Raw genomic sequence first — 72,089 nt, forward strand, 5'->3', positions numbered from 1 at the left:
TTTTTTTTTTCCCAAAGTGAATTTAGCCCTTTAGTCTCTAGTGAAAGTATCAAAGAACACAGAAAATCTAATCAAAAAGAAGCGGAAGCGGAATGTTTCTTGCCGCTAGAAACACTCATCTGAAGTTGGAGATATAACTGCTAATTTACGTCCTCCTGACAGGAAAAAGTAAGCGCTCTTCAAAGCCAGCCTGGAAGTCTTTGTCTGCTTTAGCATCAACATTCCAGCATGTTTTTTTCTCCAAGGGATAAGAAATAATTGGCTGCATTGTGCAAGGTATCAGTGTCAGGTCTGATAAGTGATACAGCGACGATGTGTACATGAGGACATGAAGGAGACATGGAAGAAGACTCTCTTTTGAACCTTCAATGTGTTTATAAAGTATGCATCCATATTTAATGTCTTGATATGACATATTGCAATAATGTGAGTGAGGAATCTTGTTTTTCAGATGCCTGCACCTGCAACTTTTTCCCCTGGTGGCTGTCCCTGTTTGCAAGATGTGATTTGTGTGTTTTCCTCTGTTAATGTTTCTATTATGCTAATTAACTGTGGTTTAACACTTTTAGGAAGACTTCAAAGCTCAAGGTACAGAAAGTTCGGTCAAATGAAAGTGGCCGGTTGCAGTATTCCAAACCCTGGCCACATTTTATTTTATTTTATTTTTCTGACAAACTCTTCATTTTTCAATTTAACAGGAGGGATCTCAGTCTGAGAACAAGGTAGAGACACGGAGAAAACAACATGCAACGTGGAGAAAAATAAATAAACAGATGAACAAATAAAAAAGAAAGAATTATTTTGAATTGTAAATCTACTTGTAAATGTCTGTTATTTCAAATGAACACAGAATTGTTACAGTGATGGCAGATTTGACTTAGTTTTTTAGTCAAAATCGGATGATTAGTAAAAAAAAACTGTAGACATAGCTAAAACTAAATTTGGTGTAGAAACAAATTGCAGTTAAAACTGTTACAAAGAAACATCAAGTAACATTGATTTAAACATGATATTTTAATATAGAAATACTGAAATAGTAAAACGTTCTTGTAAAATGACCAATGATCATTAATCCAACAACATACATGTTCCAGAGTAGTAACTTAAAAACCCTATAATTACAACAACAAAAAAAAAAAGAAAAGAAAAGAAAAATCTTTTTTTTTTATGCCAAAAATAGATTGATTTGTCAAAATGTTATGACCCATACATCACTTGGATTTTATTATACATATAGTATACTGTGTATATATATATATATATATATATATATATATATATATATATATATATATATATATATATATATATATATATATATATATATAGGGGTGTAACGGTTCACAAAATTCACGGTTCGGTTCGATACGATACACTGATGTCACGGTTCGGTTCGGTTCGGTTCGATACGTTTTAGATACAGCAAAATGTAAAAACATCTCAACTTTTCAGAATGCCGCAAGCGCACCGCGGGTCATGTGACAAGAACCAACCAATCAGCTTCATCCTTTCCCGTAACAACGTTGAGAGCTCAGCCAAGATGAAGGAACAGCTGATCATAGTTGTATATGGATTGCAATTTTGAAATAAATTCAGTAGCAGAGCTACTGCAAGCGATTTTTAGAGCTGCAAATCCATTTATCCTTCGCTGAAATTTCCGCGTCTCATGGAGAGAGCACGTCATTGTTGCTTAGCAAAGACAGACGCCTCATGAGCGCTTCTGCCCGAGCGCTTTGGAAAGGAGGAGAAAGACGCGCTTAGCGTTTTCCATGCGTTTTTAGGCACGATATGTGAACGGCCCCTAAGGCGCTCGCTCACTCAGCACGCGCTGAAGGCTCGTTGCAAAATGTCTAATGCATTTAACAGACCAGAAATATAAGATCCTAAAATAACCAACAGGTCTGGTGTTTGGGTTGGATTCCCTGTAAGCTATAGTGTCTAAATGCTGCAGGGATAGTTTGCTGCGTGCATGTTTCTCCTTTTTTTCGTCTTTTCCCAGATAGTACTGACGCATATATCCCAGATATTCCCGCTGGTTTTTTTTTTTTTTTTTTTGTAATCCCGCTGGTGTACCCTGTCATGTTGCAGATGCGACATACCGTTGTTTATTTATCCACCACTCTCTTGCCATCACCATTATAGCTTAAAGGGAATCCAAAGTGCACCCAAACACCAGACCTGTTGGTTATTGGAGGATCTTCTCATTTCTAGTCTGTTAAACGCATTGGCTATTTTGCAACGAGCCTTCAGCACGTGCTGAGTGAGCGAGCGCCTGCTGAGTAGCCTAACATAAACATATAAGATGGTGTTTTTTTCTTCTTCGGGAGTGTCAGGGGCGTTGCCTGTTACGTTGTTTGGGTTATTGGGCTACCTTGTTGAACGCAAATCATTATATTTCTTTCTCTCTCTTTTTTTTTTTTTTCAAATATAATTAATTACTCCAACGAACCGTTCGGTATACATAATGCGTACCGCGTACCGAACCGAAAGCGTCGTACCGAACGGTTCAATACGAATACGCGTATCGTTACACCCCTAATATATATATATATATATATATATATAATAACTGAAGTCACAAAAGTCTTGGGGAAAGGATATAATATGACCAACTCATCTTGAACTAATTTGTTAGAAACAGAAAGTGTAGCCCTGAAACTGAATTCAGACAGAGTAAAAAAAAAAAATAATAATAATAATCTCCCTTTCACAGTACAGTGTCAGAGAAGGTATTCAGCATAGATTGTTCATTCAGAATTTCGCAATATATAATGAGGATTTTGGGCATGTTTAAGAGCACAGAGCTCTGTTATTATTATTTTTTTTTACAGCATCCTGAAATAGCCTCATACTTACAAACAATATACCCAGCAAGCTCTTGAGCATTTCACAAAAAAAAAAAAAGGAGGAATGGGCACTCGGTGTTTTCTGCAGTGACAGCTCAGAGTAGTTTTAATAGGCTGATAAAATGCTGACTTGAGCACACAAAGAAACTGCGATGGTTTTGCAGTGTTAGGCTCTGACTGATGGAAACTGGTCTCTGCCACAGGTTTTATCATCTGATGTGTTTCTCTGCCATTTTTTATTTATTTACGTTTCTGAGAGATAATGAGGAACAGGCTGAACCTACCTTAGCATTACTCCCGCACTGAAACAGATACAAGGTTTTGTACAGGTTTTGTCATTGAAAGCTGGAGTAAACACTGGTGACATTTACACTTGCAGGTTGTAATTGTGTTTATTAAGATGCTATGTTTAGACTGCTAATTGAAAAATGATTTAAAGTGTCACTCTTTTTCTCTCTTGACCATTATGCTTTGAAACCTGTGACGAATTGAACACCAGAGAGCTTTCGTCTGTAACGATAACTGGATCTAGCTGTTAATTTAGCTGTTTTTCAAACAATTTGATATCCTCAGGAGAGACTGTCAGCAATGCATATCACATTCAGCCATTTGCAGTACCTCCAGGACACCAGCATAGCTGTCAATTTACTTCCACCATGATAACTATAATCACGCCATGTGTAGCTATTGTTGAGAACCAATCTTTCTTTCTGTCTCCTTCCACCATCTTCAAAAAGAAATATGATAATCAACCCTTCTACTAGAACGTAGAAACATTCCTTTATTTACCCGCCTGAAATCCCTTTTCCAGCAAAACTTGACTTTTTACATAACATCACTTTATAATCACGTTTGCTTGTTTAAATTCCGAAACTCAAATGATGCAAACCTGGTTTTGGTCGAGGTCCTTTGAATCCCTGTCTCCCCCCAATAGATTTGTATTAGTATCAACTCATTATATTAAATATATTTTAAAAGAGCATGAAAAATAATTTAAAAAGTCGATTTAAAATATTATATTTCATTAAAGTGTGCTTCAAACGTTTACAAATGCAAATTGATTTTAATTTCTTCTAATAAAATGTATGTAAGCATGCAAATGATTATAGTAGCCTACTAATAAATGGTGTTACTGTGTACAAGTGTGTAAACCGTGGGTAAAGTCCGACTCCTCTGTTATCCGTTCAGAAACAGTAATTGATTATGACAGAAGGCAGTGCTGTCTTAGCAGTGTGATTGTGAAGAGTGCTGACATGTTCTGCCATTTGCTTTCAGAGCCAGTTACAGAAACATTCAAACCTTTAGTGCGTTACTGCATTCCTTCAGCTTTCAGGCATCCATCAGGAGCCACTCATTAGGGGGCTTGCCTGACTACTGTCAGCCCAGGAGTCTTTCTCGTGTAGTTGAGCAGCCATCACACCATCACCCTCCTCCCACCTCCATCCTTCATTCCTATCTTTCCTATCTGCACCAGGCTTGTTAAACAGAGCCCCACATTAGTCCGGCTTCTCCCTCCATAGCGGCTCACAGGCCTGTCAGCCCCAAGGTTTAGTTAATCACTCAGTGAGATCAGCCCTGCGCTCGGGCCCCGGACGCTAATAGAGCGACGAGTGAGACTCAAACACAACATGAAGGCCTCGTTAGCACAGCAGGTATTTAAGGAAACACTCCGTTTCAAATGAAAGTATAATTTGTCTTCGCGCGGAACCATGGGGCCCTTTTTGAGGGATGGCTATTCGTCGTCAGCACCAGTGGCATTGGGAGGCTCTAGGCTGGCACCATTGACACCATGAATTTGACGTTTAATACATACTTCAGAGGAATAGCTGTATATTTGATCCCCAAATATACAAGTAATTTTGTAGCATTAAGGGATATTTTCTGACAGCCCTTTTTTCTCTTTTATTTCTTCTTTTTTTTTTTTTTTTTAAAGAGACAGAATGATAAAATATAACTTCTCCTTGCAGTCCAATGTTAGTCCAAATTATAGTGCTGGCCAATGATGATCAATGCGATTCAAACAGGTCTTCATTAACCCACATGTTTGTATTGCAAAATCAATACACCTAAATTGGAAATCTACCTTAAGCTGAAAGTTACGAATAACGTTCCATATAAAGCATTTTCGGCTCAAGAGCGCCAAATCTATTATTCTCCACTAGAAGAAGCCACAAACACACTACTTTATCTATTAATAAAGAGCCAGAGGCAGAACACTTTTAAATGCACATTGTTCAAAAAAAAAAAAAAAAAAAAAGACAATGTGGTCCCCACAGGCAGAACAGTCCCTCAGATGGGGTCTCAATGGTCTCGGGTGTTTGTTATTATGCCATATTATTAGAAAGAGCATCACAGTGTTAAAATGTTGTATATGTGACATAATTAACTGTTCCCCGACTTCCCTTGTTGCTTCTCGTGCATTAATCCACCCGCTCTGTCACGGCAGCACCGGTCCCTTCTCTCATTAGTGCTGGCAGGTATCAGAATGCAAATAATGAGGAACTGCCCGCCAGTCAAACTACATACTGTATATATATATATATATATATATATATATATATATATATATATATATATATATATATGAGAGCGAAAGAAGGGGATTGGGAGTCCAGGAAGTGCCAAGAGTGAAAAGCAATCATAAATGAGAAAATGCCCAGGAGAGCACTCCAACATGCACTAACTGCAGAGGAACACAGTGACAAGCCACACGCCTTCATTTTCAGTGAAACGGGGCCGACTTTCAGCGCAATGTGCCAATCAGTGTATAATGTCACTTTCGTCGATGATCAGAATTAGATGGGGACAAAAGACTGCTGGAGAATGGTTTGTGTCAATAACGTTCGCCACTCATCCTTAGAATTCCCTTTCATTTTGTTTACTGTATGGAGAAACAATGGCATGCAATACAAACAATTATTTTCCCACCCTGTTGATTTCATCTGACACATTCTCTAGGGAGGGAAAAGAGGCAATTTTCTGTATTTCAAGGATGTCTCTGCATGGCATTGGGGCGTCTCTTTTGGATGATTGTGCGTAAAATCACTGCAATTATGGCAGGTGGTATGTACAGCAACTATACTGTATATGCATTATGAATTTGAGGATTTGACTAACTAGGTGCAATGAAGCTTTAAAGCAAATTACAAAGTACATAACACTCCTTGTTTTCCTCTCAAAGTAAATGCTCATTAGCTCTGGATGGCATCCATAAAACTGACGTTTAAAAAAGACTTCAAAGTGCAGACTGCTGCCCTGAAATGAATTACATACTAGGACTTTTTCAAATTATTATTACCTTCAGATGGTGATACACAATATATAAGCTTTATTATTGCAGTATACATAAACCTTAAAGCCGCAAAGTTAAAAATGTCTCAGGGAAGCGACTGGATAAAAAAATGAGGTATGTGCATAATTCCTTGCGCCCCTAAAAAGTTGGGTATTGTCCTGTTTATTTGCCTTTTGTGGACATTAGTGGACATCAGACTTTGTCTGTCTGTCTGTCTGTCTGTCTATATCTATCTATCTATCTATCTATCTATCTATCTATCTATCTATCTATCTATCTATCTATCTATCTATCTATCTATCTATCTATCTGGCTGCAGAACAATGTCAAAACTCTTATTTTAGTACATGCCTAAGTGATTTTTCTCCAGAGCATATATCACCACCATTAGCCATATATGAATGCCCTGCTTCCAGTTCATTAAATATGCTGAAACGGTTTCACCACTGGGCCAAATCCATGTCTTTCTTGATCAAAACGGAGATGATAATCTTTAATTGAAACTTGGATAATTCCAGCGAGACACATTTATTTTTGGCATGTAAAATCATTACTTTTTATGAGCCCCTTCCACAATTACATACTCTCCATGTTAATATAACTTTCAAACAGAATCACTTCTTTATGTGCTCAAATGCGTGTAGTCCATTAATTTCGTTTTATTGCCACTAAATTAGTTTCACTTACCCCCTCAGGCAGCAAAATGTAATGTGCATAAATATAATTTATGCCCCTAAACATTTGCACTACAAATATGCAGCTCACACAAATGTCAATTACCTGCCATGTGCACTCTCATATAAAACAGATGCACTTCAGACCATTTCCAGATAAGTGGGAGTTATTCTTGTTAGAAATGACCTCAGACTGCTAGGGCGCCTTGTGCTAGATAAGATGAAGTTACACCATAAACGATTTTCCTGGAGATTTGATTTTTTTGTGTCATAGTGTCACCTTCACCTAAAAAAAAAAAAAAAGAGAAAATAATTCCTACACCATTGCACTTTCATATTATCTTTTAGTGAAACCATTACATTTCTTTGGGAGAACATATTCCTTTTGGACGGCTGGTGTTCAGTAAGGAGATGGTGTCACTTTGGGAGTTTTTCTTGATTGTGCTTGTGTGATGAACTATGAAGAACACCGAATGAGGTTTCAATGATTGCTCTTCTGGGGAACATTGAGTTTTTAATAGGAGGAGTAAAAACAAACAGTATAGACAGTTCACGGTTCGTACATGTTTGTAGCATGTGATAGGAATGATATGTAATGTGAGGTACAGCAGTTTGGGGTTTCTTTTAAAAACGTGTATGCAGTTTGGGTATGTAGTATCAGAAAATCAATGTTACAATCTAACATGATGAGACCATGCAATGTATACAATATAAATGTTAGATCTGAGGTGACCATATATATTACAGTATATTACATATTTCAAGAAAACCTACAAAATCTTTCAAAAGTTTTTTTTTTTTTTTTTGAATAGCAGCTTTTGAATTTAACATTAATTTGCCTTAGAAGTAATGTAGCAAGACCAACCATTTGTTCTGACCCCTTTATAAATGTGCTCATGTGAACAGCTTTAATGAAAGTTGGAAATAATAATAGTTGCAAATAACAATTACAATTTGTTGTATAAAGTGCACATAAGGGAGAAGAAATTAAAGGGAAATCACACTTCAAAATAACATTTCGGTTATTATTTATTTACCCTCATGTCACTCCAAACCAGTATTTCCTTTGTGGAACACAAAAGGTGAATTAAAAAATGTTCTGGCTGGGTCTTGTAATTCAATGAAAGTGAATGAAAACTGGAGTTGTCAAATCACCATAAAAGTGGTCCATGACTCATGCACTTTATTTCAAGTCTTTCAACTATAACTTTGTATGAGGAAGAGACTGAAATATGAATCGTTAGTCACGGATAATCTTACACCCTGGTGGGCTGTTAACCATTGTGATTGGATCATTGAGCTTTAGTTCCCATTGACTGTAATTGCACAAGAACATTATTCAAACTTTTTCGTTTTGTGCAACATGAACGAAAGACAGTAAAGTTATAAATGTTTTTACTGACACAAAGGTGATTAAATAGTGGCAGAATTGTCATCTGTGGGTGAACTAATCCTTTAAGAACTAATTAAATTACAGAATTGGGAGTCATTGCTTTTTATGAACGTCATACTAAGTAATCAAGAATGCCATTAATTGGATTCCCATTGAAATTAATTTAAGAAAGCCACAGAGAGCTGGTAATGGCAGCCTTAGTTAGTAAAACTCACAAACCACACCTCTTTTTAATAAGAGACTCAGTCCTTGTGGTACACTTGAGTATGGATGGTGGAAGTAGCATTTATGAAGCCTGAAAAAGCGAAATCCATCAATTTCCAGGGAAGTCAGAAGATAAACTATCTAAGAAAATGATCTCTGTTTGTTATATCACAGCTAAAATGCATTTGTTTACCCCAAATGTAAGACAATTTCAGTGTTTGTCTAGGCAGAAATCTTTCTCCTGTCACTTTAGAACTGGATATGTAGAAAACAAGTCCCTCCAGATGTGTCTGCTGTGCAGTATGCCCCAGTTGTTCATCACAAAGATCCAATCATATTTGTGAACTGTCCCTGATAACTGCTTCCTTAAATTCTCATTAGCTTGGCCCCTTCTGTTGCCAAAATGGATGATTATTCTGTACCCTTTCTTGAGACATATCACAGCTGACTAATCAATAACTAATTTAGCTTTTGGTTATCTCGGAGTTTAAAAAAAGTTGCCTTACTTTTGTTCTTTTGAGGCAGTTTCACTACTTCTTCCTTAATGATTTTACCTATTTCATCTCAAGGTGATCTTATAAAAAAAAAGTTGAGGAACTAGTCATCAGGTGTTTATGTCAAAGTGTAAGTTGACACTGCTCCTAAGTGGGTGTTGCTTTTAATGTGTTTTTGTTTTTGTTTTTTGAATATTTTGGAAAATGAATTGGCTATATCAAGGAATCATTAAAAAATAATAATAAAATAAAATAAAAAATAATAATAATGTGCAATTCAAGCAATTGGATATTTACAGATGCCACATAAAAATGACTTTTATTTAGAGTATTCACAAATTCATGTTCTATACAATTTATGGACATTACCTTTGTAACTTGTCACAAATAATAGATTTTATAAAAATAAATGTACATGAAACAGCATATATAATAAGTACCTTGCTTATGGCATTGTGATTTTTAAACAGCTTTCCTCCTACATTCATATTTCAACAAACACCGTAAAAAAAATGTTTTAAGCATCAATAAAACCATCTATTGTTGATTAGGATACTGACATTTTTGAGAGTTACAGTGTTGACAGACAGCATAGAAAAGGCAAAATGTTTATTTTTTAAAGTCAGAATTCTGCCCAGACACCGCAGGAACCCCTGATTACACTAACAAGGTTTGGCTCACCATGTGTTTGCTGCCTCTGTTATACTTAAAGAGAATAAAGAGGTGAAAATAAAAGTCACTTTAAAAATCAAGAGTCTGTTCCTGGACAAGTCCTACCGCACACATCGTTTATCAGCACTGAGGCTGATGCTAAATTCTACAGTGTGCCATGAAACTGAAATGAGGCCATCAGACTATTGGTGCTTTTCCACTGCGTGGTATGGCTCGGCTCGCTACGGCTCAGTGCAGTACCACACGACTTGTTTTGCATTTCCACTGCAGTTTAGTACTGATTTAGAGTGGGCGGGATTATCCACATGTCCATTGTTGCGACTCCTCTACTGCCGCAACTCGCGACAAACATTTTCATTCTGCGTCGTTCCATCAAGCTCTCACTGTCAGGAACACAACTGGACACAGATGCAGGTATGGTGTGAGAATTTATTCAAAAAAAAAATCCAAAAGAAAAACTCCCTCCAACTAACAAAAACAGGCCGGGAAATAATAGAAAAATGTCCAGCAGGAAAATAAGAGGCTTGAATGTCCTTTCGTAAACACCCGGCAGGGGGCGCCCGATGGCGCGGCCGCGTAGGAAGTGGAGGAGGGAGGAGAACACGAGAGAGCCCGTCACGGAGCAAACCAAAACACTTCTGAGGAGTATAGGGGTCCGGTCTAGTAAATGAGGGAGGGGAAAAAATAGAAAAAGCAAAACAAAACCAGTAGCAGCAGACAATGGCACGACAGAGCAGGACTAGACAGAATGACTACACATGGGCTGTAGTCGAACGACGATCTGGCACCGATTGGCGCGACAGACGGGAATAAATAGAGGAAGAGATGGACAAACATTGAATGCAGGTGAGTGGAGTCAAACAATTAGAAGCGGAAACTGTAGTAATGAGGGGGAGGGAGGAACGCCACAGATAGTTGCAAGACGAACGATCAAAACCAAAACAAAACACCATGTGCGCATGAAATGACGACATAAACAAAACCACACACCGAAAAACAGGGTGATCAGACAGCTGACATGACACTCACTGGATCCGCTCCTTTGAAATCAACGAGAGGAAGATTGAACGTATCAGGTACTGTACTCAGTGGAAAATCCCCCAAAAGGGAACCATACCGTGCCATATCATGCAGTGGAAAAGCATGAGTTATCGTAAGTCATCATTGCAGTTAAGAAACAAAAAGGCAATAGATTTGGCCATCCTTCTGAAGTGGCCCATTACATCAGTGGCTCAAACAAACCAACTGTTGCATCACCATCAACACTGTATCCCAGCAGTTTTTCAATATATATAATTATATATATATATATATATTCTTTTCTAAAAGTATATCAGGCCATTTAACTATAGTTACTGAAATAGCTACAAACAAACTGCTACCTAGCAGTGCCTTATTAGCTACATAGTTTGGTAGTTTCATACTCCATTGAGTTGGGCTGCTTGGAGCTGAAGGCCTGAAGAGCAGTCTGAATTCGGACAACATCAGCGGTAGAGAGTTTGAGACGGTGGCGTAATAAGCAAGCAAACAGGTCCAGAGGTTGTTGGCCTGGTGGAGAGAGACGGTTGACCCGGTCTCGGATCTCCAGCAGCTGGAGCAAGGCCGAGTCCTGCGAGCCCTGCGTGTACGGATAGTCCAGCTGCAGGATCAAGTCCTGAATTGCATCTGGATCAAAGTGCATACTATATCCGAACACCTGCATACTGTTAATTTTCATGTAGCCCAGGTTACGAGAAGAGTCCATGTATTCCAATGGCTCGAAATGGATGCTGCCGTTCCCCTGAACTGATGCCGTTTTGACACGGCTCCTCAGGTAAATGTGTACCGTCTCAAAAAAGGTCTTCCACTTGTTACCCAGAGACAGGGTCCAGTTATAACAGTCAAGCGGGATGTCTAACTTGGTCCTTTCCCAGTCAGGGTAACTGTTCTGGTCAATTGGCATGATCCAGCTCTCAGAATGACTACCTCCAAATGGATTGATGTAGACGGACAGCACGGGTTCCAGGGTGCTGTTTTTAGTAAGGCATATCTGCAGGGAGATCCCTAGGAGCATGTGGACATGGTTCGATTTGAACTTGTTGCTCTTCAGTGTCAACAGCATCCTCTTCCTCCAGCTGGGATCGAACCAGTTGTTGAGTCTGACATCATTGCTTATGAACATGGCATGAATACTGATCCGCCCGTCCTTCTTTTGAAGCAGGTAGCGCAGCTCCATGTCCTGAAGGTCCGTCTCGAACCCGATGTAGTTGTCAGTAGAATCCGGTATGGTATTCCTACAGGACCCTTGGCTCAGCATGTAGCCGGGATTGCAGCTGGCACAGCGAGAGCGGTTCTCGTAGGAGCAGGAGGCGCAGTGAGGACCATCGCCTACGTAGCACGGGATAATGCCCTGGCAGGATGGGTGCTCGTAATGACAGGAGCAGGTCCGCGTTTCCTCCATGTAGGAGCCTATCTGTTTGTTCTCACTGCAGTACATGATGGAGAGGATATACCTAAGCCAGTAGTTGTGAGGCCTATGGTGAAGGAATTAAAGTGATTAGTCAGATTGTCTTGAAAGTCATAAATTATATTAAATTTCATCCAAGATAAAGTCTAAAGATAAAGTACTGCAAGTAGTAGTATTAAAGATGTCACAATAATTAATCAGGGTACTTATGGGAACATGTTTTATTTTGTTCATTCTCCAATAGCTTAGAGCCTAAAACCTTTTTACATTGTGTACACACACACAGTCTCACACAATATATATATATATATATATAGCAGCCTCTAAACACAAAAAGTAAAGTATGTGCTGTTTAAAATGACATGAAAGAATACTTTATTCTTAGAAAAATACAGCTTGTTTTTCTTCATAATAGATGATTTGGAAACACAATTTGGAAGAATCAATACTAAAAAAATAAAATAAAAAAATAACACCAGACACCAAATTATTTCCAAATAATTTCATCCATTTTATAAGCATGAAAAAAATGCCATCCTGCAAAAAATTAACATAACATGCATATTCAGTCACTGTAATGATTCTCTCTGCAGCCACTGGTAAATGAACTCAGTGGAGTGGATCAGCACGATCTGTCACATGGAGTCAAATTGTAAACATCAGCTAAATTGTACTTGTTTCCCATTTTCCATTTCACTTTGTTTTTTCCAAGCACAATAACAGAGTAAAAATTCAACTCATATGGCATTTATAAAGCCTAAGCTAAAATAGCAAATGACATGTCTGTTACTGCACCAAGTCTGTGAAATTAAGCTATACTGGATGTAATTTTTGACATATTAATGTCATTGGTTAAAAATCAGTGAAAGACAAATTATAAGCTGAAAAGGATGCTATTTTGTGTATATTTAAGATTAAATAAGACCCGAAACATTCTTAATTCTCCTCTGAACTGGCTTATAGATAAACAACTCATTATTTTCAAAGCTTGACGTATGTGGCAAATCTTCTTTTCACAGTTCAAAAATCTATTTCAGCAATTGCACAGTTCCTTTTGTTATGCTATCCTGCGAGATAGCTAAAGACTTTCATAGCCATAGAATTACCACTTGGGCAGAGAAAAACAATTTACTCTGGATTAAAACGTAAGTGATGGCAACAGAATGAATAAATATTCATGGCACCAGGCTGCCTGAGAGACAGTCAGTATGCAGGTGGTTGGCGATCGAGGAAACCTCAGCAACCTGTCAGCATATTTCACTGACAGCGAAACGGAAATTCACACCAGAGACAAAACATGCATGTACATTTATTCTATGAGAAAACAATTTCTTGAAAATTTCCATATTTTCATACCATAAAAAATTTTTTTTAAAAAAATCTGATGGAAGATATACAATAGCAATAAGCATTTTTGCTCTTCTTACGGAAATTACACCAATGAAGGAATAAGCATTTGTCAGGCAGTGTCCAGCTATCATATTCATAAAGTTAAAGTATTTGATTAATATTTTAAGGCCCCAGTGTATTAAGCTATAGTGAAAGACAAAGTAATATGCAATCATAAAGCAAAAGAAACCTTCAGATATATGGGAATGCAGTTTAAGAACACATTTATTGAGCTGTGGATAAATTCAGTTTCACAAAAGGAATTAAAAAAATATATATAAATAATTTAAAGGAAGTTTGAAAATCAAATAAATCGAGTGTGAATGATGAAATGACAGAGATAAAAAAAACAATAAACCTCAAAAGCATCTGCTTTATTTTAATTTTATTTTATTATTATTATTATTATTATTATTATTATTATTATTATTATTATTATTATTGTTATTAGTATTCTTATTATTATTATTATTATTATTATTATTATTATTATTATTATTATTATTTTTGCTACAACTTGAATCATGTTATCAAAGAAGAAGGATGCTCTTGAAGAAAGATCAAGGCAAATTGCAGAAACATTTCAAACACATGCTCATGATTGGAATCTTTGGAACATACTGCGCTTGGACTTAAGAGCTGATGTTATTCTCATATATGGAAATGTTTGTTTTCACCAGTGCTGCAAGATAAAGTCAAGTAAAGCAATTTTCCTTTGTTTACTTCACATTTTTAACTAACAGGTTTATAAGATAGAATAATATTAAAATAATCATTAATTATGCATGCTTAATACACTAATTAATCATGTAATTATTTCCTTTAGCATCCCGCAAATTGTTGTTAGTGCAATGCATGTTAGTTCACTAAAATGAAGTCTAATATCTTGTATACTTGTCAAATATTCACTCTAAATTGGTGTAATAATAATAAAAAAAACATTATTACATTATTATAAACATTATTATTAAAAACTTTATTTATTTATTTTCACTGCAAAAATCTGCAATTATTATTATTTTTCATAACATTAATAGTCAATTTTTGTTTGTAAGTAAATACTGTGTAATTTTTATTTAGAGATTGTACAGCAGACTGGCCAACTTTACATTATTAAGTTTACATTATTTTATGCTGATCAAAAATTTGACCAGTTAATAAATTCTATAAATTGTATAACTGTTAACATGCATCAAGAAAATATAACACATATTTCCCTTATACTAAATGTTTCTAGTGAAAAGTTGAAAGCTGAAAATCTCACTGTCCCTTAAGGAATAAAATATACAGTATATCAGAGGATATCCATTGGCATTAATATGACTCTGCATCTGCAGCATCTGTATTGCATGTCATCCCAGAGCACCCAGCCAGCGTGATAATATGGGGGTATCTGAATAGTATGTCTTTGAGAAGTCAATATGAATATTAATGAACCAAAAACTTTCAACTATAAAGCTGATCATCGCTTTACACTTGGCTTTCACCTCATCTGACTCAAGTAGTTTCCACTTGACTTGGCTGCCTGCGTGGTCTGCATAATCATTTTACCACAGCCCTGACCCTCTACCATCTTTGAACACTAGTTTTAGACCTCAGTCGTGAACTTTCTCCTTCCACAGCCCTTACCAAAGGCACTGCATTATCATGCCAGTGCAGAGCCCATAAATTACCTGTTTCTTGTGTCTTCCATTAAAACACAACCTGCACTTTAGCCTAAAGATGGGAAGATAAAACCAATTCATCCACTAACTCCTGAAATGATTAGATGGGACAGTCTCTATCATTTCAGAGAGGCTGGGACTTCAGCCAGGATACTAGACTTAACGCAATTACGCTTGCCACAATTGCCCTCAGATATGGACGGAGTAGTGTGTTAAAGGCATTTCTTAATTAATTAGCTCGGAGGACATGCATTTTAAATCTCCTATTAGTTCATCCATTTGGAAGCGGAACAAAAATGAAGGTCCAAATGCAACAGCACAATATATGTATGTGACATCATCACAATTAAAGATGTTATAGGAGAATTAAAGGTTTGGACTTTATATGAACATGGGTTTTTCAACATTTTGCAATCTGTGAAAGAAAAAAAAATATATCAGTAATATTTTACAGTAAGGTCTGCTAACATCAGTTAATACATCAGGTATCATGAACTAATTATAAAAAGTACTTTAACTGAATTTTAATAATAACAAGTACTCTTGGTTAATGTTATTTTCTACAAGTATGTATAAATTGATGTCTTGTAAGCATCCATTGGTTATATTGATACTATTATTAATATTCTGAATTAATGATAATAATAATAAATTACTTTAATGTTAGATTTTTTAATGCCACAGTAGCTACTTTGACTGTTTTCATGGTAAAAAAAAAAAAAAAAAAAGAAAACTAAGTACAGTAGTTAACATTTTAATTAACTAATTTTAATTAATTGGATTAACTTAATTAAAACTTAAAACAAAAACAAAACTAAATCTAAACTAGAACTGTAGCTTATTAAATGCTACATTTAGCAATTTGTAATTGTTTCTTAATGATACCTAATTAATTAGTGTTATCAAATTGAACCTTATAGTAAAATGTTACCAAAAAGGCCCTTAATCTTTTTGGAAGAAATGAGAATCTAATGTTAATAAATGGAATCTTATAAAATGTTACCAAAAAAGCCTGTTCAAACCTGAATCCTTCAGGAAGCAATGTCAAACTATTGTTTACCTCTCATCACTTTACAATCAATTGTAAACATGGACATTTCCAGTTATAACCCTTTAGGAACATGGCTAATCTCTTACCTCTCCCTGGGCACAGATATTTTGGGCTGAGTCCGACACCTTTTGCTGAGTTTGAAGAGTTTGCCGACAATCCGCTGCGCTTTGCTGAGCAGCTGCTGAGTGCTAGTCTCCAGCAGCTGAAAGCGCTGCTGAACGCCAGGGTCCATCTTCCAAAAGTACTGCACAGCAGATGTGTTCAGAGCATAGAATGTTGGTAATCTCCTCACAAAATTTTGGAAGTCCTCTAGAAAGGCAGACAAGTGTTGAGAATAAATTACTGGAATGACTTTGCATCATGTCGGGGAAAAAGAAATCAGTCATGTTTGACGAAATGTGTCAACAGTGAAACTGGGTGTGGAAGGGGAGCAGGTGGAACGTTATTTTCATTCCTTTGATGAAAATTGAAAATTGTCCTGTGTGATTGAACACTGATAGGCGAGAACAGCAGGGTATTTTCAATGAGTTGCTAAGAAGCACAAAGCCTTTTCTAAGAAGGACAAAATGATTTTGAAGGAGCACATGTGGTTCAACTTCATCAAAAAAAACAAAAAACAACACATTAAGTTCTGACAGTATAGCAAGTAGTTAAAGCATAGCAGAATCATCTCAGCCACACCAATGTCTTCCAGCAAAGGGAAGTTCATTCTCATTCATGGCGAGAAAAATCAATAATCGTGTTATGGTGCTCAACGCCCCAATCAATCCTACCTAACATCTAACAAGAAATGATCTCAGTGGCTATAATTAACAACACATATCCTCATCATAGCCTGACAATTCCAGTCTGTGCAGAATTGGATTTTTTTATGCAATCGAACATTAGGTAACTGAAAATATTACAAGTTCAATTTTTAGATATCCGCCAAGTTTTGTTTTGATTAGGAATTTCATTACAAAACAAAAACTGTGTGATGCCCCAGACAAATAGAGAAGCGGACTGGTAGATGATCTTGCTCCAGCAGATGATTGTTGTTTATTTATTTGGTTTACAGTCATTAAGCAGTGGTTTTTCACTCCCCGCTGGTGCTGCAGGAGGAGGTAGAGCTCCAACATGGCTGCGATGCACACAAAACCCTTCTCTGTGCTGGCTCAGTGCCTAGCTTAGGGACAAGTAAGCCTGCCAAGTCCAAAACGCTGCTTTACCACAATGACAATGACACTAGATCCCAGGAAGCACTTCCTACTATTTCCTTGTCAGCCATCAAATCTAACAAGGTGACAACAATCACTGTGTAATGTCACCCCACTATGTGTCAGGGATATACACAGATCTATGCGGCATGATGGAATTAACTTGGTGCTGGCATACCATGGGCCTCTCTGAATTAAGAGTAATTTACAATAAAAATAAAATAAATTATATCCATAAAACCTCATGCAAAACCATTTAATGCTATGTTTTTCACCCCAAAATAATTCTCATTTGCCTATCCCCATATGATTGTATGCATAAAAGGAGAATTATAAAAGAATTGTGCTAGTCGCTCTTTTCCATGCAATTATTCCGCATTGGGACTAAGAGTTTTAACTAAAAAAGGAATAAAACAATCATAAAAGTGGTCCATATGACTCTGTGTTATTAAGTTATACAAAAACGTACAAAAGACTGAAAATTAAGTCATTATTCACAGATAAAAGCGAGTGAGAACTGGCAAGAACCACACCAGTCATGAATCACAAAATCATTCTGACTGTTTTTTTTTTTTTTTAACCAATTCATTTTAAGTTCTGATTCAAATAAATTTTGTTCACAAACTGCTACTTCTCCCATGAACATGACAGAACAATTTTATAAAACATATATGGTTTGCTTGAGTCCTTTTAGAAAATTGGAAGATTTAGTCTCCCTATTATTTCCAATTACATGGAAAATAGAAAACTATTATATAAACTATTATTAAAACAGAAATTAAGTACAGTAAATGAAGAAAATAACTTAACACAATTGTTTTCCATTTATTTTAATTATTCAACATGTTCCTTGAAAAGTTACTGGTAAATTAAAATAAATAAAAAAATAATTAAAATTGCATAATCTTACCAGACTCTTCAAACTCTTGGTTGGCTTGCATCCATGACTCTCTGATGAGTTTCAGACTGTCCTGCATTGCCTTCAGGTCTTCACTGGGACAGTTGCACTGGGGATAATCACCACTGCATTTGCACCAGCAGTCATTATCCCGGCACACAAACTCGCCCTCAGAGTGGCAGCCAATATAACTGAGAGCTGCCTCCACAAATCTGCTCCTTAGGTATTCTGGCAGAATGGCCTGAAGCCCTAGGAGAAAACAAAATTAATTATATGAAAATGCATCATATGCATTACAAAAATGAAACCAGTATACACTACCATGTAAAAGTTTGGGATCAGGCATTTTTTGTTAGTTAGTTAGTTTGTTTTGAACATTAAATTAATCAAAAGTATATATATATATATATATATATATATATATATATATTTTTTTTTTTTTTTTTTTTTTTTTTTTTTTTGAGCACTAAATCAGCATATTAAATGATTTCTGAAGGATCATTTGACACTGAAGACTGGAGTAATGGCTGCTGAAAATTCAGCTTTGCCATCACAGGAATCAATTACAATACAATAAAATACTAAACAGTTCATTTTAATTGTAATTATATTTTATAATATTGCTGTTTAACCATATTTGTGACCAAATAATTCAGGCTTGGAGAGCATAAGAGACTTATTTCAACCTTAAAACTATTAAATTGTATAATAAAATACTAGTTTAACTTTAACTTTAATCTATAAGCATCTTTCAAAATATATTTTCATACTTTTCATAAGCCAAATTTCCTTGAAACCTTTAAAGACTAAGTGTGCTTTAACAACAAAAGACGGTTGTCGAATATCTCTGTGAACACGCTGCTGCCTCTTTCAAAATCAACATAAAAGAATGAAATGAAAGGAGTGATGATATCACTGGAAAGTCTGGGATATAGTTAAATAATAAATGTGCTACCTTGTAGATGAATCTTGTTTTCAGGACTCTGGACCAAAACGGAACTGACAGAATCGAGGTTGTCATAGTTACTGCATCCAAGAGGGCCTGTCCTTGTTTCGGTCACCTTAAGGGAAGACAAGAGAAAGCACATGACAATACTCTGTGCAAAACAGAGACAGAAATGACACTGAGGCTATTAAATATGCAGAGCAGGCAGATGACTGGCCTGTGAAATCTAAGTTACATCCAGCTTCTACAAGCTCAAAAAAGGTTTTAAACACCCCATAGAAAAAAAAGTCATATATTTAAAACACATTTATTTCATATTACAGTAAGTATAGTTAAAATCTATTAACATATTTACCAACACTCGATACTTACTGATATAAAAATATCGGTAGCACTTTATTTTACAGTCCTGTTCCCCATGTACATACTAAGTACTTATTATAGTAATTACAATAACTATGTAAAACTAGGTACTAACCCTGAACCTACCCCTAAACCTAACCCTATCCCATGTACTTACCTTGTATTACCAGAACTTTCTTAGATAAATACACTGTAAGTGCACTATAAGTACATGTAAGTACATGTACTGTAAAATAAAGTGCAACCAAAATTATAATGCACAATTCTTAATATTAAGCCTTAAATGTGTTTAATGACAATATTGATGAGGATTGCCTGATCTTTGAATAATATCGGTCATCAAATGCAAAATGTTTAAATTAAACTATTAAAAGTATACTTTTAATAGTTCCACTTTAGCACAATCAAATATAGTTATTTATATCTTTAGTTGGACTGGTAGAACTCCTGGTAGAATATAATAACTATATAATGAAAATGTCCCATAAATATGTTGTAAAGGAGCTCCAACGTCTGTCTAGAATACTATAACAATTGGTCTGTTACACCAAGGACCTGACTGTTATTGAGAAAGCTAGGGTATTATTTAGGCCAAATTCACTAATGTACTGAAGGGCAATATTTCACAGTGAACGTAATGCACTTTCAGTATACATAAATAGTGAAGGTTAATGGACCTGTGGCTGAACGCGACTTGAATTTGACAATACATTTTGTACATATCAACATAGATATTTCAGATCTATTTATTATATTGGAAGGAACAGCATATACTGAAAGAAATGCAACGGTTAGAAGAAACGGATGTAAGTCAAATGAATCAATGCTCCAGAGCAAACAAACAGGTATGCATAAAAGTACAGCATCTATATCACTGACACCTCACTGACAGAACTATCAACACAGTATCTTTGTTCCCATCCAAGATTTGTGTTAAAATGTGCACAATCCCAGCTCAATCATTCCTGACAAAACCTTCAGTTTTTCCCTGACAAAAGTCACTATATCAAGGCTCGGCTGACACATGAGAAGAAAACTTACCGCCTGTGGGCAAATATATCTCCCTACCTGTCACTTACAAATTGTTCTCTGCTCTACATTGTCTTCTTTAATATATCCCCCAGTGAGTGAATAAAAGTCTTCATGTCATGTTTGTAGATTAATGGTGACCCAAAATTTCTGTCAGGCGAAACTAACTCTTCTTCTTCTGTGTTGGAAGAAAAGTTGCCTTTGTTCGACATCTACTCAAGGGTCAGTGGATAAACGGTGAAGCGGATCAAATGAGACTAAGTAAACACTATAGTGAACCCTCCAAGCAGAACGCAGTTGTTGTCATGCAAGTGAACCACTGAAAATGACTGAGGACCTGGAAAAGCCAAGGAAGCATTTCTAATGTCTTACACAAGCAGCAAATCCCCATTATCGAGAGCTGCTTTATTTAATTTCTATTCAGCGTGTTGAAATAACTTTCAAGCCAGTGAGAGAAAGTGAAAGCCGAATCAGGAGAAAAAGCACAAGTTCAGCAAGCCTACAGCTAGCATTTTCATTCCTCTTATTGACGCGTCCACGCAATTAATTAAAATCCAAGGAACCTCTACAGGGATCAGCAGATTAATTTCTAACAAAGACAGATGTCCGATTTAGGAGGGAAATTGACCAATTGCAAGCTTAAAGATGGGTTTTTCTATGCATAGCAATGAGCCGGTACACAACAAGGGCCCAATGAAGCGGAGCATGTGCAGAACTTTCTATAATGAAACAGAGAAAAACTGAGAACTGTTGCTGCAGCTAGTGCATCTGAATTGGAAATTCTGAATCTACCTGAGTATGCACTATGTGCCATCCATTATAGATGCTGAGTACAAACCATATGGACTGAAAACTGTTTTTTTTTTTTTTTTTAACAATCTTCAGTGTTTTATTTGTGCTGACCACATCAGAACTTCCAGCAGCAGGCTTTAATGAAATCAGTAACTGGTACAAGGGCTGCATTCAGTGTGGCTGAGACTGAAGGGATGTATTCAAGGAAAGGGGTCAGTTGTGACTTGTAACATTCACTCTAGATCACTCTGAGCTTCATAAGACTGTTCCCTCTGTCTTTATTAAAGAAGACCCGGTGCCCTCGATCCTAGACGTGTCATTCTATACATAGACATTCTTTTATCTCTAACTGCCATGCTTAGAGACTAAAACACTGCACTGAAAATAGAAAGCATAATAATCACAGCCCCTATGCCTCACTTTTAATGCTCAGATAGATAGATAGAAAGTACAGAACAACATGACAGTAATCCTTCAAAAGTAGCTAAAATGATTTGCTAAACATTAGCCATCCATTGCATTTCTCAAACAGTAAATGAGGAAAAACAGACAGTTCTGTAATTCCCACCTGTGATTAATTCAACAAAGACTGTGGAAAATATCATTGAGTGGGCCTGCGTAGCTACATATTTGAATAATAATGGATTTTAAGATGCGGATCCCAGCTTTTTTGATACGCTAGAAATGTCATTAATGTTTCATAAGCAATGGCACTTATTATACAGTTGCTTTAAACAAAGTTCCAGCTAGAATGGGGTCTGTGTTTAATCAGAGAGAATTAGTCAATAGGCGTTTTCCTATTTGCATCAGGCATGTTTTTACACTGCATTGAAACAATCTTTGAGATATTTTTGCAGCTGTTTTCATAAAAAGTCCCTTTCTGGTGGGTTAGCATACCCTTCGTTTCAGTGGGCGCTATGGGGGAAGATTATCATTGGTGGAAAGTGTGCATTAGAATGGAATTATACCCTTCTCTACAGAAAATATGACTTTATTGAAAGCAGCAGGGAATCATCGGCGAGGCTAGTAGTGGTTAATGCTCTCAGCTCCAGCTTGTGAAATCTTAGAATGGAACACAAAGGCATGCTCTCTACAAGAGAGCTTCATCTGCACGCATTAGCTTGAAATTCTTTTTGATTTTTCAAGCGTTCTTTCCTCGCAGCTGGATTCGGAAGTTCTCGCTCTGGTTTATGGCAGTTAAAAGGGAGAGACTGGGGGAGTTGTCGAGGTGCTTGGCAGAGTTTTCATGCCTCCCAGCTTGTGCTCGGGATGCTTGACTGATGACCCAGACAAACGTCAAAGCACTACCAGTGGCAAAATGCCCAACTCTTTCTCTGAATTATAATCTTCCATAAAGTTTTCTACAGTTCATATACTCTACCACAGATTTTGTGAGAGAATTCATAGCATGCAAAATTATTATATGATTGCTTAACAGAGAAGAATATGAGTATTACAGTACATATGCAAATAGGGAATACAAATAAAAAAGGCCATATATTTTATATATAAAAATTATGTGTATGCTTAATTTTAAGGGACAGTCCACATAAAAATCAAAATCGTCACCATATACTTAAGTCATTCCAAGCCAAAAAAAAAAAATATATATAAATATATATATATATATATATTGTTGAAAAATGTTGGTAAACCAAACTGTTTAGATTGCCATAGAACCAGTCTAGCTTTCACTGTCAAAAAAAGAAAGAAAGTTGTAATTGTTTTGTTACCAACATTTCAAAATAACTTCCAAAAACACCTTTTGGTTGAATGAAGAGGAGTCAATGATAACAACATTTTCATGTCTGGATCGTCTATATTTTTAAAGGGGACATCAGATGCAAAATGCACCTTTACATACGAGAGTGTGGACAAAACCACCCTAATTAAATACCATTCACAATTATTATTATTTTTTTTAATCCCAAGAAATCCTAAGTCTCAATAGGCTTTATGCTCAATAACTTCTGCATTTTGCCTCAGCCAGCTCATTTACATCAGGTGCAGTGCCTGAAGCTGGCATTAACTGTGGAGACATTACAGGAGAAGTTGATATTTTACACTCACTTTTTAAAAGAGCTTCCACCGATTACTGTGAACAGTGCTAACTGCATTGTGAGGCAGTCAGATTTCACTAACAATAAGAAGATGTTTCAAGTAACATCAACACTTTGAGGCTGAGTATTTTCATGCTATATTCAACTAGCTAAGTCTCAGTTTCTTATAGCTTACATTACATTATTCATTTAGCTGATGCTTTTATCCAAAGTAACTTACAATTGCTGTATATGTCAGAGGTCACACACACCTCTGGAGCAACTAGGGGTTAACTGCCTTGCTCAGGGACACACTGGTGTCTCACAGTGGATTCAAACCCGGGTCTCTCACACCAAAGGCATGTGTCTTATCCACTGCACCATCAACACCTCTTAGAGAAATTATACGTGTCTTTTCATTATTAGTTTTAACCTATCCAGATAACGTGTTTACTTATATTGTATTCATTTTGACTGATGTGTGTTTATGCAACATATACAGTACGATTTTTGTATGAATATTAACAAAATAATTTCTTAATTTCAAACAAGAATTAGGTGACAATGAGAGACAGGCATGAGGGTGTTTCAGGTCAGTGAATAAGGCAAGATATTTTCAGCTTAAGTCTGAAATAAATTCTCATAATTCTAAATACATTTCTACTTAAATATTTAACAAATATTTAAATAGATTATTAATACATGACTTTTATAGTTTATAACAAAATATTTAGTTTAATTATTTTCACAGGATGGTAAATTATTAACCTGTATTACTGTCCCACAGCAGTTGGTCCTGTGATAGCATTGTGTGACTGCAATGATGTTGCACTATACTGTATCAGACAGCACAACACTCGCAGCTTGGCATCAGTGAAGTTCCTCCTGTTCGTAGCTGTCAATTTATCTAATATAATCAGCAAATTTGTCAAAATGGTATTTTACATGAACTCCACATTTATTTTTATAAAACTCATAATTTATATATATAAAAAAAAACCTACTGTATGAGACCAGACCTATATATAACAAATGGACTGTCCCACTAGCAGTGTCAGAAATTAACTTTTTTTTTTTTTTTCAAGAAAAGTATTTGCTTGAAATAGATTTTAAGGGGCATTTGAAAGCATTATGAACTTTCGTTTTTTCTAACCATGCAAAAGTACATATACAGAAGTGAAATCATTGGCTAAAATTCTACTAGAAATACGTGACCAGCGTTCTTGCATAAAGTCAAATTTGCATAAACTGTTTCAGTTTTCTAATATGATGTCATATTGCACAAGTCTCGCCCATGGCGGATGACGGACTGTCCCGTATTAGCATATTTTTGCCCTCAGCCAGTTGTACGCTGTCCACCATTTTCTCCACGTTCGAGCAGCTGTAGTGACAACAATATCTTGTAAGCAATGCAGGTGTTTTGTAGTTGGATGTAAAAGTGAACATAAGACTCTTCATTTTCTCCTGACATTAGAGCCACTGAGGACGCAGTGGATTTGTTTTTGATTGTAATACTCCACCGAATACACCTAAATTGCTTTATGTCTGCGCAAATCTTATAACTCCAGGCTGCTTTCCGAAAGTGGGACAATTTGCTGCTTATCAATAGGTGGCAAGGTAGTTGTTAAGTTTAGGTATTGAGTAGAATTAAGGGATCTAAAATATGGACATGCAGAATAAGACATTTGTACTGACACATACCATTCAGTGGGTTGTTACATGTTTTCCTGTCCACCGTCATCTCTGACTGTGGAGGTTAAAGATTCATTTAGTATTTGCGATGCAGAAAATCCTCCTCATAAGTCTATTATTTATTAGAGCCTGACACCTCACTTATATTCAAAATGGCTGAGGAATGGACTGGGCTCTCAAAGAGATTATTGAAATGGAACGGTTCATTTGTCACACTGATGCATAATTCCACCTGCACCTTTATATTTATTAATTTATTTGCTATATTCCCTCTATACCCTCCCCCAAGAAAATAGCTCTTCCATTTGAGCAGACCACTCTCTCTAAAACGTTGTAAGTTTGCAACAGAAAGAATCGCCAGTTTGGTGTATTCACATCCACATTACATTGTCTTCATCCACGTGAGGTAAAAATCCATGGGCTGAATTAAAGACAGCTGATCCTGAGAATATTTCACATCAATCACCTGAAATGTCAAGCAAAATAAAGGCATCTGAAAGGACCCCCATCTACTAATTTCAATCATGATAACTTAAAAGCTCTTAAGCTAAGACACTTGCTGTCAGGAGACAAGGTAAACACAAATAAACTAGAGTGAAATAGGGAATAAATTTATGCGTTTAGCAGACGCTTTTATCCAAATTTTTATTACATTCTTTTTTACCAATATGTGTGTTCCGGAATCGAATCCACAACCTTTTGTGCTGCTAATGCAATACTCTATCACTGAGCCACAGGAACATGGAACATAGTTCAATTCTTTAAATTCCGGAACCAACAGCTGTGCGTTCTTCCAGCGATGCTGATTGAATACCATCAATCAGCAGTATGACAGATATCATTACAGAATCATCCTTTGTTTTTCAAACCATTCTAACTCTAACTTTCCAATAAGTATTTAGGAGAGTGTATGATGCATGCTGCAGAAGTATGCACATAGCGCAGAGTATGTGGGCTACTGTTTCAAGCACAATCCCTAACCTGACACATATTACTTGCTACCGGTAACTTGTTTTGGATTAGCTGATGTATGATGTGTCACAGTGTTAATTTCGTTGACTAAATATTTTCGTCATTATTTTCGTCACAAATATATTTTTGCGGACGAAAACGAAACGAAAACTAAAATAGAAGGCACTGATGGAGACTAAAACTATGACTAAATTGACTGACATTATCGTCAACGAATAAAGGACGAGACGAAAATAGACTGTGACGAAAATCAAATCAGCAGACGGGAGAGATGCGAGGAATGAGCAAAAGAACCGGCAAAATGGAACAGGCCAGACTGCATGAGAGAAGAGAACCAGTCCGAGCCTGACTTATTGAGACGTGAAGCGAAGGTTTTCAGTTTTTAAATGAGCTCCCGGGAAGTTGGCATTCGAAGAGGTGATGTCTAAAAAAGCGACAAAATGTCCACAGCTCACTTCACGTTTGACGACGAACAAAACAAAACAAAGCGTAAAGCACGCGGAGCGCTCATTCGTGGCAAGAACACAACCAATTTGAAAAGACATTTACAGACGAGCCACCCGGACATTTTCTCAAATGTAATTTCACAACGATGTTCTTTTGTTTATTGAGCTAAGCAAAATTGGAATAGTGCAGTGCGTAGATGTTGTAGCATTAAATATTACGAACTGAAAAGTAATGTAAAATAGCGCCTTCTTCAAGTTAGATGAGAGCACAATACTAATACGTAATATTATGATACATACATTTGATTAATACTAATGTTTAGTATATTTTATAATGTTCTATTTGTTGACAATATCACAAATATTTCTATATTAGTCATGTGAAACGTGAATGTTCAAATCCTATCATTATACATACTAATCTAGCTATATTGTAGTATTTAAAACATACAATATAGCTAGACAAATGAATACCTTATAAAATCTTGTTACTTTTTTTATCCACCCAATTTACTTTAAATGTATGCACTTATTGTTCAGCTCAGCTGTAAGCTTTAAGGTCCTGGACCTAACTTTATTTTTCTTTTATTGATGTTCAATTGGCAGCTAGTTATTGTTTACATTATCATGACAGTGTTTGTTGCTGCATAAAAGCTTTTGAATCGAAATAAAGACACAGTTGTGTTGAAATAAAGTTGAATTTGTGTTTTATATATTTTGGTTAAGTTTATTTCCTATACCAGCTGTAAAAAAATTGTCTAGTAAATCTGTTATTGATTTTAGTCTTATTTTAGTCGACTAAAATACCAAGCAATTTTAGTCGACTAAAATAAGACTAAAATTAAAACAAATCAGATGACTAAAACTTGACTAAAACTAAAAAGAATTATAGTCAAAAGACTAAGACTAAAACTAAATTAAAATTTCGTGTCAAAATTAACACTGATGTGTCAAAGAGCTTGAAGCTGAATATGTGTGTAAAAACAGTGCCTATTAAACACAATTGAACTTTATCAGATGCTCCTCTGTGTGTACACACATCATTTTGTTCAAACCTGTGATTCATTAATACCTCATATTTCCACAACCGAAAACACAGGAACAAAAATGAAGGGAAAACTGCTTTGCTTCTCTAACATTTAACCCACTTCTTTTGATCTCCAAATGATGCAGCTGCAAAACAACAGAAACAGCCGAGCTCAAATCAAACCCCTTTCCAAAAATAAGCACTCAAACGTGGGGTCAGGTCCCCAGGTCTGAGTGCATCTAGGCCACAGGGTTACCTTGATAGCAGTGGAAGCAATCTGGAGGTGGTGTAGTCTGCGCAGAGTGCTCTCTCTGTCTATGAAGTAGGAGGCAGCCAGCTGGTGCAGGGCCTCCAGAGTCACAGCCGTGCCGTTTGAGTCAGTAAGGTCTGCCGTCCGGCTTAGCCTCCGCTTGTCCACAAATATAGTCAACGCCTCCTCACCTGCAACAGGGCACAGCAACATAAAAGAGTGAGGAACGCTGGGGAAAATGGCTTCTTGAAGAATGTTCTTTGTGTTTATGTTAGGAAGAGTGAAGCAAGGGAATTGTCTATACAGTAAATGTCTTGAAGGGAATAGAACATGGATCATTTATCAAATAAAATATGTTTTTTTTCTATAAATGTATTATGCTAACACTTATAAATAATGAGAACGTAAGCTGTCATTAAAAGACTTTAACACTTTACATAATGCTGAACAGATGCATAGTTATGACATGAGTATATCTGAACATTTTATGAAATCTTATTAATACGATTATGATCCTAAATATAGATACATCTAACAAGTTACAATATATATATATATATATATATATATATATATATATATATATATATATATATATATATATATATATATTTTCTTTTTTTTTCTATGGAAATTATGATAATCAGTAGAATACAATTTAAGAAAAAAGAAAAAAAAATGGCATATAAAAGCGTCTGCCAAAGTGCATAAATTTACATGAACAGTCAGCTTTGTTCAAGTACCTCCGAGTGTAGCTGAGAGCAGAAAGTGTGTGCCATATTTCCTGATGATGTTCTCGGTAATGGCACTGAGAGTGGGTCTGCGGCCCAACTGTCTGATGGTCTGCATGAACTCTGGATCGAGGGGTAGAGCCACGCCATTGTCCTCTCTCTCCAGAGCCAGGCTGTTCACCTTCCAGCGCCCAAACTCTCTGCAAGGTCACGCAAAAACACACACACATACACCCTATTTGGAAATGTCCTTCATTTGAGCCACAACGGACACAGGAGGATAAAACCCTGAACATCATTTCTTCAACAGCTGGGAGAGTTTGTTTTAGTATCTGGTTCAGTGGAAGCCACAGTACAGTTTAAGCTTTTTTGAAATTGCCATCCTGTACATTCTCCAAGCTAAAAAAAAAGTAATGTTTAAAGAGAGGTCTGAGAAACCTTCACACAGCTTAAGTACAACGCATATTCGGTTAAGACCTGCTGAGGAGAAAATGCGATGACTGCATGACCCCTGTGCCAGCAATTCAATCATATTATGCATTCCCTTTATTTTTTCCAGCTTCAGCTTTAGGAATAGCTCTGGCATGCTTTAAAAGCTGTTAGCCTCTACATAATGGTGCAGTTTGTTTTTGTTTATTTTATTTGTGCCTGTGACTTTTACACCTAAGAAGGGCTGACTGGGACTATCTGTAACAATGGTAAGTTTCTTTCTTTCATGGATAAAAGTTAAGAAGAGTCTGTTAGATGAGAACAGTTGGAATTTTGTTTGAGAAAATCAGCTGAAACTATCCTTTTCTGCCTTTCAATTACAGCAAATGCTGCTCACCACAATACACAGTGAAATGTTCCTTACATAACTTTTAGAACTGCAACTGAAAAAGATGTGCCTCAAGGCTATGTGGCTGTACTAAGTTATATATTACATCAGAATGTAAGCTATACTTTAAAAGAATGACCATCACGGTGTTGAGTTAACAGTAAGATGCTTTAATTAATTAATGCATTAATTTGGTATGGTAAAAGAAAATGGTTAAGAAATGCAGAATGCAAAACACAAAGTGCCAGTGCTGGCCTTGATATATAAGTATAAAGCGGATAGTGAAAAATGAAATTTATTTTACAATACGTGCAATCATGTGTACTTACAGTGAACTTACCAAAGAAAGTACTGTGCAATATAAGGTAGCTACATGGGTTAGATTTAGGTGTAAGTTCAGGGTTAGTTCCTAGTTATTGTAATTATTATAATAAGTATATAGTTTGTACATGTCGAACAGGACTGTAATGTAAAGTGCTATCCAACCAAAATGACAGAAGCTAGGGAAAGACATTTGAGAACAATGTGCATTTAATGATCATTTTAATTTTTAATTGTAATGTGTAATATTTATACAGTGTGATGATTTATCATTCAGTATATTATTAAAGGAAATATTTTGGGACATTTCCTAGTAAAGGAACCTTATCTTTGCAACCAACTATTGGGTAATCTGGTTTCAGTTGTCAGCTGATTTTTATTATTATTATTATTATTATTATTTACATAATCCTTTTTTACATGTTGTTAACTTGAAAGTTTCAGTAAAAAAGATTTCATTTAAAATTAGATGCATCTTATTAATTTCACAGACTAAAAATAGATCTGTCGAATTAATATCATAATGTTGTCAGAAATGTCAAAATTCAGCAGAGCATACCCTAGAGGTAATCTTGCCTCATTATACCTTGTATATTATATTGCAGAATATAGCTTGCTAAAGGTGTATGTATCTAAATAATAGCAGATGACACTTATTGACACTGGAAAAGAAGAGCAGCAAAGACAATGAGACAGAGTAAGACAAATGGATGGGGAAGAGGGACAGAAAGAGATGAAATGGAGAGAGGAAGTATGATCGACACTGTGCCAGAACAAAAGTTCTTGATGGACAGTTATGGATGGAGCTGGAGGCTAATCCACCACTGAGCCCACGCTGCAGCCTCACAGCAGGAAAAGGCATATTGAAGAACTACCTGCCAGCCTTCCCCACAGAGACACAGAGTCAACGGTGAGAACCTGCTCCAGAGGAAGCAGTCTGAAGCCAAAGGGCTGTCACAGTACAAGCAAATGAGACCAGCTTGTTATAATGTCAGAGGCAGCGCTATGTTTGAAACATCCGGATGACTCTTACATCCAGTCTTCATTAAGAGGAATGAGTCAGATTTATGCAACATTTTTGCAATATTATGCAACACATTCTAAATGAGATTTGTGGATAGACAAAAAAAGGTTTGGTGTTAAGTTAGATTACATTCAGTTATTAAACTAGTTTCATGGCTGAACATTTATTGTGATTAAAAGTGATAAAAAAAAAAAAAAAAAAAAAAAAAAAAAAACTAAATTAACACATAAAAATGAATTAGAACAATCAATCATGATTGGATTTTCCATCCATTAGATCTATTCTGGTTTGAACAGCACAGCCCAGCTGCTATACAGCCAACACACCTCACCAAACCACATTTACAGAAAGCAGTTAGTACAGAATGACTAAAAAGCTGTTCACACAGAAAAAAACACTGTTCAAAAACAGTTATATGTGCATTGCAGTGAAACGGGAATCAAGAGGATGTAAGACGTTTTTAAAAGTTGGATTATTTTTGACATGGAAGAGGTCACTTCTCACCTCAGTTTGGACATTTTTATATAAGTGGAAGAAAGGGGGAAGAGGGAAACCACAGTGTCTGATCCAGTGAGTATTATGTATTTCACTTTAATGGTGTTAACCGTATCAAAGTTTCCCACAAATGTCCACTCATATTCAAAACTACATGCAACAAAATGCAGATGAAAGCAAATAAATGCTGCTTAAATACTTGGTGTCAGTGATACTTTTATTCTTCAAGGACAATAATAATGTTACAAAATATTTCTTTTTAAAATAAAGAACATTCTTTTGAACTTTCTATTTATCAAAAAGAATCCTAAAAAAAAAAAAAAAAAATGTAACACATTTTCCACAAAGGCTGTTTCCACTGTTTGCAACTTTTTAAATAATAATAAAATATTTCTTGAGCACCAAATCAGCATATTAGAATGATTTCTGAAGGATCATCTGACACTCAAGGCTGGAATAATGTCTGCTGAAAATTCAGCTTTACCACAGGAATATATTACTTTTAAATATTATTTCACAATATTACTGTTTTATTCCATTTTTAATCAAATAAGTGAAGCCTTGATGAGAATAAGAGACGTTTAAGATAATCGTTTGTATCTGTAAAGCCAATCCATCTTAATTTGTGCTCTGCATTGAATATATATATGTTCTTTTGCATTTTTTATAACTTTTGAGGCTGTTATTTCGCTATGTTGACCCACAAATCGGTTAACACACTCAAAGCAAGGATGGATGGCATTTGTATCCAAGACTATCTGTGTCAGGCTGCAACTCGACCAGTCCATAAATCTAGAAACTCTCACATAATAAATGCTTGCTGCACAGAAACATGTCAAAGGTGTCAGTCACTGTTTGAGAGCCTGTTAGTCTGTCAGCATTCATAGAGGACGCCATATACAGTGCACACTCAACACTGCAACAGTATACACATGTATACTGTACATACCATACCATGTGAATTATTGTGATGTTTTTATCAGCTGTTTGAACTCACATTCTGATGGCACCCAGAATGAGGTCCTTAATTTGTCTATTAATGATCTATTAATGAGAAAGTGATGTGATGCTAAATTTCCCAAAATCTGTTCTGATATATATTAATAAATATTTATACAATAACAAAAAAACTTACACTAAACAAACTGATTATGTGATGGCAAAGCAGAATTTTCATAAATTATTACTTTAGGATTCAGTGTCATATGATCGTTCAGAAATCTTTTTTTTTTTTTTTTTTATAAGAATAGAACAGCATTTATTTGAAATAGAAATATTTTGTAACTTTCATTAAAAAAAAAAAAAAAAAATTAGTTTTCCATCATGAGTGATGAGCAACATCTATATGTTTGAAAACAGTTTCCCTTTAAAAATGTGATTCAATTAAAGAGCCGGTCATGTGGTATTTTAAAGTGCCCTGATACTGTGTTAAGAGTCCCCTACAACAGGTTTAAATGCATCTTAGGTCAAAACATTGTTATTTTCTCAGAATATACATTTAATATAAGAATAATTTTTCAATGATTTCAAAACGATTTGTCCTAAACAGTTCTGAGTTTAAGGTCTGCAAACTTCTCCCTTCCATAAGCCTACTCTGCTCTGATTGGTCAGCTGGCCAAGGCTGTTGTGATTAGGGTTGCAAAAAAGGTGGGAAATTTCCAGTAAATATCAGAAATATTCCTTTACGTGATGTGAAAGAAGTTTTATTGCAATCATTATTATTATTATTATTTACTAATTTCAGGTTCACGTGTGGGAACTATGGTAGAATCCCCAGAGAGGCTGAAAACACAGCGTCTTCTCGACATGATGTAAACACACTCACTAACTAGTGGAAGTGTTTGTCAGAGTGTTCGTATTTCGGGATTATTCAAACTTGTTACTGTACCTTGTGACATATTATATAGGTAACAGGCAGAAGATTTAAAAATATGACGACTCATTAAGGCAGTTCAGAGTCGACTCTTTCTTTCGAGAGACAATATCTTTATTTATCATGCACTTTTTTGACTGACATCTTTGCAGACTGTTTACACTGAAGGATAGCTACGTTACAAACTGCAAAAAAATATATTTCTCAAAAACCCAAATGACTTGCTCTTTAAACCTTTATAACAGCTCTAATTTCAAAATATAAAAAACTATTTTTAAAATATTTTTCAATAAAGTGCACTTTATTGCCAGCTAGCAGCAGAATTTTCAATTCAAGACTAACCTGAGGCTAATTGAAAAGTCAGGCTTCACCTCATTAGTTGTGTTTATCAGACACTTCTTCCTGCTAACATTAATCTGATGTAAACACGCTCATTAAGGCCTTACTCATTCCAAGGCATAAGTCATTTAGGACTTTAAGAAACATTCTGGACCTAATATTAGAGCTAATTGGTCGACAAAGGACTAAATTTGTTATTTATTCGAAGACTATGTCTTCATACTGAAATATTGAGTCATCATAGCCCCAGTCATCATCACTCCTGTCAGTTGTGAGATATGACTTAACATACGCACCTCTGTGTGCTTCCATCATTCATTTCCCATGAGGAAAGTCCAACAACTCATCTCTCTTATTCAAGCCCTGGCGCTGATAAACTGAACTAGGAAAACAATCTACCATAGCAATGACCGAAGAGCCAGTAGGTGTTTTGTCCTTGATTGTGTTTCCAATGCAAGTGCAACCGTACTCAGGGGATATAAATGTCGTGAAACATAAATAATGAGATGATTAGCTATTGGGCCTGACACTACTAGCCTGATATCTCTTTCTCTCTCTCTCCCTCTCTCCCTCTCTCTCTCCTTCTGTCGATCTCTCTCTCACTCCCACCTACCCACCTTCTCTCCTTCTCTTATATAGGGTAATTTAGGGTATTCTGGGACACTTAGTCTCTGTAGAGTACATACATATCTGGTCTATGTTAGCTTTAGCATATTAAGTGATAATTTACTTACAGTTTATGCTTTTATATCTAATGCATTAAAAAGTATTTTAGTATCTTTTAAGTATTTTTGTTTTTTAGGGCATTGAAATGTTTTGACATGCCCTGATGTTTGTATTCATTTATGCTTATAACATATTTACATACTTATAACCTATCAATTGCTAAAGTCTGATTGGACTATATTCAGCACAAACTCTGCTTTAATAATATGTGACTATGCATGTATGTCCACTTTTGCATTTTTTTCATGAATTATGTCCCGCAAAGCACCTTATAATGAATTGTGGGATTTCATTAATACTTTATAACCAGTTGCAATACATTATAATAATCATCTATTGTTACACTTTTAGAAAGTATAATGCTGTAAAACACTCAAAGGGCAAAACACGAATACCTGATGTAAAAAAAAATAAAAAAAATAGCAAACATTGTAGTGCATTTTAACTTAAATTACAATTATTTATGAAAAGATATAATGCATAAGAATGTACATTAGAAACATATAGAAAGGCTTCAAATAAAATTTTACCACATATTCTAGTTGTAGGGTTGCTGTTTGATAAAGTCAAAAATGAAGGTCAAAAATGCAAACAACAACCATGATTGCCATAAATGATCTAGTGTTGAAGTTTCTAGCTGATTTGATTGCTTTTGGAACAATTTCCCTTGGCGATTCAAAAAATAAAAATAACTGTTAACATTGTGTGTAAGGTGTGACTTATTCAAAATGAACTTCTTGTTCAAATGATTTTTGTATAATGGCAATAGCACACTTGTAATTGCTGTTGGATTTAAATTAAATTGTCTTTGATATAACATATAACTGGTGTAGGCATGTGCCGATATTCCGTGATGCTATATATCACGGTAATGGATATGCACAATATTCTTATTGTGGGCACTTCTAAATACCATGAATAATTATATAGTACAAATCATTCAGAATTTGGAATGCATTTTAAGAATACTTTTCCAATCAACTGGTAAAAATGCACAACACCGCCGTATGCTGCTTGAAAGACTCGTGTGCGTGATGTTTACAGGCCTGCATGAGAAGCACATGGAGGAATGCGTGAGACATGCACTGAATGAAAACAAATTCACTCTCTGACAGCAGATGGTGCTAAAGTGCAGCCCTTACCCTGGAAACCCCATAAATGAAGCAGCTGTGCTACTTTCTAAAACATATTTAAATAATTTTAAATAGCCATTCAGATTTGTATATTCGCTATGGTGTTCATCACAGCGCCAAATACTTATATATTTAGACTTAATAGGTTATTTATTATCAAGCTTTTTTTCATTTTAATCTGGACAACAACATGCCCTAGATATTGTTTGAAAGTGTTTTGATTCTTTATTGTTTATTCACACTTTACATTAGAGGTTCGTTAGTTAACATCAGTTAATTCATTGATTAGAATAAACAGCCAATGAAAAATTCTTCTGAAAATTCACTAATCTTAGGTATTCCAATTTTTAATAACACGTTAAAATCTAAAGTTGCAACTGTGTTATGTAATGAGCTTACATGAACTAAGACTTGTATTTTTAAAAAAAGATTAATAATTTCTGTAGCAAATGTATCCATTGCTTGTTGTGAACATTAATGGTTATCTAATGAGGTCTTATTTTAAAGTGATATATATGGGTCTTTATAGTTCTTTTGCACTTTAATCTGTGTAAAACTTTTAACTTTAACTAGAAAAAAAGTATTTATACCTGTTATACTGTATTATGACCATTTATATAATTACATTATAATACCTTATACTGTGATAAAAGCATTAGCAAATAATCACAAAAGGAAAAGTTGATGCAGGCAAAACCCTAAACTGGTGTGGTGAAATATACTAATAACAAAATAAATCCAACAGTAAAGAATACAATACAAACATTTAATTCCACGAAAAAAAAAAAAAAAAAAAAAAAAAAAAAAAAAAAACTTTTCAAATAGCAGAAGCCTTGCGTGTGTTTAATTTGAAATACCACACCAGTGAACATCACAGTTTCTGCTCCAGTTTGATTTCCAGGACAACACTGAGATATTCGTTTGATAACAGCAGTTCAAAGAATATCTGCAGAACCCAGCTGTCAGTAACGTCCTGTAAACAGTACACACGACTGCATTAAGTTAAATATCCCTCTAAAATAGCACAAAGTAGAGCCACTAATTGAGCAATCAATGATCGGAGGCTTTTATGGAAAATCTTCAGACATTACTGTCGTTAGGCTAAATATTTTCCGTCTAAATTTATTTGAATGCTGAAGAGGCCGGAGGCTAATAGACCTCTAATGCTTCAGGCATTAATAACACTTATGACTTTTACATTATTTTTTTAGAATGTATAATAATTCAATTATATTTATTCCTCTTAAACCCTTTCAGACGCTTTCTGAGTTGGAAATCTTGATTGATTCAACACTGTCCTTACTCAAAGTTTTTGCTTTTGCTGTAAAAGCAGAGGTCTGTGTATGTGCTATGGTTATACTCTATATGTTTTTAATTAAGGATTTTACCATTTTACTTAATTACATTAATTACATTAATCTTTTGCCCTAAGTTTATAGGTTTTACCATAGTCCCTTAATTATGAAAAAATATTTTTTTTTTATCATATTTTTTTTTCATATACAGACTATACTGAGGTTATGACTAACTAATTTATAAAAAGGTAATAAAACTGTAGCACCATCATCAACACAGTCACATTTAAGCAGACGTTTATATATAATTATATATAATTCAATATATTTAAATATCATGTGGCCATTTAGCATCTCAAAACAACAGCAAATATTTTAAACACAACTAAACATGGGAAGGCAGCAAAATATCTCTATTGTATTTATTTTAAATGTTTGACTATGATGTATTTAAATGTCCCTAATACTCTAAATATATAATACTCTCAATTCTAGCAAAGGATGGAAAGTACACATGTCCTGTATAATTTGGATGTAAAAAAAATAAATAAAAAAAACATCACAGACTCTGTCGACTTTATACACTGAGTCTCATTGCAGAGTGCAGGAAAACTTCAGTAAGACGGTGTTTGCATGGGGAATTACTGCTTATCCTCATTGTTGCTCACACAGCTCTGGCTAAGCCGACAATTGCTGTCACCTTGTCCTCATGGAGCTTCACTATTAGCATCACAGGGAGGAACGAGTGAGCACGTATCTGCTCCGGCAACCTTTTCCACTCCCATCGGCTTGTCCGCCTCAGTCACCCATCATCCCGTGCAGCACCCTCCCATCATACACTTGTCAGGCAGCATATGTCTGGTGTTTTATGAGATCCCTTTCATGCATCTGACAGGAAGGATAGACACTACTGACTCTTTACTGTACCCTTGGGCTCTGTTCAACCTTTGGTGGAAGGTAAATGGGGAGAATGAGAATATAATATTTGACACAATTTTACCTTCAATGTATGTCACCGCACACCACAGGCAAATTCGTAGAAATCTAGGTTTGTTTTCGCCAACACAAACGAACTTCAGATGCTGATGTTCTACAACTTTGAAGCAATAATTTTTTGGGGGGAATTCATTATCCAGACAGATTTTACAACCAAGCAGATTTTGCTGATTTTATTTTTATTTTATTATATTATTTTTTTTTACAGCGACTGTGTAATGAACAAGGGTTTGAGTTCTCGAGTATAAAAGCAGCAGTTTAAATTTTATTGAATTTTTTTTTAATTATACATACAAATTTCTAGAGTATATTTTACAAGAGTATGTTTCAAGTCTTTCTACTTAAACATTAAAAATGTCACATTTAATTCGATGTGATACCATTTCTTTGTAATTGTTTGTAAAATTTACCAAGCGGTGAAACTTGCTTCTATAGCTAAGTTTTTCTCAGTGTACAAACCAATACAACATTGCATTTCAAAGTAGTCTATACAAAGACCAAAGAAGAGATGGTAGAATGCCTGTCACATGCACACGCATACAGGCTAATAAAACTGTTCCAATGTCACCCATCATTAACTGTCCTCAAATACCTCATACAAGTCAAAAAATGTTAAGAGAGACCAGGAAGCAGAATTGATTCTCTCTCAACTCAGATGTGTGGTAGATGCAAACCTATCCCTCTCTTTACTGCCAGTGTGCGAGCAAGGTACTTAAAAGTCATTCAGGCACAAGAGATGTTGAGATAGAAGCCCTCCCTAGCATGCAAAGTAAAATCAACTACCTAGACGTGCACATGTCAGCGCATGAACACAGTCATGCGCACGCGAGCTGCTGGTTGCCACCAGCAGGGGGGGATCTGACATTGAGAAAGCACAAGTGTACTTTGTTGACTCCTATAGTCTGTATCTACCAAAAAATAAAAATAAATAAATAAAACCAGTGGAGCATTCACAGATACACAAGTATGTTGAGGAGAGAACGTCTGACTAACCCCAATGTTGCCATCTCCATCTGCGTCTGGCAGCATGGTCCAACGGCCCTGCCAAATGAGCGTGTCAGTCAGGTTCAGTTCAGCCATCTCTTTTCCTGTTTTTTTTTCCTCCTCCCCTTATGGGTTGTTTATCACTTCATCTAATCCTCAGCTCTAACTCAGCACAACTTTCCTCAACAGCTCGACCCACATCAGTTGCAACTAATAATCCAACATTAAAACTTTCAAACTACACTTTCAACAGCTGTCAAGAAGTATCTGAACCAAAACCAGAAAATTCACCGAGCATATCAGTAACCTTATAGCATATTAAAAATGTGTTCAACATTCATCGGTAACATTCTATCATACCAGTATTTTAATATTTTAACTACTACCTAATTACTACCGTCAACATGGTTCATATCATCGGTACATCTGTATACTGTCAATATATGTGTGTGTGTGTGTGTGTGTGTGTGTGTGTGTGTGTACAAGTACAGTATTTTGTATGTATATTTATTATACAATATAAATAATATAAATATTATACTTTCTCTCTCTCTGATATATATATATATATCAATTTGCATATTGAAGTTTATTTTCTATTCTATTCTAATCAGACACCAATAAACAAAATGATCCAGCCTCCATTAGTTTCTTGTTAATATTATTATATGGCAATATGTGCACAAATAAATGAAAAGCACCATCTAATTCTGCATATCCTAAAAAATTCCAACACATTTTACACGCAATTGGCAACAAATAACAGAGGTAATTATCCAACTTACCTGTAAATCTTATATTTGGTTGTGAAGCCCTGTTGATAACGCTCCACAAATTCTGCAAATTCCTGTGAGTGATGAAAAGGCCCTTTATCTGAAAGGAGCCACCCAAATGGACCAGCGGCATCATGGGAGGCTGCCACAGGGGCTGAAACCCAGCAGTGAAGGCTTAGTGCAACACACACCCATAGACTCATCAGATACGCCAGTCTAAAATCAGTACACTGGCAGCTCATGCTTCACCCTGCGACTCGACATTCTCTCCAAACTTTCCTCGCCTTCTGAAACAACAAAGAAAATACAGTGAATCCAAGTGTGTATAACTGTGTACAACACCTATTTTTATTCATTTATTTATTTTACACAGCAGTAAAGTCCAGGGTTTTCAATCGGGGGTTCCTAAAGATTAGGAGGTCTGTGAAGACAATATATAAGACATAGATTGAATTCGTATGACATTTCTTTACATAAACTAATTTTTAACTTGTCTATTAACTATTGTTAATCATAAACAGTTATCATAACATGTTACCAGGAGAAAAAAAAAAAAAAGTATATATTTTAGACGAATGTCCCTGGCTTTGTTTGGCTGGGGGTCCCAGAGTCTTTAAAAATTGAGACTTATAAAAATCGACTTAAGCTATTGAAATATATTTCCATAGGCATAATATATATTGCATTGTCTTTTTTTATTTTATTTTTTTTTTTTATCCATACTGTGTTTCAGAAACATTTTTTTTCTCATCAATACAGTTGTCATTTCTCTCATACAAATAAATTATTATGCTTGTTTTTATTATTAATTTTAAGACAATTATTATATTAAATTAATACTTGCAGTTTATATTGGTCTATTTATAATAAGTTTACCTTCTCCAGGTGTCCGATGTCTCAACCACTGGAGTCAACAGCCTCTACAGTTTTACAGTTAAAAGCAAAGGATAGTGAAAGCAAAGCATTGGCAGATTGTTGAGGGTGACCTTTGCAAATTTGGCTCAGTTCAACTTGTTTTTAAACACCATCGCAAAGCGAGAAGAGCCCTGGAATCACAGCATCCAACTCCCTGCTTCCGCTATCGAGTATATTTCCAACGTCTAGTGCCATATAATCCGGGTGAAGAGAAGAAGAAGAAAAAACTATCGAGAGGAGAAGCGGTCGATCTGTCTTCACTCTTCTCTCTCCAGGTAGAGACAGCTCTCTTATGAATTGTAAGTTACGGTGAAGAAATCCCATAACCATTAGCGAATGACGCGATTAAAGTCTACTGTTTCCCCTTGGTCGACATATTTACCTTAACCAGCTGTCCAAAAAGCACAAAGCATTATAAATGTAGACTCCAGAGGTCCACTCTGTGCAACCGCGCGCACGTCGGCTGCTCAAACCCGACACATCCCATTACACACCATGAAAATACCCAATTTATTTCAGAGACAAGCCTCCTCCACTCCTCATTGGCTGCGAGCAGGATAGAGGGGCGGGGTTTCGGTCTTGAGAGAATGTACTTTGTCAGGGTAACAGTGAGTTTGAAAATAATGTCCTTGTTTTGAAAATAATATTATACTTATTTATGAATGGGATCTTTATGATACAAAATAATAGCCTGCTCGACTTGACTAAAATTACAATGTCAAGTCGTTATCAGGCTCAAAACACTGACGGAGGCAAACTATTGAAATATGGCTTAATAGGTTTGAATTGAGATGTATTGGGTTTACTGTTACATTAGTGTTATTCAATACCTTCTGAACTCGTAAATACATACATATTTAATATATAATTTATTTGTGTATATCAATTGAATGTATTGTAAAGAAGAAATATGATGGAAAACATGAGCATTGCTTATGAGTTGTTATAGGACAATGACAAAAACAATCTGCTTCAACCAATATATAAAGACTTTTATTATTAAATGAAACTTTTATTACATGAAAACTCATAAACAATGCATGATTTCCATAAGATGTGTGGGTTTCATATCTTAAATGAACATATTAACACATATATCAAGGGGAAAAGTACTGCAAAACAGGAATCTTGACTCCTTTGGATTATTATGCGCAAATCAACATTTCTAACACATACAATTACACTTTATGATTTTTGCACTTTTATGTACCCCACCCCCATCACAAACCCCTCAAAAGGTGTCTATGATTATGTTCTTAATAAGACATTTACCATTTTAAAAGTTATTGAAGGAGAGACTGACCATGCTAACAGCTGTTTTAAACAGATGAATTAGCAGAATAAGTCAGACACTGACTTTCAATTGATTCGCAGTGATCGACCGTGAGGAGAAATTAGCAATCTTGGGAGGACAGGAAGGGAAAGAAATCTAAAGACAAAATTAAATCAAGTCCTCCAAGTGAGAGAGTGAGAGAAATATCAGCACTGTTTTTGCCAAACTATTAAAGATGCGGATAGTGAAAAAAACAGGACCAATGGCAGATCAGTGGATAGTGCAGAAAACAGCTGTTTGACAAAGCTGAGACAGCTCTCGACTGTTTTAGGTGGCGTTGAGATCTACATTTACGGTATTGTGTGCGAGATCACAAAGCGGGCACATTTATCAATGCAGGGACAGGAAGTCATTACAACGGGTAAATATTCCTTGATGGAGTCAGTGATGTGATGTGATGTGTTGGTGAAGTGTAATCAAGAAAGCAAAGTAAAGATAATATTTTAATTAGCTACCATATTGACAGCTGAGGCAAGGTATTTTTGCATATCTCCTTGGATGCATTATGCCTATTTGCTTTTTTCCCTCATCTCACCCTTTCTCTTGCTCCCTCCCCCACAATGGCTCATGTAAATAGGTTAGACTGTGAAAACATAAGAAGTCTTTGGAAAATATAATTGCAGGCAAGAAAAATTCACTCCAGCTCTGCACTTGCTTGCATAATTTGAAGATGGCCACTACATATTAACTAACTGTGTGTAACCAGGTAAAATTGATGTTTATCAATGTAGCATGTTATCACCAGAGGTTTCACAGACTATTAATTGTCATAAGCAGTGTGTGAAGTTTTAGTCTCAGCCACTGCATGTGTAGATGAAGTGTCAGACTCTCTTCTGGCTGTATGAATCACCCGAATAGTGATGAGGCCAAGCCAGTGTCATGTTCTCCTTCCTAATGACTCTGACATATGAGCTTTGTTCCACAGTAACAAGCACCATTGCTACAGCTAGAAATGTCTAATGATGATGTCTGAAAAAACATTAACCCTCTCTTCACAATGCCACATGATCAATGTGCAGGCCCATAAATCAATCTGCTATGTTGCGGGTTTGTAATAGGCTTTGTTTAACAGCTCGCATGCAACATCAAATTCATATGAATACCACAAGGAATACATAAATGCCTCTATGCTTAAAAAAAAAAAAGAAGTGTGTGTGTGTGTGGGGGGGGGGGGTATAGCATAACTTCATTTTTGAAGTGAAGTGACATTCAGCCAGGTATGGTGACCCATACTCAGAATTTGTGCTCTGCATTTAACCCATCCGAAATGCACACACACAGAGCAGTGAACACACACACACACACACTGTGAGCACACACCCGGAGCAGTGGGCAGCCATTTATGCTGCGGCACCCGGGGAGCAGTTGGGGGTTCGATGCCTTGCTCAAGGGCACCTAAGTCGTGGTATTGAAGGTGGAGAGAGAGCTGTTCGTGCACTACCCCCACCCACAATTCCGTCCGGCCCGAGACTAGAACTCACAACCCTTCGATTGGGAGTCCAACCCTCTAACCATTAGGCCACGACTTTTTCTAAAATATACATTATTTTTAAAAATACACTACTAATAAGGATTTTTACACACAATAAAAGCTGAACATATGAGTTTTTATTCTAATATCTTCTACTTCATTCTGTTCTTCGGGTTGAAAATATAAAATAGTTCACCCACAAATGATTTGCTGAACATGTATACTCAACCTCAGGTCATTAAAGATGTAGACGATTTGGAGAAATTTAGCAGTACATTACTTGCTCACCAATGGATCCTCTTCAGTGAATGGGTGCCATCAGAATAAGAGCCAAAACAGCTGAAAAAATCATCACAATAGTCCACAATTTTCAAGTACTGTAGCTCGTAAAGGGTGTTTGATCTGTGCATATTAATCTCATAATTCAGACAATATGACATCTTTACTCTAGACAGCAATATTATGGATATACAGTAGAGGACACTTATAAATATTTATTTTCTGATCAAATGGAGTTGTGGAGAATACCTGGGGAGTTTTTTTTTTTTTTTTTCGGCTGTTTGAAAGCTCATTCTGATGGCACCCATTCACGTTTGTACCCATCTGCCTTCTTTGTGTCTGATGATACGGTATCTGAAATACTTTATGTTGAAAAAAAAAAATAGCTCAATAGAAAGGAATATTATTATAGAAAAAAAGTCTGAAGCATTCAAACATAACAAGTAAACCTACTGTTGAACAAATAAATAAATATATAAAATAAAAGAGGCAGAGTACTCTCATTCCAGACCTCAGGTCATTTGCTAATGGCATCTTTTTTTCTTTCTTTCTTTTTTTTTTTTTTTAAACCACTGTAGGGATACATTATTTGTGTGATGTTCTGCCCTCCAAATAGATCCATCTTGATATTGGATTTTGTCATGGTTGAGAGGCAACACGATTTTCCCTTACTTGTGGCATGACTTTTTCTTGAATAAGGTGGACTAAAAAGGACTTGGTGGCATTTATATGGGGAATGAACAGTTTGTACAGGTCATTCATAGAAAATGGAATTTCGCAGCACAAAGAACTGTAGTAGTTGCTTGATGAATGGCACAGTCTATAGGGCGAGCCTGATGGACTTCAGCCTGGAAATCCAAATAGTTTCCTTTTTATTTTATCCATAATGTATGTTTATATAATAGCTCCATTACTAGCATGACATTAGAAAGAAATTGAGATGTATGGCTAAGCATATAGCACACTAGAACTCAACTGGTTGCTCAGAGTGTCGTGTAATGGGAGAAAAATAACAAAACAAAAAAAATAATAATAATAATTAATGTAACGAGTGCTAACATGTAAATATATATTTTAAAAAGATAATGAAACACTAGTGACATCTAATAAAATGATAGATGTAACATAATTATTGCCTTTCCTGCTTAAATAGCTGACTAAATGTTTCTCCTGGAAAAAAAAAAAGATCAAAATAATAACACCATAATCTTCTCAAATAGTCATTAAATCTTGCCAAAAGAGAGGCTTAGTTATTAAAGGACGGTTTAATAAAGATCTCAGTTTGAACATCGTCTTTTTTGCCATCTGTCTTTTTAAATAATCGCTGTCAATGAAAAGGCTGGCAGCATTCTTGGTTTGGCTCATCATCCTTTACCATGCAGCCAAAAAAATACAAATAAAAAAATAGAAAAACAATCAAGTCCTTAACAGACTAGCATCATGCATATTGTGACTAGAAAACACACAATATTGCATGAGTGATCCGATGGTTCTCTAGCACTGAGCCGTATTAGAATACAATTCTGTATCACAAAATGCTTCAACAGTCACACCGATAGCATTGGGATGATGTCGAATGGGAATATTCTGGGTTCAGTACAAATGAATGGAATAGTTCACCCCCAAAATGAACATTTGTTGAAAATGTTCTCACCCTCTTTATCAGAAAAGACTTGGAGTAATTACGCATGACATCATTTGCTCACCAATGGATCTTCTGCAGTGAATGGGTGCCATCAGAATGAGAGTCCAAACAGCTGATCACAACATCACAAAAAGTAATCATCATGACTTTAGTACATCAGTTAACATCTTGTGAAGTAAAAATCTACTTGTATGCAAGAAATAAATTCATCAAGGTTGTTTAACCTTAATCCAGCTAAAATATCAAATTTTACAACTTGACAATGCAAAACTATAAATATTTAAATGACCTTTCAGATTTACAGATTTTATCCTGTGGTAATTTATGTCAATTTTCCATCCACTATGTCAGTTTTGTTTTTGAAGAAGTAATTCCAAATGTTTACAACAGTCTCAGGGCAGTATGTACTCTTGAAGTTCTGTTAACTCACCCTTAATCGAATAGGGGAAGTTGTGGCCTAATGGTTAGAGGGTTGGACTCCAAATCGAAGGGTTGTGGGTTCTAGTCTCGGGCCGGACGGAATTGTGGGTGGGGGGAGTGCATGTACAGTTCTCTCTCCACCTTCAATACCACGACTTAGATGCCCTTGAGCAAGGCATCGAACCCCCAACTGCTCCCCGGGTGCCGCAGCATAAATGGCTGCCCTCCGGGTGTGTGCTCACAGTGTGTGTGTGTGTGCTCACTGCTCTGTGTGTGTGCATTTCGGATGGGTTAAATGCAGAGCACAAATTCTGAGTATGGGTCACCATACTTGGCTGAATGTCACTTCACTTTATTTTCTAGTTGATCTCACTCACTTTCTGAGATAGGACTAATTGAATGGCAGTTAGGATAGCAGTGGGGATTCGCTTTACTCAAGTGGAATAGCCAAGGCAGAGTCAACAAGGAAGTGTTCAGATGACTTACTGAAACCGGGCCAAGATCTTGCTGCTTCCTATGAAACTGTTTATTTACGTAACATTTGCTTCAGAATCTTTCAAAGATGTTTGAGATATTTGGTATTTTCTATAACAGGTATTCCTGAATTAAACTATTGGCTTGGTAAACATCATCAGTTCAAACAGTAATTTAACTTGGAATAGTGTTTGTGGCAACATCAAGGACAGAAGTCAAGGCTGCTGATTTAAATTAAGCTTTTATCTAATGTGCCCATCACCTTTGGCAAAAGGAGAAGTCTTATAGGACATACTTCATTCACTGAACGATGGCGCAGTAAATTAACCAAATCCCACTGCTGAAGTGTCAGGTAATGATTTCCCTAATTACTCTTTAATTCAATATCAGAATATATTGACACCCTTCAGTAGCTTTTGCATCTCTTTTCCCCCTCTCTGTCTTCCTCTCTCTCTCTCTCTCTCTCTCTCTCTCTCTCTCTCACACACACACACAAACATACAACTCCCATTCTTTCTCTGGAGAGACACTTTCATGCATTACTTGTGACTGTTATAACTCTCTTTATTTCTTTAATGGTTCATGACCTTCATGACCGTGCAACAATATCTTTATTGCAACAAAATTTTTAAACATATGTCACGTTGACACTAGAAAGAAAAGGAATCTTTCTTCCCTGTGCACTTTGTATTCTGGTATACATATGTGTCTGCAAGCATATGTGGTCACCAGGGTTGGGCAAACATTTGTTTATTGGGAATTGGCTTCCTTTTACTGGGATAGAAATGCAGTTGAATTGGTCAAACCCCACAGGAAGTTGAATTGGAATTTGAATGAGAGGAAGAGAAAATGAGTAAATTGCAATTCAACATAGTCACACAAACGATTGATTTAATTTCCATTTTATTAGTTAGCATGATTTGATTCAATTAATTATGATTAATTATGCCTGTTTATTCTGTAATAAGCAGAATATGTCTCAACTAATTTGCCATATTTCTCTAAATGAGAAATAAAAGTACTCTCCTTTCTTTTTAGTTTTCAGTTTGAATCCAGCAGCCTTACAGGAAATGTTTGTTCCAGTGTATTCCAGACATATACAATCATACAGTCAACACAACATATATATATATATATATATATATATATATATATGTATATATGTATTGTATATATGTATTGTGAAATTATCATATATTGATTGTTTTTATTTATTGTAACATAATTTTATCTGTATTCTTTTACCAGTGGGATTTAGTTAATATACTGGTAAAATATAAAATAATTTACATTCAAATCCATGCCATCTCAATGTTTTACTATTAAAATTAGAATTTCCATAGGGTATATTTTAAATGTGTACACAGAAATATTATAAATTCACATCGTAAGTTTCAATTATACAGCTTACGTGTTATGAATGCAACATCCGTCTTTGTTCAATAGTATCCCACTTGATTATTAATTCGATAAAGCTTTAAATCTGTATAAAACACTTGTATCGCAGTTAGAGCAATTTCTTTGAATTTCATCCCACACTAATTGTTCTTTTTTAATGAGTAAATGTGAATTATAATGCACTCTGTCTGCTACTTCAGTTCAAATTCAGGAACTGAAAGGCATTCTCAGTTCAGTTCTTGATGGTGCACAATGCTGATGATACCTTCCCCTGATTAGGAACAAATGTCCCTGCAAGGACCAACACAGAATGGGGAGAAGTTGCCGTTAGCCGTGGGGTACATTAGCATGGAAGTGAGACAGAGAGGGAGAAGTCATTGTTAGGATATCATGCAATATGTTTTCTTCACCTAAACTACTGTGGGGGAAATTAGCATAATGCTGGCAAGGATTTTTCAAAAAAGGGGGGGAAGGTGCAGCAGTGAGAAGGAACAGAGGAACAGATCAGGACTTAGAGCTGGAACAGGTGCAAATGCACAGCACAAAGAAGGCAAACAGAGGAGTCAGTGTTCAGCTCTGTCAGAGGAGTGAAATATTTAAGGGATTTGGAAACAGTGAGCGTTCTTAAGTCCCCCAGCCATCACTGTCGACTGCTGTGCTTGGCCAGAAAAAAAGAGGTCTGTGTGATGCTGTGTCCCTCCTAGACCCAAGCATCCCTAAAACCAACACAGATGATTGAATTTTTATGTTTTTGCAAGTAAGCTGTTATCTTCCATGCAGGGTCAGAAAAAATGACAAATTCTTTGAGACAGTTTCATGTAAAATGCATTTACTTTACATCGCTCCTTTGCGCATATTGTGTGGCTATGCTTCTCACAGTTCAACTTGTATGACCTTCAGGAATGGACCACTAAAAAAAGCTTTACCCCCGAAAGAAATAAATAGTAATTTTGAAGAATCTAGGCATATTACGAATACAAGATTTCCTTCATTTTATATGGAATTAAATTTACAGTTGCAAAACTGGTAAGTTATGTTACTCGTGGTTCCCCTCCTCACAAACCTTTTTCACATGATGAACAAAAGACACAACCAATGGATACATTGGCACATTTTTATTCATTCATGTACTACACAGTACAACAACAACAACAACAACAAAAAGAGAATCTCATCCACATCACAGGCTATATTAGCCCTAGCCAGGCAGCGGGGGTAAAATCCTCTTGCATGCCTGATCCACCCCAGCACACATCTACTGACACATCTTGGCAGGCTTCTTCCATGGCCTGGACGAGGTGAACACGCATGTAAGGTTCTCGATCATACACTTTCCACTGCCATGCCGAAAAAAAACTCCTCTATTGGGTTTAGAAAGGGAGAGTATGCAGGCAGAAAGATGTTTGAAAATCTCGGGTTATTGGTAAACCAGTCTCGAACTAGAGCAGCGCGATGGAAGCTGACGTTATCCCAAACAGCAACGTAGTGAGGGTGCTCTGGTTATGCTGGTTCCCTGTGGTCCAACAGGAACATATGCTCTCTTAGACCATCAAGGAAAGCAAGGAGGAGCATAGTGTTATAGGGACCTAAAATGGCATGACGGTGGAGTACCCCTCGTTGGCTGATGGCTGCGCAGATAGTGACATTCCCTCCGCGCTGACCAGGGACATTTACAATAGCCCAATGGCCAATTATGTTCCTCCCCCTTCTCCTTCTTTTGGTCAGGTTGAAACCAGCCTCATCTACAAAGATAATTTCATGGGGAACAGGCCAGCCTTTAATCTCAAAGATTCTCTGCAAAACACATGAAACACAGTAGAGTAAATCACTATGCTGAAGCACAGTTCAAGAGGGCACAAATGGCAGCATAAACTGCTATACTCTGATGGTACACAATACTTCATGCGATATCAAAATTCATACCTGAACATATTCCACTCGTTGGTCTTTCACTCTGTCAGAGTTTCGTTCAAAAGGGACGCGGTATACCTGTTTCATCCAGAACTGGTGCTTTCGGAGGATGCGGTCAGTTGTGGAGAGGCTGATGATCGAAAATGATTATTATCCTCAATCACTGATCAATTGGATGATGGAGGCGACGAAGAAGTGACTCAAATTAGGCTGTACTCGTTGCCCAGCCTCCCTCATAGTCATGCCATGGACCAGGACATGATCAAATAAAGTGGCTCTAATTTCATCTGAGACTGCTTGTCTCCTTGCACTTCCTCCTCCTCCTCCACCTCCACCTCCACCTTGTCCTTCACCATGTCCTCCTCTTCCTCTTCTTCCTCCTCTTCCTCCTCCTTCACCACGTCCTCTTCCTCTCCCTTCTCCTTCACCATGTCCTCTTCCGCCTCCTTCACCACATCCTCTTCCTCTCTCTCCTCGACCTCTTCCTTCATTTCTTTGTGGATCCATTGTTCCAAAGCTCAAATGAACTCACTCTGGCACTTTTATGTATCTTGAAAGTTCTGATTGATGTGTGTTAAATTTTGACTCTTAGTGTTTTCACCTGGGTAATTGTGTGCTAATTGAGCTGAAACTATGCTGACTTGAGTGAACAATGTTGAATGCTAGTGCTTTCTAAATGACCACATGGTCTAGGCAATGAGAAATTAAGGGATTTGTGTGTAGAGTTTTGCAGTGACAGTTCAACAAATCTGACTCATTTGTCAAAACAGGGAATAGTGTTATAGTTTAGTGAAATGGGTGTGCTTTTTGATAAATGGCGTTATGGTTTTGAAATTTTAGTTCAAATGCCGGGTTATAGTGTTTAAGCAATCGAGAAAAACTGTATTATAAAATGATTATGAGAAAAAAAAAATGTCACGCTCCATGTTATATTAACTATATTAAATTATATAAACATAAATGTTTTGCCCCCATCTTAAATTATAAAATAATAATATTTTTAATAGACTGATTAATGCAATTAATGCACCTAATGTATGCATGCACTCTGTACATACATGCCAACCCTCCCGATTTTTCCGGGAGACTCCCGAATTTCAAAGCCCCTCCCGAAAATCTCCCGAGCCGACCTTTCTCCCGAATTTCTCCCGATTTCCACCCGGACAACACAATTTCTACACCATCCGTCACTTGGCGCCATTTCAGACCGAACAATAGGGACTTAGCAACAGCCTCTGGTGGAACGGCAACGCCATTCTGGCGTTATATTGCACAAGCGCGAATTTAACTGCTACTTTGTGACGTTCTACTTTAACGGTCTACTACGGGAAAACAGCTGATTTGAGTCGCTTCAACATGAGAGATTAGGTATATAAATGTTATGGCATATGACACTGTAATTTGCATCAGTTTATGATTGTCTTATCACAAACGATCTCATTGGGAATCCCGAGAAAATCTACATAGATAATAAAAAAATATTTTATTTTGCCATGATAGGTAAAAAAAAAACAAAAAAAACAAGATAGCTTGAATGCACTGTAAGTCGCTTTGGATAAAAGCGTATGCTAAATGCATTTAAAAAAATCTAACAGAATTGGTAAGTCACATTTTCTGACACAAAATTCATTTAGGTGTAACAGATATGCAGATCATCGATTCATGGGTTAAATTCAGGCATAAAAAAATGAAACCCATTTTGCACTAATTGCCTGGCCTGGCGCCAGCCTGGCTGGACTTAAATTAATTTACGATACCCGTGCAAGCCTCAAAGGAGACACTAAACCAACCACATTCCAACATACACAAAGGAAACCTTTCGTAAAGTTCCTTACTTTTGTAAGTCCTTATTAATATGTATTTTTAATGTTTGTGTATTGCATAAAAATGGTTAATCCTGGGTAAATGGTTAAAGTGGTGACTTATAAGTGGAAATGTTCTCCTCAGCCTAACTCTTTCTCAAATAGTCATGTGTATGTAACCCCCACTTTTGCAGGTCGTAAAACTTTACGACCACCCTGGACAACAGGAGAGGAGAGAAGCCAAATCACTGGTTTCTTTTCCCCAATGCATTCTATGGAATGTATTCATTAACTTTCTGTTTTTATGTTTTATACATGTATTACGTATTCCCTTTTTGGTACATTAGATGTTTCCCATATAAATTGGGACTATCTGCAGTGTTATCATGTGTTAATCAATTCTTTAAATGTGTGTAATTCTGCTTTTGAATGTAACTTCATGTTTTGATCATCAATATATATTATGTTTAGTATCTGTGTAATCGTCATGCTGTGACAGACCCATTTATCTAGAGCAAAGTACTGAAAAATGTATGTAATCTGGAATTACGAACTTGCTAGAAATTTCCCTGAGGAAATCTGACAAGCCCTAGATCACCAGGGGGTTGTCTCCACAGAGACAAAGGAACTTTTCCCTCCGCTTCAGATCGCGGACGTTCATTGGCTGTTAACGCGAAAAGAGGCGGAGACCATCTCAAGCCATAAGAACGACCGAACAAGGTCCGCCCTCTCTCTTCTTCTCCTTCTCCGTTCTCGGACACGCTGCTCTCCTGTGCGACCAATGTTGCTTCCGCACGGCCTTAGGCCGCGCTCATAGCGCAAGCCCCCTCAGCACAGGGGCTGAGAGAAAAAGCCATTTTAATGGCTCCTTTGGAAGCTTTCGTTTTGTTGTTTCTTTCCTTTTCTTTACTAAGTTTATTCAACTATTCGCCTCTCCACGCAAGGAAGACAAATTCTGGAACATTGTTTGTTGAACCTTTCAAATTCCTAAGCATATTTACTCTGTGTGATTTGTAGTTTGATGTATTACTAGTTGAATGATTAAAAACCCATATATAACATGATTGGCTTGGACTCCACCCCACTCACATTACGAGTCACTGAGAGGTCTGATCTTTAGCTACAAGCTTTAAATTTAGAAACTAAATTTATCATAAGGATAGGATAATGTTTTCATGGCCAGAGAATATTTTTCCTTGAATTATAATAAGTGATAACTTTATTGGAAATTGATAGGTCAGTCTGGTTTGCTGGTCAAACCACTGTTTGATTTGCAGTAATTTACAGTAAGGCATATCACAACAATTGATATGGAGAATGGAATATTGACATATTAATGAGTAAATTACAGTGCCCTGTGATTATTTATTGGTATAGGCAATTGAGCTATTTTTCATAATCAATCAAATTTAATGTAACTGTCATCTGAGATATAAATTAATCATATTCCTGATTAATTATTCAAATTCCCTATATATCATTTGAGTTAATTATTCTGTAAGACTCATTGTTGTTACCTAAGGATTCGTCTTCCTCCATGTAATCAATGTTAAAAGGCAAGTATTGCTTACATGGTAAATCTAGCTTTTTACTTATTTGCATCATACAATATTAAAAACTCATTTTCTGACAAAAGATTGTCATTTAATGCCAAAAGCAATCATTCTCTTGCTTTTTTAAATGACATTTTTTTGTATCTCAATAAGTGAATTAATGTCGCATTGCGCTGTCCTGTTTACCGTTGATTATTAATTTTACATTCTTGGCTATGGAGGTGTGACTGCAAACTTCCGGTTGCTGTAGCCGTTCCATTCGCAGCTGTTGCTTAAAGTCCCTAATAATAAAGGTTACACCTCGAAGTCAAGCGCGGCAAATTCAGAACAGAAAAAGAAGAAGAAAGGGGAAGAGGAAGAAAGAAGAGACATGGCGAATAAAATGAAAGAAATATGCTTGCAAATTCCTAACTAAATGAACTGGGTTGGGTGTGCATAAATGGGTTTGGGTTGTGATGGGTTGTTGTTACTGTACATAATATGTATGTATAAATTATGTACAGATAAATTAATTATATTCTTCTTTACGTTTGTTTATGTGTGTGATTATATATGACACAACCCCCCCAACCCCCCCCCCCCCCCCCCCCCTCCGCCTTTTGAATATCTCCCGAATTCTGAGGTCTCAAGGTTGGCAAGTATGACTCTGTATGCGTTTTGTGTTTGCTTTTCCGCAATATACTCATAATATCAAATCTCACATAATTAAAACTACAATTACTATAGTATCGCAGATCATATTGCACACCCCATACTGTTTACATTTTTATAATGCATTGTCGATCCACCAGTTCACACTTAAAGCTCTGCGTGTTTGCAGGGTAAAAACATGGGTCGATTTTCGCATTGTTCTGAACTCTGAACAAAACAACAGTTGATTGAAAATGCTCATTCATTCTCTGCCAGCAGGTGGAGCGTTTGGTAGAAATATAACTTTCCCTGGTAACAACAGAACACAAAGCACCACAGCACTGGACTTTGAATGTGCAGCGCTCATGTTTATTCAATGAAATCATAATGTTAGCCTTTTGAAGCTTAATCGACACAATCCTTTCCGTCCCCAAATTTAAAACATTCTGAAATCATAATGAAGACTTGTTAAGGCCTTAAATTTGATACAAGTAAATTTAAGACTTTTTAAGACCCCGCAGAAACCCTGAAGAGAGAGAGCGAACACAGACAGGCAAACAAAATACTCTGGCAGAGAGCATGATTTAACTAACAATGCCTTATCAGTGGATTTGTTTCTCGCATAAAGCTTTTCACTTCATAAGACGCTAATTGGTGGACAGGAGTCTATCATTCTATTCACATATACATTGCTAGTTAGTATGAAGAGCTGCTAATGTCAATTGCTAATTACTGAAGTTGAAGTTTTACTGATGTAAAACATATATATTTTTTGTATTGCATTCCTGAGCCCACTAGGTGCGTTTACATGGACACTTTTTGCTTCCATTGGAATTAATTCATTCTGATTGACGAATCTAAACATACTGTTTACATGAACGGTTAATAAAGTGATTGGGTTGATGTGCACGTTTACATGTCACATTTCACTTTTCAGTTTCGGTTCTCAATCCGATCAAGTGTTTACATTTCCTCTCGCTCGGATTACAAAAGGGATAAACCAACCCTTACAATCCAATCTAAATTTTTGTCGGAACGAGCCAATTCAATCCGATTGATGTGTTTACATATGACTTTTTTATTCTGATTGTGCTTCTTGTCCTATTATGATCGGATTAGAAGGGTCCATGTAAAGGCAGCTATTGACTTTGATGAAACACATTCTTGTCTGGTCATTTGTGGAAACTGCTGACGATTCTGTCAGTAAAAGTTATGAGCAGCAAGTTTGACATTTTCTTTAGATAATACAATGGTAGAGGTTTTTGTGAGAGGACAGGGGTCATAACACAACAATAACAACAGTGGTTTATTATCTTTCCACTGTGGGAAAAAACAAGTCATCATTGTTTTGTGTTTGCTTTTCGCAATATACTCATAATAGCAAATCTCACATAATTAAAATTACAATTACGATATTATCGCAGACCATATCGCACACCCCATACTGTTTACATTTTCATAATGCATTGTCGATCCATCAGTTCACACGTAAAGCTCTGCGTGTTTGCAGGGTAATAACATGGGTCGATTTTCGCATTGTTCTGAACTCTGAACAAAACAAGTTTGCTACTAGTTTGACATTTTCTTTAGATAATACAATGGTTGAGTTTTTTGTGAGAGGGCAGAGGTCATAACACAACAATAACAACAGTAGTTTATTATCTTTCCACTGTGGAAAAAAAAAAAAAAAACAAGTCATCATTGAAAGTCTGTCCCAATATAATACCACCAGGCTGCGAAATAATAACAGTGATGATCAATATTGTTCCTCCTGTCTCCAAAGCATCCAAAAAAAGACCTAGTGGCCTGGTGGAACAGAAGACAAAGTCCTTATTTAGAATTGACGAAACTACTGTAATTCCAGTTTACTAACACACAATGGGAACTGAATAAATTATCAATTTATAACACATTGATTTTAAACATCCTAACAAATTATTATTATTAAATTATTATTATTATCATTATTATTTTTTTTTTCACAAGCAAATCAATGGCATACTCTTTACTTAATTTCTGTATTAATACCATGGTATATGATAATGTGGTGATTCAGCAACATTTCACAGTATAGCATAGCTAGAACCATGGTAGAATTATAATTTAAAACACTTACATTATTTATTAACATATTTATTTATTTGGTCACTCTTATATATACTCATATATTTATACATAATCTTATTATATTATTTGTAGAGTGTTTTCTGATCAAATTTGCAATGATCAAAAAATAAATAAAGCAACTTTCTTTTTTTGTGGCCCGTTTTTATATTCAAATATCATGTGATGGCTTTAAACATCACAGTGTGAGTAAAACCGATTTAATGAGACAGAAAGAGTAAACAGTGATGTTGTGCTTTGTGCACTGGAGCCTAAGCCTCTTTTCTAAATGAGCTGTTGTTGTATGCATGCTTCTGTTGTAAAAAATATCCTATGTGTACCAACAGTAATTTTGATAACACATACAGTTGATCTGTTCTTCACCAAAGAACTACTTTGTTTACTCAACTAATGTTCTTATACTATCCAAACTGCTCATTTCCCTGCAATGTCCCTTTGGCATTTAATGACAATAGGTCTTTACCAACTGGTATGCTTAAAGCTAGATAAGGAAATGCCAAGCATTGCAAATTATGTCTTAACGACTGTCTGACATAAATAATAATGAACAGAACAGATGAACATCCTCTTCAGGAGTACTTCATCACAGGAACTCACATCAAGAACGCAACCTGCTCTGCAAAGATAACTGCAGCCAAGAGCTGCATCCCGTTCACCTGCTTCTCCCAGAAACTTACAGCCAAAAGGAGGAGGAAACGTGGAGAGAAAGAGAGACGGGGGGCAGATTTGAAAGGCTGTGCATAACACACTCATCATTTTCACACCGCATGTCTAAGTAAATCATTATAACAGGCCCCATGACTCTCCAATAGAGCGCACCCAAGATTTATTTTCATTTTAATACATGATATAGACCTAGGCAATAACAAAAGAGCAAAGCATAAAAACAAGCTGTGTTTGTATTTGTACATAAAGTTTGCATTTGAATGCAAGAGAGGGCTATTAATAGGCCCAGAGGGAATCTACTGCCTTATTCTACATTTTCCATGCTGAATTTTGTTGATTTACTGAGTTTAAGCATGGTAAAATGTGTTAAATACAGCTGAAACTTTCCAAAATATTTAATAGATGAACACATACACAGCAAGGGAGTCTTATGAATTGCAGAAGTCCGATTATGTGGAAATCTGCCATACTTTCTGTGGATGTGGATTTCATGTGGGCCCAGCTATTATTTAGAAAATATTTCTGAAATATTTTGTACTTCTGAAAACAATTCTGAAATATTTATTATCATACAATAAACTGTACTCACAAAGCGGAACCTTTTCTGCAGACCAGTGCATGAATCCTTCTGCCATTCATAATGTCCAAAAGTAAAATTTATAATTGTGTCTGAAGAACACAAGCAGTACTTGAGATCACCGGCGGCACAAGGGGGGGGTCTTGGGGGGTCAAGACCCTGCCAAAAAACGCCTTGACCCCCTATTTGAGCCCCCACCCTCTTCCTGATTAAAAAAATATATATATCCGGGATAAAGATTAAAAAATGTTTCTCTTCAAACTATGCAGAACAATAATAAATAATTATTATTTCGACATTTATTCATACACTGAACCGAGAACTGTTTCTGTCAGACTCGTCCGATTCGAGAACCGAGGAGCTGATGATACTGCGCATGTGTGATTCAGTGTGAAGCAGACTGACACACAGAGCGTCTGAACTGAACTTATTCTTTTGATGATTGATTCTGAACTGATTCTGTGCTAATGTAATGAGCGCGGGTAAAACGAGGGCTTAAATGAAGGGCAGTTGACATTACAGTTGAAGGGCCAATGACATTACATCGAGCGCAAAAGGACCGGTGAACCGTTTTTTTTTTTCAACTGGTTTTGTAATAACATTCCCTTTTGTGAATGCCTGCCCATGTCCAATCATGATATTAGTACAGTTTATTAATAATAATTTAGTCGTAAATAAAATGACCAACATGATGACCTTTCACCTGACAACGACGACCTCATCCAACCGGGACGATTCCTCTTGCGCATTTTTTAATTGCTAGAGGATATTTTCAACACCGTGGTAGCTGGTAAGTGGCATTTCATTCTCAGCGAAGTGAATTTGAAGTTTATTTACTTTTTTTTTTTTTACAAGAACGATGTGATGTGAGAACATGCAGATATTTTGTTTATATTGCTGTGTGTAGCCTGTAGTGTAGAAGTAACACATGCTGTTTGAGGGAGAAAAGTTTCACAGGCTTTGAGAGGTCTTGGTTTTTTGTTATTTGACTAAACTTTTATTATTTTACAGTACTTATTTATTTTTGAACACGTAGAGTGCCTTAAAAATAATTATCACAACACTGGTAAGGCTTATTCAGATTTTCTCATTCTCTGAATTATCATTATAAAAATTCAAAACAATTCAAAAACAAATTCAGAAATGAATTAAAATATAATTATATTTTAAATGCAAATATTTGTTTTTTTCTACAATAGCAACAGTGTTTACAACAGCAAGACCACTTTAGCCTGTAAACTCAGTAATATCTGGAAATAAATGTAAAATGATCAGTGTCAATAAAAAATGCATAGTATACCTGACATCAAAGTGCAGTGTGAAGGATATGAATAACAAATGAAGCCTGTCATTTGCTTACATTGCAAAGGTGTTAAATTTTAGACAACTACAACAGTAATAATAATATTAATCACTATATTCCAGTTTATCAGCTTTTTAATGTGTTGTATCAATATTTAAGGTGGACTTATTGATTAGGTGCAAGAGTAGTAGTGATGGTTAAAATAATAGATTAATGCTAAAATAGAAAATTGAGCCTTGTTCCTAGATGGACAGAGAGAGGAAAGTAATGGATCAAATGAAGAGATGGATATAGAGGAAGTAAAAGAGGGAAATGTAGAGGCAAAAGTGACAGAAAGAGAGCAGGGAACAGCGAGCCAGGAGAAAGAGGAAAATGAAAGAGGCACGAGCGTTTTCTATAGTTTTTACTATAACAGCTGTTCTTAATTATTCTGTAGAACAGAGAAGAGAAAAAAAACATCAGGTTGGGACAATTTAAGACATTGAAGACAGCCACATTAAACAAGTTAACCGCTTAAGTCATTTGTGGATTAATGCTTATTGGAAGATAAACGGAGGTCTTACGGGTTTGGAACAACATGAGAGTGAGTTATTAATTACATAATTTAAACTTTGGGTGAACCAACCCTTTAAAGTTTGAGCATATTGTTTGCAAACTGCAATTGATTAATTAATTAAAAACAAAGTAGTTGATATGCTGTGTTGTTTATGTTGTTTAGTAGCAGTAATATGAAGTTATTAGCTGTGTCCACTGTATTTTTTGTTGGTTTTCATGAGACCCCCCTTGAAATGACCAGGACCCCCCATTGACCCCCCCCCAATCAAAATTGTCTGGAGCCACCACTGCTTGAGATGCCATGTTCTTGTGCAGCAGGACAGCACAGGCTATTACACCGTCAAAAACAAAGCAAAAAACAAGACAGCAATTTTGACTTTTCACGGTTAAAAGCAGAAATTTATGAAGGAACTCAATGAGCCTTGCCTTCTAAACAACAGCAACCTCAGGCACTGTATCTCATAAGTCATTTAACACTATAATGCGGCTTGACAAGAAACCTAAGATCTGTATAGGCTAGGACAGGGGTAGGCAATTTCGGTCCTAGAGAGCCGCAGTCCTGCAGAGTTCAGCACCAACTGCCTGTAGACTTAGTAATCGCCCAAGTATAGGTCTCTGCAGAAAAGCCATCACCTCGCTTTCTGATTGGATGTTGTTTCGTTTCACGTGATAATTTCCAGAGCGTGCGTGCGTTTGTCCGCTGGGTTCCCCCCACACATCAGGATTTCTGATCGTAAACAGTATTAAACATGTTGAGAATTTACGATTCACGATCGGGCCGGCTCCGACGTTATTCCGGTCAGGTTCGGACACTCTTAACACACCTCACACCAAGGGAAAATCTGATAAAATAATCTGTAGAGCCATCAAGATAATCGGGACATAGCTAGGATTGTCAGAAGGGAGAGATTGGCCCAAATTCAGCCCGATTATCTTTTGGTGTGTAACCAGCATTAGTCTCTTGTAATCCTGAAGACACTGATGAGCTTGTTCAGGTGTGTTTGATTAGGTTTGAAGCTGAACTCTACAGGACTGTGGCTCTCTAAGACTGAACTTGCCTACCCTCGGGCTAGGTGCTATAGAGAATTTTAAATAGCAGAAACTTTTTTAAAAATAATATTTTTTTATTGATTTGCAGTGCACAGATGCTAATAAAAATTGTTTTAGTTCACTGAGTTGCCTAATATTTATTGGACTAGGTATATACAGAACTTGTCTGTACAGTAGGGCTGGGACAACGCGTCAAGGCCATCGATGACGTTGACGCAAAAAATACGTCGGCGCAAAATATGTGCATCGATTCGTCGACCTGTTTTTATTTCTCTAAAAAACGTTTGCAAAACGTCTACCTTATGTGCGCTGAATACACGCGATGGCCGGATCAACATTCTGTCCAACGTTATATAACCAATCCAGGGTTTTTTCTGCATTGATCTTTTTATTTGGCGGCTGTCAAAGCCTTATTTGATCGGTGAGTGATGTAGAATAGAAATGACTGCTGCGCCTGCCTGACAGGGCGCGTACGAGAGAGTGCGCGCACACTCACTGTCTTCAAACAACACGAGCGCTTCTTACTCCCTCTCTCCCTTGTGCATATTAATCAAAATCATTAGACACGATAGAAAAAGGGCGGAACGCCAAAGTTTCACGCGTGCTCGCGCACTCACAGTCTTCAAACTACACGAGTGCTGTCTTGCTCTCTCTCTCTCTCTCTCTCTTCCTTGTGCATAATAACCAAAATCATTAGACACGATAGAAAAAGGGCGGAACGCCAAAGTTTCACGTGGAGCGTTCGGAGATTTTTTTTTCTCCATGACAGGCTGCTGGCTCCCACCTGTTAATTTTTTTTTTTTTTTGGGAAAAGAACTCGCTGTATTAGCTTAAACCCCTCGAGTTTACATTGGTTACTGTATTCTTTCAATTGCTCTAAACAAGTATTTTGGGTGAACTTTTTTATTGAATGCTAGACATCAAGTTGTTGTTATTTTCATCTGAAAGAGGAACAAGCTAGGCCCTATGTGTTCAGTAAGCTTGTTTCAGTAAGCTATGTGTTTTCAATGCTTCAAGGTTTATCGAATGCTATCTCTATACAAGTGCGAAGTAATGCATTCTTCAGTCAGTCTTTTATTTTGTAATTTTAAGAGCAATAAACATATATTGCAATGTTAAGGAATTCATGTTTTTTTTCATTCAGATATGTAAATAAACATGTATAAATTGTTAGTAGTCAATTAATGGGGAGATAATTGAAATCGGTCCAGGAAAAATTAATCGTTAGATTAATCGATGCATCGAAAAAATAATCGCTAGATTAATAGTTTAAAAAATAATCGTTTATCCCAGCCCTACTGTACAGCTACTTCTGCTTAAACAGCTCTAGAGTTTAGTCACAGCTCTGCCACTAAAAGTTGACCAAATTGCTTTTGAGAAACATCAGACTGTCCAAACGTGGAAAAAAAAAACAGCGCAACTCATTTGAACACTGCTGCATGGACCATTCATTAGCTCGACTCACAGCGGCTGTTTAGACTAACTATCAAGCTCTACTGGTGATTGATTCATTGGAGTCTTTTCTGATCAAAGAATCTGTCAAACCAGTAAGTAAAATGGTCTAAATCAATTCACAATTCATTCTGAATCATTTAAACCGTTCAGAAATGCACGCTGAATCATTAGCTGTGGTAAAACTATAACGTGATACAAACACTAAATACCCCCCCCCCCCCCCCCCCCCCAAAAAAAAAGAACTATAATAAAATATGAATAGTGACCAGTCTATTGAAAAGTTACATTAACTGCATTCTTTTGTTTGCAAGTGATGAAAAAATATATATTTATTTTGATCAACGCTGACAGGGTTTCCGTAGGGTCTTAAGACTTAAGACTTAAAAATTGTTTAAAGACTGAAATGCAAAGTTTATTATTTTATAAAACTTAGGTTTTGTGAAAACTTGTATCTGAACTGTAAATTATGCTTTTACAGTAATTTTACAGTTTAATATGGTACTATTACCCTACCCTCATATCATTTTTCTTTAATGTTTTAACATCTGTTTGAACTCTCATTCTGATGGCACCCATTCGCTGCAGAGCTGCTAAATTCCTCCAAACCAATTCTAATGAACAAACAGGTATCAGGCCCACCTGACATAAAACACATTTGTCATGTCATGTGTTTCAGTTCCAGCCTTGCTTTTTTTGGTCTGTTTCCTGTCCTTGTTTAGTTTGATTATTAGTTGATTTCCTGCACCTGACTGGACCTTGTTATCCTGTCTTTATAAGCCCCAGTCTGTTCAGTTTATGTTTGTTGAGTGTTTCTGATGTACTGTGTGTGTGTTTCTCAAGCTCCTGTTGTGATGATTCCCAGTGTTTCCTTGATTAAAGCATGCCAAATATTCCTTCTTGACTCCAGTGTGTTCCCTGAATAGTGTGACATGACAGTGAGTAAATTAATCAAGTTTTAATTCTGAGGTGAAACATTACTTTAAATCAATCAGTCAGTCAATAAATTACCAATAATATTTTTGGATTTCAAATTATCAGTCGGAGGAAGATCTTTACCCCATGTTTTTAATAACAAAAATAATTTAATATATGGAAAGCACTAACATAATCTATGATGGTTCTACTGATAGAAAGAAATGTTTCCTGCTACTGTAAGTTGCAGTCTTTTGACCCCCAGTGACACAAGTTATAATTTGATTCATCAACTTTAAAAAGATTTGAAAGTAGAAATCATGATTTCAAGACACTGAGTAACAATGTGTGTGCAGGAACTTCTCCAAGGCTGTGAACCTGTGGCCAGCCAGCATATTCTGGATGATGCATGAGCATATAGTTCAGGTTGACTGGCATTGCCTTGGAGCTTGCCAGTGGCCAGTCCCTGATTCCCCAACACTCAGCTATCCTCACTTCACCATCTCCATGTGCCTCCATGGTAACAAGGCAGCAGTATGTGGGGAAAGTGTATTCTGATGATGTGTAATTACCCTGAAGGTAAGTTGTCTATTTTTCATTCAACCTTACCTCAATCAGCCCTGATGAGCCAATTTAGCTATGAGCATTTCACAAGCCAGCTACAACAAAAGAACACTTTAAAGACGGATGATAAAACAAGGTTTCCTGATGAAATAATTATCAGATGGGTGCGATTAATTTCTGCACTCTGTAGTGATGAATAGAGTGTCACTGTAATTTCAGGAGCATCTTAGCATATCTGTTAGAACATTGATGCTTTTGGTGTTTGAATTTTTCATTAATGTTCTGCTGTATGCTCCTAATTAATGCCTCCCCTTATTGAGTTGTTTATTTTCTCCCAGTGTAAAGCTGAATCATTTTAAGAGAATGTTACACCACATGAATTCATGCAATATCTGCTGAAGAGCACTTAATTATAGCAGCGGAAAACTGAAAGTATGTTGGGATATTGTACATAAGACTGGACTTTTCAAAAGTGTCCTGATAAATTGGATTTGTGAATATTAAATTATGGAAGTATATATTTTTCTGAAAAGTATATGAAAGTTTAGCAACATACACCACACTGTTAACTATATTGATCTTGTCAGCATAAACTAGTCTGTCAGTAATTTTTCAGAGAAATATTAGGACACACATTTCACATTCCTCATATAACTTTTTTTTCGTTAGTCTTCATTTTATTTCATTCACGTGACACTATATTGTATCCTGCACAAAAAGAAGCACCACATCACTGAAGATCTGCAGGTTTTGCTTTTTTCAAGCAGATAGCTCTGCTGATGTTTTTGCATAATGTTGCATGCAATGTGTAACTTATCTCGTCCGCAATTTTCCTATCTGCATATTTTTAAATGTGTGAAGTTATCAATGTGTTGCAAATCATTATCATTTCTATGCCTTCTTAAATTGAATGATAATCTTCTGTGGGGAATATAAAGTGATTTTTGAAGAATATCCTGGCCACTCTTTTAAAGATATGGTTCACTTTATATATATATATATATATATATATATATATATATATATATATATATATATATATATATTAGGGGTGTAACGATACGCGTATTCGTATTGAACCGTTCGGTACGAGGCTTTCGGTTCGGTACGCGGTACGCATTATGTACCGAACGGTTCGTTGGACTAATTAATTATATTTGGAAAATAAAGAAAAAATTGTGAAATATAATGATATGCGTTCAACAAGGTAGCCCAATAACCCAAACGACGTAACAGGCAACGCCCCTGACACCCCCGAACAAGAAAAAAAAAAACACCAGCTTATATGTTTATGTTAGGCTACTCAGGTCAGGCGTTCGCTCACTCAGTACGCGCTGAAGGCTCGTTGCAAAATGGCCAATGCGTTTAACAGACCACAAATAGAAGATCCTCCAATAACCAACAGGTCTGGTGTTTGGGTGCACTTTACCAATCGATCGGGGCATCCAAACAAGCACGGTAATCAAAATGGACTAGTACTGTACTGTGTCGGAATTTCCTGAGCAGTACGATTCAATTAACAGGCCTGCACGTTATAGAAGAACTGTTATAAATGGAACGTATGCACGGGCAGTTTTGAAAACTCCACCTACTTTGCTCTTGGCATAGTGCAGCGCAAATCGCGTTGTATCTGAAGGGCAACGCTGAGCCCAGGATGTGTGAAAGACCCTTGAGTCATTTTGCAACGAGCCTTCAGCGTGTGCTGAGTGAGCGAGCGCCTATAGTGGAAAACGCATGTTTTAAGAACATTCTTAATGTAATTTAGCCCCGTTACTATATTCCTTCACGAGCCCATTTCAGCCAGACCGTAATTCCTGCTTTGTTCCAAAAAACATAAGCCCTATAGAGAACCAATTGAGTAAAAACACACTCAATATAAAGAGTTATAGAGTTACATATGAAAAGTTACATCTTTGTATTTGTTCATAACTACTACAACAATATAACATTTTCAATTTTTTTTAATAAGGAGCTGTTTTTGTTTTATACAGTATGCTGCTAAGAAAACACCATAGAAGATGGGTAAAGAATAGATCATTGTTCAATGTAAAAAAAAAACAAAAAAACATACTTTGTTGCCAATTTGTTCTTTTTGCTGTATCTAAAACGTACCGAACCGTACCGAACCGAACCGTGACATCAGTGAATCGTACCGAACCGAACCGTGAATTTTGTGAACCGTTACACCCCTAATATATATATATATATATATATATATATATATATATATTAATACTAATAATTTACCTTTATTCCACATGGCTGTGTCCCTTCTGAGAAACAAGCTGATAATTTCCTGCTTTTATGAAGCCCCTCCCTCAGAAATGAGTGATGGGCTCTGATTGGTTAGCTACCAAGTGTGTTGTGATCGATTAAACCTTCTCTAGTGTGTATCTAAAAGTCCCGCCCCTCACCTCAGCTTCAGTTGTTTTGTAAACAACTGGGTCGTTAATACCATTTATCAGTTTGAGCCCGATTGAGAAGCAGAGGATATAATGGAAGAGGATTGTTTAATGGTAGGCCTGTTTTTTGGCCTCATACTTTTAGAAACACTGTTATTTGTAAATGGAACTGCTTAGCTTTTAATGTGGTTCTATCCTGATTAAGGCTTTAATACAGTACTGCAACTGCACGTCCATGTTTAATGCTTATCATGGCTATGTGGAAATTACTGTAACTGTATAACTGGAACAGTAGGCCTACATTGTTTGGAGCTGTGAGAGATGCAGAGCAGGGGGATGCGAGGAACATGATTGTTCAGACCGAATTGCAATTCATATATGAATAGATTTTTACGTGCACCTAGTTTTCCCTTCTTCTTCTCTAAAGCAGCACAGCATGGCCTCACCTCCTTTTGCTGCCTTCTCCCATTGACGGGGTTTATCTGGGTTTATCATGAACCTGGGAAGTAGTTTGTTGTAGTCACTACAAGTCATTTTTGAAGGCATTAAACTGCCAGACTATCTCTGTTTGCATTCAACTTTCAGCTTCATAACTTTGGATTCAAAGTGTTTATTGTCATTCCCAGTGAGGAAAGCAAGTTGCGGACATTGTTTGCAGACATTGTAACTGCTACATTACAAAAAGTGAAATCACAATCAACCACCCCTTTAATATGAATAAAGATAATCTCCAAAAAAAAAAAAAAAAATTCATACTTTTTCCAAGTCTTGTGATGTCATTTAAACTTTGTCATAAATATGCTGAAATAAATAACTAAAATATCTCCCCTTGGCTCTACTGTGAGTTCATGAATAAATCTGTCCAAATTGTGAATTAAACATTAGTTTCAGTTAATGTGTGTGTGTGTGTGTGTGTGTGTGTGTGTGTGCGTGCGTGTGTGTGTGTATATATATATATATATATATATATATATATATATATATATATGTATGTGTGTGTATGTATGTAAATATATATGTATGTATTGTTTGTTTCTGAATCTTACTGAGCTGATCTGATTCTTAAATTCAACTCACCATCTCAGTTGTTCAGTTTCAATGGTTCAATGGCTCATTAGAGGAGAAGAGAACCAGTGGAAATTGATTTGAATTGTCTGTTGTGTTGTCACACAAATTATACTTTTTATTTTATTTTTTATTTTCAAGCTTGAAAGACTTCCTCTTCAAGTTGGCTTCATAAAAAAAAAAAAAAAAAAAAAAAAGAGTGAGCAGTAAATTAAAACATACTTTAATTTTACATAAGATGGAATCATAAGGGAGCTTAAGAAGACACAATGACAAATCCATTTGGAGTTATATAAAAAATTGTTCTGGCTATTCCAAGCTCTATTGTTGCAGTCAGTCCACAAGTTTTCAAATAAAGCGTGCACAATAATAGTAAAATGTGCTGCAGATGGCATGAATAAAGGCCCCCTGTAGTGAATTCATGAGTTTTTGTAAGAAAAATATTCATATTCAAAACGTACAGTAATCATCACTTTAATCTAGCTTGCGCCAACAGTTGTACACAGAAGCATGTATGAGGTCAGCGTTGCGCATGCGCCAGTGAGTCTCGTGAAAACCAGTGTTTACAGGATTAAAAAGTTTCCATACCCTGGCAATGGAAAACCAGTCTTGCTTATATCAAAATCCTCCAACATTCTTCTTTACAAATCCTTTTTTGTTTTTTTTTTACTTCTAATTAGTGACCATTATTTTGTTCTGATCTCTCCGCTGCATTTCCACATTCTTTGTAAAGCTAACCTCATGTGTACTTCAGTGATTGCAAGCAAGATTCAAATGATTATTACATTTTGAAAATGTAGTTTTTTTTATATAACTCTGACTGGATTCGTCTGAAAGAAAGTCATATACACCTACAGTAGGATGCCATGGGGGTGAGTAAAATGCAGCCTAATTTTCATGTAAGAGTAAATTAATTTGTTGATCTGGTTTGAACCATTTAAATTAAATCTTAAATGCAAAAAAAGAAACAAATAGACACTTTATCAATGCAGTAATGAATCTCTTTGTTTTCTGGCCTGACAGCCCCACAGTGTACTGATAAATCCATTAGTCCCCTGTTACTGTATATTACTACATATTCAGTGATACAATAAATGGCAAAAGAATTGCAAAAAATAATTCACACAAAACTATTTAATATAACCATTTCTTTTGCCTGTCATCAAGTGCAGAATACTATTGGGGACTTTTTTTGTAAGTTTTATGAAAAAATTTAATTCTCAATGTTAAGTCTATTGTCTTGTATGTTCCATGGCCTGTTTCTCATTGTTTACTCTTTTCCTGTTTTTGTTTCATGTTTCTAAGTCTTGTACATGTATGTAATTTGTCTTAAGCCCTAATGTTTCCCCGTTGATCTAGTCAGTTCTTCTGTACCATTGGTTTGTGAACAGCTTAAATAAGTGACTTAATAAAAAAAGAAAAAGAAAAAAAGAAAAAAAATCACTCTGATCTAATCAAAGACTTCATCTGATCTTACCATAGGAACAATGTATTTTGATAAAACCATTTTTGTTAACCATTAAACATGTAACAGTTGTAAAAGCTATAAGTAAAAGTTAAATATATTGCTAGAAAACCTTAGAAACTATAACCGAGAATAGGCACTGGAGACATCCATCACTTTATGTAGAAAAAATGTCCTCTCACTCTGTTGTATAATCAGTGTTAAATCATTTTCTTGGTGAAAGTTATTTTTACAAATTCAGCCAGATGAAAGCTGTGCTCTGCAAATTCATCTTCAGTTGACAATTGGGCAGCAAAATTGTGTTCTTATTGCCCACTTCTGCGTCTTACATGTTTTAGCTTATCATAACTCGCACAGACAAAATGGATTTCAGAAATAACCCCTGTGCTTCTGTGAAGCCCTGTAAATATGAATACTCACTAAACCATCTACATCACTGTTGTCCATCTCTTGCCACTTATATTCACTTTATCAGGATATTTTATATACAACTGTACAACCAGACATCATTCATTTTGCCCAGAGAAAGTAATTTTTTCCAGCGACCACAGTGAGCCACAGATCTGTGACATTTTGCTCCATTATCATAAAAAGCCAATGTCTCTCTCTCACACACAGACACAAAGAGAAAACTAATATCAAGATGATTTTGACATAATTATCAGTAAGGAAAGAAAACAATTTAAAGTGGGTTTATCCATCTGCTTATTGTGCAGGAAGATGCAACTCTATTGCTATTAAAAGATAATCATAATAATAATAAAAAAGTTGTTTTGGAATGTTCTTTATTTCTTTCACATTACTATTGAAATCTTCATTACTCCTTACCCAGAGTAACTGCTTGGAAATATTTAAGCAAGTGTACAGTTTAGTGGAATCTATGCTCTGTGGTCTGCCTGCATTGCATCTCTATCTACCAACATAGAGGCTGAGATGTTTTTCCCTGCATGGCCCAAATGGGCAGCAGCTGGCCTTTTTAAGATTTAATTTAACTTTTGAAAGGCATCTTGTTGTGTTTAAAAATTAGTTTTAAAGACGTTCATAAGAAAGAACTGTAGCCATTCTAAATTCGTATTGCTTGTAATCCACTGATGAAATACTTATGTTGATGTGCAAAATGCATCTTTGATTGGTCTTCTCACAGTTAGTCTCTAGTGCGAAAACCAATTTGCGTCAAACATCATTTGCATTGTGTGAATATAATTATGAATCATAGAATTGTCAGACCACCATCTTTCACAAGTATAATCAAACTCCAGTCTGTGCACGGGTTTGATCCCAAGTTCATCAGCAAAAACAGATTATCCAGAATTTGCTCATATTGTTTTGACTCTTCTACTGACTTATTGTTATTATGTCAAGCTTGAAAAAAAAAAAAAAAGATTACATGAATATGAATGGAAATGCAATCAGGCTGTCAGAAGTTGTCCATCGGGAGCCAGTGTGAGAAAAGGTGCAAATGAACTGTGATGGCTTTGGAATATGTAAATATTGCTTACAGTTGAATGATTTTATTGTGTTTGTCTGTATAAGCTATAAAAAAACTGTTTGACTTTAATCGTGTAAATATATATATATATATATATATATATATATATATATATATATATATATATATATATATATATATATATATATATATATATTGGTTGAATCTGTACAACACACGTGAGAGTACAGTGCTATCACATTGCTACAAATATGGGTGCATATACAATAATAGACTTGTATCATGATCATCTGTAGGATTTTATATGAGGTTACATAAAGAAAGCAGGATGAGCAAAGAAGTGCACACTTATTGAGGGTTACCTGGAAAGACAACACCACAACATTATATTTACATTTCTTTTCCAGACCTGGTTCATGCTGTACATTACACTGTGCTGCTTTCTGTGGGTTTTTGGATTAGCAGTCTCCTGGTGATGTGGTTGTGACTTGTTGCTTGTAGCATTTAATCCTTCTCAGTATTAAATGCTAAAATTAGATGGTCTAGTAAGTTAATTGTATTATGTAAATATTTTATGGACATTTTTGATTGTTTCGCTCGGCATGAACGTCACGGCATGGCAATTTAAAAGAAATTCAACTTTTCTTAAGACCCTACACTTTAAACACAATAGTTCTTCATTTGTATATCTCAATAATGTTTTACTGATTGGAAAGTCAGTCCAAATTCATTTTGGTAAATACACTGAAAAAGTGTATAATATATAGATAATATATAGAATCATAGCTCATACAAGTAAAGCTTTTCTACAAGCTTCATTAAATACACATAAATGGTATGCAAAAAGTAGCAGCATGACACTAAAATAAATAAACATCATTTTAACAACATAAGATATAACATTAAACCCTGCCTAATAAGAAAGAAACCATAAAATGTGAAGTTTCACAGGGAAGGTCAATTACATTTTAAGGTGACTTGTTCTTTTTTACTTCCAAAAACTGTTAATTTAACAGTATTTTATTGTAAAATTTGCCTTTATGAAGTGTCCCATTACCTGTATTAGTTTTTCACGGTTTCACCTTACACTTTTACATTCTTTTAATTTATAACAACATGCACCACTGATTTCCACTGTATTATGCATGTCATGCTAAATGTATGTGGTAGTGAAATTTATGTCCTACTTTGATATCTCAGTAAGTCTTGTCATCTTATCAGTTAATTGTGTGGTCGCTATCTTTTAGTAGAAATAAGACTTCTTTACACTTTTATCCTTTTGCTTGTCTCCGAAAAAGAAGGAATCCACCCATACATCTGACTTCTATCTACCAGTCTATCTCCGTGCCAATCACTGAATTACTTGGATACTTACTCAAACTCTTGCTTGCCTGCAAACCCTCAAAAACTGCTGAAACTCGGAAGAAAAATTATAAAAGAGGCTGAATAGCTTTTAGATTTGGGTTGTAGGAGACTGTCTGTTTCCAGCACACACACACACACAATCTCATTATATTGTACAACAGAGACTTGAAAGCTCTATGCATGGAGGAGAGACAATACAATGTATTAGACAAGACCTAGGAAATCTCAGCCATTATACAGACATATGAAACTATCAGGACGCGATTGTATTAAGTAAAGGGAGAGTTAGGCCTATATGGCACACAATAATAATCATGTTTGACACTGTCCCTATAATGTCCTATGTGAAGGTTGGTAAAGATGTGTCTGTTCGGTACACTATAGCAGCATAGCATCTTAGCGCAGTGACCCAGTTAGGGATAGAGACTCTGGCAAATATATCTCCAAGGATTTGCCAAAGGGCACAGGAGATTAAGTGACAACATGGAAAATGCTTTAATGATGATCATAAAGGTCTTGTGTGTTGGAGTGTTGGGGGGCAAAGCTTCAGTGTTTCTTCTCTTAGATTTTCACGCAGCCTGCTGGAGGAAATTTCACTTTCCTTACCCAATGAGCAATAAATAACCTTAGTGGGCCTGAGCTTCTACATAGGTACATAGGCACCATTTGAACAGTTTGGTAGGGTATTGTACTACAGTGTTAATATACTGTATGTCTACTCAACATACTAGCCATCAAATTCTCAAATGCAAAAACACTAAATCACAAAATAAAGATCCATAATCAAGATGGTAAAATTAACCAGGTAGCTGAACATCAACATAACCATATTGTTTTGTTTTTCTTTTAATGACCAAAAATAAAATGAAGCGCACACACATATATATATATATATATATATATATATATATATATATATATATATATATATATATATATATATATATATATATATATATATATATATATATATTGACATATGGCCTGCACTTACACCTGTACAGTATGTGATGATGAGGACACCAAGTCTGGTGCTGAAACCCTCGACAAAATGGTGTAAAAATAATAGCTTATGTGTGACTGCATTGAACAACTTTGAATGCCATTAGTTGGCATTTGTGTAACAACATCAAAATGTTTCATACAATTCATAATGAATTGCATATAATTTCTCATTGTTTTCAGTATTGTTGCTTATCATGCATACAACACAAACAGTTGTTTCTGTGCACTGGCAGACATTTGTTACAGCATGTCTGATCCACCATAAAGAGTGAATCAGGCAGTTAACCATATTATCTAGGTTTGTTGATTTGGCTAGGCTACTCAATTCCAATGAAGATCCATCTTAATGCCACTGTATACAACAATATTGAAAATTGTGTGCTTACAACATTGTGGTAAGCGTTGTCACTCAATAAACGTTGTATTTTCTCTGGCAGTATATCAGCAATAAGGCAGTTTGTTCGATACATAACTTTACATCGATGACTTCTTTAAAATTTATTGGCGGTAGACAAACAACAAATTGGTGTATTTCTGCCACTAACTGGTATGGAGTGTGGATCAAATTGACATACTCCCTTCACCCCCATTTTTATATATATATTCTCTTCCAAAATTAGTTATTTTAAGGTACTGAAAAATAGAACTATAGAATTCATTCCTTGAGTTATACTGAAAAATATTTCTGTGTAAATTGAATTTTATTTTTTGTAAATTTCACATTAGACTCTTCTCAGTCTCATATATTTGACAGTACTGTATGTTATAACATGTTCCACTGTTTCTTCTTGTACACAAAATTCACAACTTCCCGTATCATGCTTAGCATTTTAGAAAGTGTACTATTTAATCTTGTGTGTCCAAATCTCATCCTCAATATTATTATCTCATCTTTCCTGTTTTTCCCCATGCTTCTCATGTCTCCCTCTTGCCTTTGAATTCTGTAAAACCACCGACCTTTTTTCTCCATATTTTATTGATTTTGCCACACTTTCCTTCAGTCTTTTCTTAATAATAC

The 72,089-nt window shown here is 36.0% G+C and overlaps 1 protein-coding gene across 2 annotated transcripts; it reads right to left on the minus strand.

Annotated features, from left to right (window-relative positions):
* Positions 1 to 9,195: 9,195 nt before the first annotated feature.
* brinp3a.1 (bone morphogenetic protein/retinoic acid inducible neural-specific 3a, tandem duplicate 1) lies at positions 9,196 to 40,653 on the minus strand. Of its 2 annotated transcripts, none has more exons than XM_052599733.1 (8): positions 40,159 to 40,653; positions 39,295 to 39,566; positions 28,519 to 28,706; positions 27,782 to 27,966; positions 19,175 to 19,280; positions 18,232 to 18,468; positions 16,212 to 16,434; positions 9,196 to 12,088 (listed from the first exon to the last, which is right to left on the minus strand). In XM_052599733.1, the coding sequence occupies exons 2-8, from the start codon at positions 39,522 to 39,524 to the stop codon at positions 10,972 to 10,974; spliced, it is 2,286 nt and encodes a 761-aa protein (XP_052455693.1). In that variant the 5' UTR covers positions 39,525 to 39,566; positions 40,159 to 40,653; the 3' UTR covers positions 9,196 to 10,971. The 2 variants fall into 2 exon arrangements, with proteins under 2 accessions (XP_052455693.1, XP_052455692.1); XM_052599732.1 differs by having other exon boundaries at positions 39,295 to 39,569.
* Positions 40,654 to 72,089: the final 31,436 nt, after the last annotated feature.

This window comes from Carassius gibelio, chromosome A6 (assembly GCF_023724105.1).
Source record: "Carassius gibelio isolate Cgi1373 ecotype wild population from Czech Republic chromosome A6, carGib1.2-hapl.c, whole genome shotgun sequence".
NCBI classification, from domain to species: domain Eukaryota; kingdom Metazoa; phylum Chordata; class Actinopteri; order Cypriniformes; family Cyprinidae; genus Carassius; species Carassius gibelio.

Coding starts and splice junctions, on each gene's coding strand:
- brinp3a.1 (XM_052599733.1), bottom strand. CDS start 39,524: ATGAGCTGCCAGTGTACTGATTTTAGACTGGCGTATCTGATGAGTCTA. Junction 28,707..39,294: donor ACCAAATATAAGATTTACAG/GTAAGTTGGATA, acceptor GTGACCTTGCAG/AGAGTTTGGGCGCTGGAAGG. Junction 12,089..16,211: donor ATATCTGTGCCCAGGGAGAG/GTAAGAGATTAG, acceptor CCTTCACCATAG/GCCTCACAACTACTGGCTTA.